The sequence below is a fragment of the Thalassophryne amazonica genome, chromosome 3, assembly GCF_902500255.1.
Source record: "Thalassophryne amazonica chromosome 3, fThaAma1.1, whole genome shotgun sequence".
Taxonomy (NCBI): Eukaryota; Metazoa; Chordata; class Actinopteri; order Batrachoidiformes; family Batrachoididae; genus Thalassophryne; species Thalassophryne amazonica.
This window is the reverse complement of record NC_047105.1, coordinates 89,456,587-89,528,675: the sequence shown is the minus strand read 5'-3', so window position 1 is coordinate 89,528,675 and position 72,089 is coordinate 89,456,587. Positions and strand designations below refer to the sequence as shown.

Here is a 72,089-nt window from a genome sequence, read left to right as displayed (position 1 = left end):
TTACTGGAAGTCATTGCATATGCGTGTCCTCTGTGAATGTTGTTCTTTAATCGGCCCAGTCTCATGGTTTTTCATCCTCGCGTCACGAAATGATTCAAATTTTCGTGACAGGTTTTTTTTAACTCACTATTACTAATTCTACTCCAACCCCTAACCATAACTGCCCCCCGCCCCCCGCTGCACTTTTAATTATGTGCACCCATCACAGACTGAATTACAATGAATTTGTCCTGCCATGACGAAAATTTTTGCACTTTTCGTGACAAAGCCCTTACACCCCAAGTTGCTCCTGATGTGTAGTGAGCGCCTTGTATGGCAGCACTATGACATCAGTGTGTGAATGTGAAGCATCATTGCAAAGCACTTTGAGCTTCTGATTGAGATGGAAAAGTGCTATGTAAATGCAGTCCAAATGAAGACCAAAATCATGTTCTATTGTATAAAAGTAATGTACGTGCAGGTGCACATAGAAACCTTGTTTTGACTGGAGGCGTTCGTTCAATGTATTTTTTAATCCCTCCTAATGCCGCGTTCACACTGCAAGCAACGCAATTCCACAAATTCGCTTCCTTCGCCTGGCAATGGACGCACCACCATCGCCCGGTGTGTCGCTGTGCTTGGGCAGAAACGTTCACTGCGAAAATTTGCCTGTGTCATCAAATAGGAGGAGCTTCCATTCCACTCGCCATCGAGTCAACATGGCGGACCTTGATCACATGGAGTGAGTTGCTGTGCTCTATTTGTTATGGAAAGCCGACAAACGTCGCCAGCGGTGCCGTCGCTGGGTTCACAATATCCTCATGGGACGTTCCCAATTCGGGGAGTTTCATCATTTGCTGCAGGAGCTGCGTCTGGATGACGGATGCTTTCAGCAGTACTTCTGCCTCTCCAGGACCCAGTTTGAGGACCTCCTGACCCATTCGCGCGCGCACATGTAAACAAAGAAAAAAAAACTGGCTGCCCCTGCAGTTCCTCACTCTCTCTCCTCTCAAACTCTCATCATTGTGTTATAAACCAGTCACCATTTGTTTTATCATACATACATCTGTCTAGTTAATAAAATTATCTTCATGGACGATTCATTCGCGTGCGCATGTGAAAAAAAAATTAGCTGCTTCTGCTGCTGCGGTGCTGCTTGCTCTCCCCTCAAACTCTGTCATCATTGTGTTATAAACCAGTTACCATTTGTTTTATTATGCATCTGTGCAGTTAATAAAATGATCTTCACGGACGATTCATTCATGCGCGCATGTGAAAAAAAAACTAGCTGCTGCTGCTGCGGTGCTGCTCGCTCTCCTCAAACTCTGTCATAAGTCCTGCTCACAGGCTGGTTGCCAGACACAGGACATGTCCACATCAAGTATAAACTTCAAACATCTTCACGTCACTACATATCCAGTCCCTGATTGGTCAATGCGGCGCGACAAGACAAAAAATTTCAGATTTTTCAACTTGGGGAGGAGGGCGAGGCGACGCGACGCGATAATGAGCCACAAATGCGCCAATCACTCAAAATTGCTTCATTCGCATCGCTTCATTCGTGTCCATCGTGTCGCGTTGCATGGCTTGAACTTTTGTGGCGCCACAACACGTCCTTCCATAGGGATTACATGGCAACCTGTCACTGCCATCGCTCGCGTCGCGTGTGGTGTGAACGCAGCTTAAGCCTGTATATCCCATCGATGGAAAATTTTACTTTTTATTTGTGAGATACTGACAAGCCAAAATGAGGCGGGTGGTAGGGAGTTAAATTATATTTCAACACCACAGGGGACGAATCAAGCAAAACATTTTCAAACAATTGTTTTGAGGGAGTTTGTAATGTAAGGAGGCCCCAGTTAGCGCAGAGTGTGACCTTTTTTTACGATCTCTGGAACAATATTCTAAAACATGGGTGTTGCAAAGGTTTTTAAATGTTCTTGAACAGTGTTTTGAACAGTGGAAAATTCTACAGCTAGCCAGGCCCCTGTAGTCGGTGCGGACCAAGGTAGCTTAGCCGCCGTTAGTTCCCCTCTGGCAGATCCCGAGCAGCTGGGAAAGCAGGCCGACTGGGTGACTGTGAGGAGGAAGCGTAGTTCTAAACAGAAGCCCTGTGTACACCGCCAACCCGTTTCTAACCGTTTTTCCCCACTCGAGGACACACCCGCCGAGGAACAAACTCTGGTTATTGGCGACTCTGTTTTGAGAAATGTGAAGTTAGCGACACCAGCAACCATAGTCAATTGTCTTCCGGGGGCCAGAGCAGGCGACATTGAAGGAAATTTGAAACTGCTGGCTAAGGCTAAGCGTAAATTTGGTAAGATTGTAATTCACGTCGGCAGTAATGACACCCGGTTACGTCAATCGGAGGTCACTAAAATTAACATTAAATCGGTGTGTAACTTTGCAAAAACAATGTCGGACTCTGTAGTTTTCTCTGGGCCCCTCCCCAATCGGACCGGGAGTGACATGTTTAGCCGCATGTTCTCCTTGAATTGCTGGCTGTCTGAGTGGTGTCCAAAAAATGAGGTGGGCTTCATAGATAATTGGCAAAGCTTCTGGGGGAAACCTGGTCTTGTTAGGAGAGACAGTATCCATCCCACTTTGGATGGAGCAGCTCTCATTTCTAGAAATCTGGCCAATTTTCTTAAATCCTCCAAACCGTGACTATCCAGGGTTGGGACCAGGAAGCAGAGTTGTAGTCTTACACACCTCTCTGCAGCTTCTCTCCCCCTGCCATCCCCTCATTACCCCATCCCCGTAGAGACGGTGTCTGCTCCCAGACCACCAATAACCAGCAAAAATCTATTTAAGCATAAAAATTCAAAAAGAAAAATAATATAGCACCTTCAACTGCACCACAGACTAAAACAGTTAAATGTGGTCTATTAAACATTAGGTCTCTCTCTTCTAAGTCCCTGTTGGTAAATGATATAATAATTGATCAACATATTGATTTATTCTGCCTTACAGAAACCTGGTTACAGCAGGATGAATATGTTAGTTTAAATGAGTCAACACCCTCGAATCACACTAACTGTCAGAATGCTCGTAGCACGGGCCGGGGCGGAGGATTAGCAGCAATCTTCCATTCCAGCTTATTAATTAATCAAAAACCCAGACAGAGCTTTAATTCATTTGAAAGCTTGACTCTTAGTCTTGTCCATCCAAATTGGAAGTCCCAAAAACCAGTTTTATTTGTTATTATCTATCGTCCACCTGGTCGTTACTGTGAGTTTCTCTGTGAATTTTCAGACCTTTTCTCTGACTTAGTGCTTAGCTCAGATAAGATAATTATAGTGGGCGATTTTAACATCCACACTGATGCTGAGAATGACAGCCTCAACACTGCATTTAATCTGTTATTAGACTCTATTGGCTTTGCTCAAAATGTAAATGAGTTCACCCACCACTTTAATCATATCTTAGATCTTGTTCTGACTTATGGTATGGAAATAGAGGACTTAACAGTATTCCCTGAAAACTCCCTTCTGTCTGATCATTTCTTAATAACATTTACATTTACTCTGATGGACTACCCAGCAGTGGGGAATAAGTTTCATTACACTAGAAGTCTTTCAGAAAGCGCTGTAACTAGGTTTAAGGATATGATTCCTTCTTTATGTTCTCTAATGCCATATACCAACACAGTGCAGAGTAGCTACCTAAACTCTGTAAGTGAGATAGAGTATCTCGTCAATAGTTTTACATCCTCATTGAAGACAACTTTGGATGCTGTAGCTCCTCTGAAAAAGAGAGCTTTAAATCAGAAGTGCCTGACTCCGTGGTATAACTCACAAACTCGTAGCTTAAAGCAGATAACCCGTAAGTTGGAGAGGAAATGGCGTCTCACTAATTTAGAAGATCTTCACTTAGCCTGGAAAAAGAGTCTGTTGCTCTATAAAAAAGCCCTCCGTAAAGCTAGGACATCTTTCTACTCATCACTAATTGAAGAAAATAAGAACAACCCCAGGTTTCTTTTCAGCACTGTAGCCAGGCTGACAAAGAGTCAGAGCTCTATTGAGCTGAGTATTCCATTAACTTTAACTAGTAATGACTTCATGACTTTCTTTGCTAACAAAATTTTAACTATTAGAGAAAAAATTACTCATAACCATCCCAAAGACCTATCGTTATCTTTGGCTGCTTTCAGTGATGCCGGTATTTGGTTAGACTCTTTCTCTCAGATTGTTCTGTCTGAGTTATTTTCATTAGTTACTTCATCCAAACCATCAACATGTTTATTAGACCCCATTCCTACCAGGCTGCTCAAGGAAGCCCTACCATTATTTAATGCTTCGATCTTAAATATGATCAATCTATCTTTGTTAGTTGGCTATGTACCACAGGCTTTTAAGGTGGCAGTAATTAAACCATTACTTAAAAAGCCATCACTTGACCCAGCTATCTTAGCTAATTATAGGCCAATCTCCAACCTTCCTTTTCTCTCAAAAATTCTTGAAAGGGTAGTTGTAAAACAGTTAACTGATCATCTGCAGAGGAATGGTCTATTTGAAGAGTTTCAGTCAGGTTTTAGAATTCATCATAGTACAGAAACAGCATTAGTGAAGGTTACAAATGATCTTTTTATGGCCTCGGACAGTGGACTCATCTCTGTGCTTGTTCTGTTAGACCTCAGTGCTGCTTTTGATACTGTTGACCATAAAATTTTATTACAGAGATTAGAGCATGCCATAGGTATTAAAGGCACTGCGCTGCAGTGGTTTGAATCATATTTGTCTAATAGATTACAATTTGTTCATGTAAATGGGGAATCTTCTTCACAGACTAAAGTTAATTATGGAGTTCCACAAGGTTCTGTGCTAGGACCAATTTTATTCACTTTATACATGCTTCCCTTAGGCAGTATTATTAGACGGTATTGCTTAAATTTTCATTGTTACGCAGATGATACCCAGCTTTATCTATCCATGAAGCCAGAGGACACACACCAATTAGCTAAACTGCAGGATTGTCTTACAGACATAAAGACATGGATGACCTCTAATTTCCTGCTTTTAAACTCAGATAAAACTGAAGTTATTGTACTTGGCCCCACAAATCTTAGAAACATGGTGTCTAACCAGATCCTTACTCTGGATGGCATTACCCTGACCTCTAGTAATACTGTGAGAAATCTTGGAGTCATTTTTGATCAGGATATGTCATTCAATGCGCATATTAAACAAATATGTAGGACTGCTTTTTGCATTTACGCAATATCTCTAAAATTAGAAAGGTCTTGTCTCAGAGTGATGCTGAAAAACTAATTCATGCATTTATTTCCTCTAGGCTGGACTATTGTAATTCATTATTATCAGGTTGTCCTAAAAGTTCCCTAAAAAGCCTTCAGTTAATTCAAAATGCTGCAGCTAGAGTACTAACGGGGACTAGAAGGAGAGAGCATATCTCACCCATATTGGCCTCTCTTCATTGGCTTCCTGTTAATTCTAGAATAGAATTTAAAATTCTTCTTCTTACTTATAAGGTTTTGAATAATCAGGTCCCATCTTATCTTAGGGACCTCGTAGTACCATATCACCCCAATAGAGCACTTCGCTCTCAGACTGCAGGCTTACTTGTAGTTCCTAGGGTTTGTAAGAGTAGAATGGGAGGCAGAGCCTTCAGCTTTCAGGCTCCTCTCCTGTGGAACCAGCTCCCAATTCAGATCAGGGAGACAGACACCCTCTCTACTTTTAAGATTAGGCTTAAAACTTTCCTTTTTGCTAAAGCTTATAGTTAGGGCTGGATCAGGTGACCCTGAACCATCCCTTAGTTATGCTGCTATAGACTTAGACTGCTGGGGGGTTCCCATGATGCACTGTTTCTTTCTCTTTTTGCTCTGTATGCACCACTCTGCATTTAATCATTAGTGATCGACCTCTGCTCCCCTCCACAGAATGGTTTTTTCCTGGTTCTCTCCCTCAGCCCCAACCAGTCCCAGCAGAAGACTGCCCCTCCCTGAGCCTGGTTCTGCTGGAGGTTTCTTCCTGTTAAAAGGGAGTTTTTCCTTCCCGCTGTAGCCAAGTGCTTGCTCACAGGGGGTCGTTTTGACCGTTGGGGTTTTACATAATTATTGTATGGCCTTGCCTTACAATATAAAGCGCCTTGGGGCAACTGTTTGTTGTGATTTGGCGCTATATAAAAAAAAATTGATTGATTGATTGATTGTTTTGAATCAGCCATCACTAATTTGCAGCATTGAAGAATCAGCTTGTATGTGCCCAAATAGTTGGTATCATGTTTTTCCCTGCAGTTGGTAGTGTAACTGATTAGCTGTCATTGACATGCTCGGTGTTCAACAGGTGGTAGACAAACTACATGTCACTTCAATCACAGCTGTTCCTAATTTCCCAATGTCCATCCAGCATCCACTCACCATCCGACAGGTGTCAGTTGTTGGGAAAGTGTAGTGACACGGACCCACAACAGAGGGCGTAAATGAACGGACAATAGAGGGAGTTAAAATAGAACACTTTACTGTTGTGAATGTCACAACCACACACAGCAGATTATAGAATAGATACAAGTCAATGAATGAAGGTGTCGTGTGGGCAGGCTCGATGATAGGAGACGCCCGTCTGGAGATGAACCGGAACCACACGATTTCCACCGCCACCGAACCCGAAGGATACTGGAGCCGCCAAGTCCCGAAGTCCCCAGGTGGCCACCGTCTCAGCGTGTCGGATCTGGTACTGCTGGCGGAGAAGAAAGACAGTCAAGTGTGGGTGTGTATACAATAACAATAACGGTGGGAATTCCACCTCCACCTCTAACACACACTCGTGCAGCGTCTGTTTAACCACTTATCTGATGGGAAGTAGGACGAAACAGTCGCGACCCACGCCGGTCCTCTGGTTAGACAGCTGCAACACAATAGCTCTTGGAATCAATCAATGCAGGCAGAGAAAGTTACCTCTCAAAGAAGTCGATATCTCGGCGACGTGGTGGAGGTGTCATCCTGTTTTTATCCAGGGTGAGATGCAGATGATTGGTGACAGCTGTCATAGTTGATGAGTGACAGCTGTCACCTCGGCTGTTCCTGTAAGGCGGCAGCGCCCTCTCGTGCCTGAAGCCCGCACTTCAGGCAGGGCGCCCTCTGGTGGTGGGCCAGCAGTACCTCCTCTTCTGGCGGCCCACACAACAGGACCCCCCCCTCAACGGGCGCCCGACCAGGCTTGTCCGGGTGGCGTCGGTAAAAATCGACCAGGAGGGCCGGGTCCAGGATGAAGCTCCTCTTCACCCAGGAGCGTTCGTCGGGTCCATACCCCTCCCAGTCCACCAAATATTGGAAGCCCCGGCCCATTCGACGGACATCCAAGGGCCAGCGTACTGTCCAAGCTGGCTCCCCGTCGATGATACGGGCAGGAGGCGGCGCCTGACCGGGTGCACAGAGGGGTGAGGTGTGATGCGGTTTCAACCGGGAGACATGAAAGACTGGATGGATCCGCAGTGAGGCCGGGAGTTGGAGCCTCACTGCGGTGGGACTGAGGACCTTGAGGATTCGGAATGGCCCTATATAGCGGTCCTTTAATTTTGGGGAAGCCACCTGGAGCGGTATGTCCCTCGTAGATAGCCATACCTCCTGCCTGGGCTGATATGCGGGGGCCGGGGACCGTCGACGGTCTGCGTGGGCCTTTGCCCTCGTCCGGGCCCTCAACAAGGCCGAACGGGCGGTGCGCCACACCCGACGGCATCTCCGCAGGTGGGCCTGGACCGAGGGCACACCGACCTCTCCCTCCACCACAGGAAACAAAGGGGGTTGGTACCCCAGACACATCTCAAACGGGGAGAGGCCGGTGGCAGAGGACACTTGGCTGTTATGCGCGTACTCGATCCAGGCCAGGTGTTCACTCCAAGCCGTCGGGTGTGCGGATGTCGTACATCGCAGGGCCTGCTCCAGCTCTTGATTGGCCCGTTCAGCCTGTCCATTAGTCTGAGGATGATACCCAGACGAGAGGCTCACGGTGGCCCCCAGTTCCCGGCAGAAACTTCTCCACACCTGCGAGGAGAACTGGGGGCCGCGATCCGAGATGATGTCTGTTGGTATCCCATGCAGACGGACGACATGGTGGACCAGGAGATCCGCTGTCTCCTGGGCCGATGGGAGCTTCGGGAGGGCCACGAAGTGGGCCGCCTTAGAGAACCGGTCCACTATCGTGAGGATGGTGGTGTGCCCCCGGGATGGCGGGAGGCCCGTGACGAAATCCAGACCAATGTGGGACCAGGGGCGATGAGGCACAGGAAGCGGCTGAAGGAGTCCCTGTGCCTTCTGGTGGTCCGCCTTGCCCCTGGCGCAGGTGGTGCAGGCCTGGATATAAGCCCGGACGTCAGCCTCCAGAGACGCCCACCAGAAGCGCTGCCGGACCACTGCCACGGTCCTACGCAGCCCTGGGTGGCAGGAGAGCTTGGACCCGTGACAGAAGTCCAGGACGGCAGCCCTGGCTTCTGGTGGGACGTATAGTCTATTTTTCAGCCCTGTTCCGGGATCCGGGCTCTGTGCCAGGGCCTCCCGGACGGTCTTCTCCACATCCCAGGTAAGGGTAGCCACGATAGTGGACTCCGGTACGATGGGTTCCGGTGGATCCGACAGCTCGGTCTTGACTTCATGTTCATGCACCCGGGACAGGGCATCCGACCTCTGGTTTTTGGTCCCGGGGCGGTAAGTGATCCGGAAGTCAAAACGGCCGAAGAACAGTGACCAGCGGGCTTGCCTGGGGTTCAGTCATTTGGCGGTCCTGATATACTCCAGGTTCCGGTGGTCAGTAAAAACCGTGAAAGGCACTGACGCCCCCTCCAGCAGGTGTCTCTACTCCTCAAGAGCCTCTTTCACCGCAAGGAGCTCTCGATTGCCCACGTCATAGTTCCGCTCTGCTGGGGTCAACCTGCGGGAGAAATAGGCACACGGGTGAAGAACCTTATCGGTCTCTCCGCTCTGGGATAGCACGGCTCCTATCCCTGAGTCAGAGGCGTCCACTTTAACCACAAACTTGCGACTGGGATCGGGCTGCACCAAGACGGGTGCAGTCAAGAAGCACTGTTTCAACTCCCTGAACGCGGCATCGCACCGATCCGACCAGGTGAAGGGAACTTTTGGTGAGGTCAGGGCTGTCAGGGGGCTAACTACCTGACTATACCCCTTAATGAACCTCCTGTAAAAATTTGCGAAGCCGAGGAACTGTTGCAGCTTCCTACGGCTCGTAGGTTGGGGCCAGACTCTCACCGCTGCGACCTTGCCCGGATCCGGGGCGACGGAGTTGGAGGAGATGATAAACCCCAGGAAGGACAAAGAGGTGCGGTGAAACTCACACTTCTCGCCCTTCACAAACAGCCGGTTCTCTAACAACCGCTGCAGGACCTGACGTACATGCCGTACATGGGTCTCAGGGTCTGGAGAAAAAATGAGTATATCGTCCAGATATATGAAGACAAATTGGTGCAGGAAGTCCCGCAAGACGTCATTTACCAAAGCTTGGAACGTCACGGGGGCGTTAGTGAGGCCGAACGGCATGACCAGGTACTCAAAATGACCTAACGGGGTGTTGAATGCCGTCTTCTATTCGTCTCCCTTCCGGACCCGAACTAGGTGATATGCGTTCCTAAGATCCAGCTTTGTGAATATTTTGGCTCCATGCAGGGGGGTGAACACAGAATCCAACCAAGGCAACGGGTATCGGTTGCGAACCGTGATCTCGTTCAGCCCCCGGTAATCAATGCATGGATGAAGACCGCCATCTTTCTTGCCCACAAAAAAGAAACCTGCTCCCATCGGGGAGATGGAGTTACGGATCAGCCCGGCAGCTAAGGAGTCCCGGATGTAGGTCTCCATCGATTCGCGCTCAGGTCGGGAGAGGTTGTACAGCCTGCTGGACGGTAACTCCACGCCTGGCATCAAATCGATGGCACAATCGTACGGACGGTGTGGGGGAAGGGTGAGTGCCCAATCCTTGCTAAAAACATCAGCAAGATCGTGGTACTCAACCGGCACCGCCGACAGATTGGGGGGAACTTTGACCTGCTCCTTAGCCTGGGAACCGGGAGGGACCGAGGATCCCAAACACACCCGATGGCAGGTCTCGCTCCACTGTACCACCACCCTGGACGGCCAATCAATCTGGGGATTGTGTTTCAACATCCAGGGGAACCCCAGAATCACACGGGAGGTAGAGGGGGTCACAAAAAACTCTATCTCCTCCCAATGATTCCCTGACACCACCAGAGTTACTGGTAGCGTCCTGTGTGTGATTAAAGGGAGTAGGGTGCCATCTAGTGCTCGCACCTGCAATGGTGAAGGAAGCGCCACCAGAGGGAGCCCTACCTCCCTGGCCCATCTGCTGTCTAGCAGATTCCCTTCTGACCCTGTGTCTACCAGTGCTGGGGCCTGAAGGGTTAAATCCCCGCTAAGGATTGTAACTGGGAGCCGTGTGGAAATGTGTGTGTGTCCCATGTGAATTTCTTGGCCCACCCTAAGCCCAGTTTCTAGGGGCGGGCGTTGGTGTTTAACCGTTCGGGGCAATCTCTCAATTGGTGCTCAATTGAGCCGCAAACAAAACACGCCCCGTGGGGAAGCCTCCTCTGTCTATTTGGTGGTCTGAATGTGGCCCTGCTCGTGTCCATAGCTTCGTCAGCAGGGGGAGCTGTCTCCACACGGGGCGTAGAGGCCAGGGAGCGTGGGAAGGGCAGACCTTTTTCGGACCCGGAAGGAAGAGGGACGGCGCGTGCCCGGCCACGCCCTTCGTCTCGTTCCCGATGGCGTTCTTCCAACCGATTGTCTAACCATATAACAAGATCGATAAGCCCATCTAATTCCCGCGGTTCATCCTTGGCCACCAGGTGCTCCTTCAGGACCGACGACAGCCCGTTTACGAAGGCAGTGCGGAGCACAGCGTTATTCCAGCCAGACCTCGCAGCCGCGATGCGGAAGTCGACTGCATAAGCGGCTGCGCTCCGGCGTCCCTGTCTCATTGACAGCAGCACAGTCGAAGCGGGCTCTCCCCTGTTAGGGTGATCAAACACAGTCTTGAACTCCCTCACAAACCCAGTGTACGTGTGAAGGAGCCGTGAATTTTGCTCCCAAAGCGCCGTAGCCCAAGCGCGTGCCTCTCCTCGAAGCAGATTAATTACATAAGCTACTTTACTAGCATCTGACACGTACATGACGGGACGTTGTGCAAAGACGAGCGAACACTGCATGAGAAAGTCCGCGCACGTCTCCACACAACCTCCGTACGGCTCAGGAGGGCTTATGTATGCTTCAGGGGATGGTGGGAGGGGTTGTTGAACAACCACTGGAACATTCATATCCTGCACAGGGTCGGCAGGAGGAGGAGCTGCCGCAGCGCCCTGAGCGCTCGCCGCCACCTGCGCGGAGAGAGCCTCCACCCTGCGGTTCAGGAGGATGTTTTGCTCGGTCATCTGATCCAACCGAGCCGTAAAGGCGGTGAGGATGTGCTGCAGCTCACCAATCACGCCTCCTGCAGACGCCTGCGCTCCCTGCTCTCCCATTGGTCATTCAACAGCTGGGTGACGCCCCTCGGAGTCCATGACGCTGGCCGAGATATCCTGTTGGGAAAGTGTAGTGACACGGACCCAAAACAGGGGGCATAAATGAACGGACAATAGAGGGAGTTAAATTAGAACACTTTACTGTTGTGAATGTCACAACCACACACAGCAGATTATAGAATAGATACAAGTCAATGAATGAAGGTGTCGTGTGGGCAGGCTCGACGATAGGAGACGCCCGTCTGGAGATGAACCGGAACCACACGATTCCACCGCCACCGAACCCGAAGGATACTGGAGCCGCCAAGTCCCGAAGTCCCCAGGTGGCCACCGTCTCAGCGTGTCGGATCTGGTACTGCTGGCGGAGAACAAAGACAGTCAAGTGTGGGTGTGTATACACCCCGTAACAATAACGGTGGGAATTCCACCTCCACCTCTAACACACACTCGTGCAGCATCTGTTTAACCACTTATCTGACGGGAAGTAGGATGAAACAGTCACGACCCACGCCGGTCCTCTGGTTAGACAGCTGCAACACAATAGCTCTTGGAATCAATCAGTGCAGGCAGAGAAAGTTACCTCTCAAAGAAGTCGATATCTCGGCGACGTGGTGGAGGTGTCATCCTGCTTTTATCCAGGGTGAGATGCAGATGATCGGTGACAGCTGTCATAGTTGATGAGTGACAGCTGTCACCTCGGCTGTTCCTGTAAGGCGGCAGCGCCCTCTCGTGCCTGAAGCCCGCACTTCAGGCAGGGCGCCCTCTGGTGGTGGGCCAGCAGTACCTCCTCTTCTGGCGGCCCACACAACATCAGTATGTCTATGGGATAGTATATATTGGTAAAACAAAGTTACTGATTAATCTGGTGCATCAAACCTCCCTAGATGCCAGAGGGTTTGTTCTTTTTATATATATTCTTTTAAATCAGTGACTTCCAAGATGATAGTATAGAAATAATGAATGTTTATGAGTTAAATGGGACGAATATTTGTTTGTTCCATTGAAAGAATGAAAAAATATTCATTATTTATTTTATATAACAGCTAAACTAGATCCCTGTCATGTGATATTTTATTATTTTTCATTCACTCGGGAAGAGCTCGGAGTCGAGCCGCTGCTCCTCCACGTCGAAAGGAGCCAGTTGAGGTGGCTCGGGCATCTTTTCCAGATGCCCCCTGGACGCCTTGCTGGAGAGGTGTTCCGCGCACATCCCGTCGGGAGGAGGCCCCGGGGAAGACCCAGGACACGCTGGAGGGACTATGTCTCTCGGCTGGCTTGGGAACACTTTGGGGTTCCCCTGGAGGAGCTGGGGGACGTGTGTGTGGATCGGGAGGTCTGGGCAGCTTTGCTTGAGCTGCTGCCCCCGCGACCCGACTCCGGATAAAGTGCAAGAAAATGGATGGATGGATGGATGGATTAATTTATAAACAACAGAAAAGGGATTTACATTTTGGTGTTCCACTGCTGCTTAACAGTCCAACACGAACTTTAAATAAGAGTCCAAAATTGCGACAATGTAGTCTGTGATGCCATTCACTGTCTTCATGTACTTCCAAAAAAAAAAGGACTTTGTGTACTTCCTCAGTCCAACGAAAAAGCACTTCAGAAATGTATTCAGCTTTTCATGCTAACAGCTCTTCATGCCTCCAGACTGCTTACAGTGTAGTGGATCTGGGTTTTTTGTGTGTGTTAGAAAAATTAGCAGCGTCAATTCTCTCCTTCAAATTGTTGTCCACCAGACAACAAACTCCACTATGTTTAGCTAAACGCTGCCCCTGGTAGTGTTAACGCGCATGGTGGTCGGGGCGTGCAATAGCACATTTCATATAGTACCAAAATTGCATGCTAAAAAGAATTATTGCATGGTCAGTGAAACACAATGGCAAATCCTATGAATAATCCATGTCACATGACCCACCAATCAAATGACAAGGATCCAGTCAGGCATTATACAGTATTTCCTATTATTGAGTTATTGCTTACACAAGTGATAGACTCACTCACCCAAATACAGGTGAACCTTGTTAACTTGTGCAATTTTGGGTCCACAAAATTGAATTGCGAGTTATCTGAAACCATGAGTTAATGAGGTTGACCAAAAACATACAGGAGTCTTTATACAGTAGTCTAAATTGTAGGGGTCCACAAATCGACTGTGAGTAAAGCAGGAACACAAGTTATGCATACATGAGTTAACGGGGTTCACCTGTATTTATATTTTTGCTGTCCAAGCCCACTCACTGGTTATGCAGGGACCTATATTGGAAAAGATGTGTAACCACAAAGCTGTTTATGAAGCCTTCATTATGCTGTTGAAATTATAGATACTGCAAAACTTACAAATATGTAATGTAACCCAAAGAAAAACTCTTGTACTGTGCAGAACAGTAATTTCCCACTAAAGCTCTTATACTGTCAACTTTCAGTTAGCCTTGAGCATGTTGCTCAAGGCTATAAAACAACTATGTTGCAAAAGCCGGAGGTATTTGTGGTCTTAATTACATTTATTTCACTCATGGCATTTTGATTGTAAAACACTTTGCTAAAGAATTTTCATTCCCATGTACACCATTGTAATGAACACAAACCCATAATTGTTTCTTACCAGCACTAACTGGACTTTTTAATTTTCCATCACTCGCTCAGTAGCGGTGCCACGTTTTCTCCAGGTAACTCTCCCAGACTGCAGGCTGTGAGAGCCAGTTTTGAATGTACCTATAAATATATACACCATATTCATGAATGCTTCCTAGAGTTTCTTTCAGAAACTAGCTCAACCCTGTGAACCTTTTTTAAAAGTGCACAACTCACACGCACTGCTTTCATTGTAGCTATAATCATTATTAATCATGCATTGTTTAACAATTTCACTCTTCTTTCTTCAGGAAAACCAATTACTCAAAAGCAATTAAGGGCTCAAAATGGAAACACCCACAGGCTTTATGGCTGCAGGTAAAATACTGTGGATATCTCATAATTATTGCTTTGTTACCACAAGCAAAATGCTGCACGTGAGACACCTCTGACTAAAGTAGAAAAATGTGGGAGGACAAGTTTGGAAAATTGATTTTCAAGCAAAATGGCAACAAAAGCATCATTATTACTCAGAATTAGTGCTTGTTGATGACCCTTTTACCTTCACAGTTTGATTTTAAACACCACACTTTGTCTAATTCACAAAAATTCTGCTTTGTTTTTCTACATGACATGGGCAGTGGAAATTGCCATCCTCGCTAAGAGGAAGGAGGCACAGCTGCTTTTGGGAATTTGATTTGGCATTCAAAGCATTTGATTCGACCGACCAGACTGCAACTTAGCAGGACTCCTAACAAGTTGCTAGACAACATACCTCACCTATACACAGGTACTGTGAGTGCTAAGTGACTTATTCCTAGTAAATGGTACTTGATCTGGATGTGTGCAAGGTCGTATATTCTCCTCTCCTTGCATGGGCTTGGTGTTAGGTTAAGTTGTGAAGACCAGTGGCTTAGCTGCTTTTGTTGCTGAACAAAGCTCTACTGACATTAACTTTGTGGATGATGATGTGATGTTTGTGGGATCAGTGAATATCCTGATTACAGTGCTTGAGAAGGCGAGTGAACTCGGCGTAGCTTGGTGTAATCAGTATGCCGAGCTACACTGAGTTTATGCAGTCCTACATGACAATATGCTGAGAGACGCAAAGGGGTCTGCCAAATGGACACAAAAAATTAAACATGCTTAATTTTTTTGCCGACTGTCAGAGTAGAGCACGGTCACAGCATTCCACGCAAGTCTACACAACACTTCGCTACTGTATGTAAATCTACACAACACTGCAGTACTGTACACCAAGCCTCTGCAATTGCACACAACCCTACTCCAGGGTGAAAAATCCTTTACAGTTTTTTATCAGTACATATCTGCATTGATAGATTATATTCATCACGCTGGACTTTGCTGGCAGTGAAGTTTCTAAACCACGGAAGAAGAAGAGGCAGACCAAGCTTCTGCATTCATTAACTCCTCATGGACAGATTGTCAGCGAGAGGACATGTCCATGTCCATGCCCACTCCTCACGGACAGATTGCACGCGTGATTACCGGCTGCAGCTTTCTTTCACTTCCTCAAGTTCTCTCATGATTGTGGCATGTTAAATAAAATCCATTAACTCCTGCTCACGGACCGATCATCAGGGAGTGAACATGTCCACGTCCAGTATAACTCCTCACGGATAGATCACCAATGAGAGGACATGTCCACCGTTCAGTCCTCATGGACGGATCGCACGTGATCGCCAGCTGCAGCTTCATGGTGCTTTCACCTCTTCAATTTCTCTCACGATTGTGGCACATTAAATAAAGTCCATTAACTCCTGGAAATAATGTATTCTGACTATTTACAGTGTATCAAATCCATCTGTGTGTCCTGGTAGTCTGTAAAAACAGCGTCATGGAGTAAAGCTTCTCTCCCCTATGTGCAAGGTTGCTTTTTTCTTTTTTCCCTGCACGCAACTTACACAGCCATTCCTGCGTACTAGATATGCAGCACAATGCAACTCTATGCAGGCCCGGTGTGAAGGGGGCTTTAATGTATTTATAAATTTCTTAGGTTCTTGTTATCACATACACACTATTACTATTATAACTATTATTTTATTATTACTTCTATTTTGTCACTTGATTTTTAAATACACCATAATGGAAATAAGTGTTTTCACTTTCTTCTGTCAGCCATGTATTTTTAATGTATTTACAATTATGTTGTGTACTTACATTAAAGTTACTAAATGAAATCGCATACGCATGCACGCTTTTAATATACAGATGATTTACTGCCCCCTGCTGGAATGGCATGTGAGTCCTGAATGTAATTACCAATGTCCATGGTTCATAGTACGAATAAGTCCAAATTAGGCAGAATCAAGGTGGAACAGCTCGTATGAGCGAACCATGAAAACATTGAGCCGAGGGGCAAGTATGAATGATGCCACTGCAATGGTTTTGTGCACACGGGAACACAGTGCTAGCAGCTGTGTAATGTGTAACCACATTGTGCAGCTGCTGTGAAAAAATAAAATAAAATAACAAATAAGTGCCACCCAACGGGTTCGAACCTGCACTTTCCGAAAGCTCTGATTGCCAGCCATAAACTTTATCACTGAGCTACCATCACTGTCCTGTGAAAGGGGCTGGAGAATGCCTGATATCAAGAAGGACATGGATGTATTTAAAAAAATAAATAAATAAAACCACACACCATATAAAAACACAGCATTTTATTGAATCTCTCTCATCAAGCAGGCAATACAAGTATGATCCATCTGTTCCTCTGTTGATGACCCATAGTCACAGATGTACAGTCATGAAATGGCATGAATGATGATGTATGTTTTTATCTATGTCCACGTGAGGACAGCAAGCAGACATACACACGTCACAGTGGGCAGTTGTTTGTTCATGTCCGTCCAAACACAGTACCTGTTCTCCAGCTGGGATGTCCAGAACAAGAGATCTTCACAGCCGCTCCTGTGGGCGGACAAACCCCCTGTCAGTTCAGCACACACACCAACGTGTCACTGTTTCTGTGTTAGGTGAGCTGTCAATGAGTCTCTGGTCAGCAGCTGACAGGCACCTCACTGTGCTGTGTGCGCTCTTTCCTGCCTGTCCGGACCCCATATGATCATGTCTGTGCAGCATGTATATCAGCATTTTATGCAAATGTGCCCCCCACACAAACCCCATGTATGCCACATGTGGATTTTTTTTGGGGGGGGGGGGGCGACACGTGCACACCTGCGATACATATGCAGACATGTGTGTTGCTGTTTGTAACACCACACTCGTCGGGACACTTAGACAATTTTCACATCCACCTTGACAGTGATCGTCTGCTGACTGTTTTCGTACTAATAGCGCAAATAGCCACACATTTTCTAAGTGCCAAGTGAGCAGTGTTAGATGTGCATGCGTGTCACCTGGAATTTGGCCGACACCTGCCACGAGAGGGATTGAAGGGGCTGTCACAGTGCACACTCTGTCTTTCAACCGCTGGTGTGCACAAATAGTTGTAGCAACAGGTGTACGGGGCATTGGAGGCAGCTACAATTTTACACGTATTGCATACGATTTCTGCTTCATGTGCACTTCATGCGCAATTCGACCACATTCATACTATGTGTGAAGGGGCTCTAATATCTGTAGTTTCTCCAAAAATATTAGTCCTATCAATGTTCCGTTTTGGTGGCGTTCATTCTTGACCCACAATACAATACATAAGCATACCAAATGGAAAATGTCAGCTTTCTCCAGTTTCTCTGTGATCACAGCCATACACACACACGCATGCAAGCATATGCACGCACGCAAGCATACACGCGCACAAAGGCCACTTGGCTATTATAATATATGATCGACAGATGTGGTGAAAGTGTTGAACTTGGAGAGACATTCACTTATGTCTGCAGTGACGTTTATGTCTCTGGGTCCTCTGCCTATGAGATTGGTGGAGGACTGGGAAGAGCTGATGGATTCACAAGGTGCTGGACAGAGGTGATGTCGATATCTTTGCAAGAGAAAAAAGTCTAATTCTTTAAGGTCCTGAATGTCATTGGTATTTCTTGTCAGAAATGTTGGGTACGATTAGGGGGGTAGTGTCACTTGCATTATGAAGGAACATCAAGTCTGACATTTTGGACATGTGGCTTGTCTCTCTGAACATGATCCAGATCCATGGTGCCTCATTGTTGAAGACCCTGGTGACTGGAAAAGGCCAAGAGGAGCCATGTGTTTCACCTGGGTGTGTGAGTTAGATGGTTATTTTTGAGTGGTTGCATTGGCTGCCTGGATGATTGCCATCTAGGATCCACAGTGGTCCCATGTACCAGCACATGCTCCCTGACCTCAATTTAATTCAATATAGCACCAAATCACAACATAAGTTGCCTGAAGGCGCTTTACAAAAGTAAAGTCTAACCTTATTAACCCCCTTTGCTGTTGTTGTTACTACTATAAGAAGCAATCCTGCTTTGCGCACACCTGATCTTGTCAGATTTCAGAAGTGAGGCAAAGTAGATCTTAATCAGTATCTGACTGGGCCATTGTTTTGGAACACCACGCGTTGTGAGTGATTTTCTCTACGGAGAGCTGAATTTGTGTCAAGAATTTCATCCGATGTAAAACTTGCACCAAATCCCAATAAGGATCTGTAGTAGATGTGCTGAGGTAACCCTGAGCAAGTGGGGGCAGCTGAAATTCAAACGTTATTGTTATTATTATAAAAATTTAGTTTGACTAGTATTTCAGTGGGCTGTGACTTGTGGAGAGCAGTTAAAAACACAAAATCATGACAAAACGTGAATAGGTGACAGTTCACTACCTGGAATCTCACTAAATTTGGTACTCCTGACACGTTCATGCATGGGGCCCGAATGTCGCACGGCAGCCCAGTCTCACTTTTTTTTTCGTGCTCTTGTGACGAAATGAGTCAAATTTTCGTGATGTGTTTTTTTTCCTACCCCTAACCCTAACCACCCCGACCCCCCGCTTCACTTTTAATTTCATGCAGCCATCACGGAATGAATTAGAATGAATTTGTGCTGCCGTGACGAAAATGAGGCGCTTTTCGTCTATCACGAACCAGTCGATTAATGTATATTTCGTGCTGCTGAATCACGACTTGCTGTGAGAAACCAGTGAGACGTGAGTTACCCTCTAATCCTGCATGGCACTCTCTCAAATGTCGAGTGGCATTCACGTGGCCTTTGCAGGTGTAAGGATTTGTGCACGAATGACATGCAGCACTCTCATGGATGTTGAGCGTCACTTACACGGCTGAAAGGATGACACGTGTACAAACAAAATGCTCAGGATAGCTGTGCACTAATATATACTGCTAATATGTGGAAGGACTCTGTGAATCCCCCTGACTGTTGGCACAGAAGTGTGTATATATATATATATATATATATATATATATATATATATATATATAAAACACTTAATGCTGACTTGAACTTGAATGCTGAAGGTGTCAGCACTGTGCAGGAAGGCTGCATTCAACAGAATGAACACTGGGGAGAGCTCATCTGCTCGGCCTGAACTACACCACCCCTCTGTGTGTCGTTTCACACCACATGGTTTCATTGCGTTGTTTGAAGATTAAATCATAAAACGGCACTTTAAGAATGGGATTACTGGCCAAACAATTCCAGCATCATCATGAGAAATCAAGAGATGGTGATAATATTTAGTCTTTTTCTTAATAGTGAGGTATAGTCAGTGAAAAGATGAATCCCTGCCCACAGCGTTGCTGTATTTACAGTGATTCGCTGTATTTTTCAGCTGATCCTCTCAGACAGACCTTGAGTTGTGTACACGCACTTCCAGCTCCTCAAACTAATACCGTGCAAAGAAGGAGCATCAAACTGTCTGCCACATAATGAGCATCTCTTATTTTACATGTCTGATTGCCCTGTTTGGGTGGTCTTGCCATCATGCTCCTTTATTTAGGTCCACAAAGATGAGAAACGTTGGTAAATCCAATCAAGATGCAACAATAATGACGTACTGTGTACATAAACATAAGTTTCAGACAGTAGATGTTCCCCAAACAAGTTTCAAGTCTACTTAAATCATGTTGGGCAGGGGCGTAGCTAAGAATGGATTTTTTTTGGGTGGGGTGGGGGGGGGGGGTGATGTTGCTAGTCTAGTATTTCAGTGTTTTCTATCTCTGAATTGTCCCAAGTTGTTGTTTCATTTGCTGTTTTCAGACAGTGAATAATTTTTAAGAAGCACTTTGTTCATTTGGTGTTTTGAACATTCTGAATAGTGTTTCTGTCTGATGTAAATGTGCTATTTACTATTTGAAACAGCTATTTGTTCAAGCATTTTGATAAAAGTTATTTTCTGAAGCAAATGTTTCACTTACTGTCTTGAGATGGTGAATATTTCTTTTATTTCATTGACTATTGTCAGACAATCATATTTTGAAGCAACTGGATCATTTATTGTTTTCAACATTTTGAAATGGTGAATCACTGTCAGATGCAATTGTAATTTACTGTTTTGAAACATTGAATTGTTGTATGAAACCACTGGTTTAGTTATTGTTTATAGCATTTTGAAACAGTGACTCGATTTCTGATTTAACTGTGTCATGTACTAGTTTGAGACAGTCTTTCTCCAAAGCAAATGGTTCAGTTATTGTTTGGAAACACTGAATTGCTCTCTTATGAGTGTGTCATTTAATATGAAGCATTTTATAAAAATAAAAGTACATTTACAATTTTGAACTTTGGGGTTGTGTGCTGTTTGCTGAGTGTGCTATAGTTTAACTTACTGTACATACATTTTAACTTTTACTGTTTGTTATATAATTTATTTGTGTACCATTTGCTTTATTCTATTGCTTTTATTTGTAGTAAGTTGGATGTAAAAGCACTTTGAAATAAATAAGTTACTCCAGAGAGTGTTGTACAAATAAAGTTATTATTACTCTTTTGTGACACATATTGCTTCATTTGTTATTTTTACACAGTGGAACGTGGTTAAATTAGTTCATCTACTAATTTGAGAATTTTGAAATGGCAAATTTTCTTTGAAGCAACTGTTTTGACAGTGAATAATTTTCTGAAACACTTGACTAAATTAGGGCTTTCAACATTTTGAACCACTGAATTATTCTCTGATGCAGTTGTGTCATTTACATTTGTGAAACAGTGAATCATTCTCTGAAGCAATTAATTTCGTATTTTGAGCATGTTGAAGCAGTGACATTTTCTGAACCATTTATGCCATTTAATGCTTGAAGCATTTTGAAACAGTGAATCCAAAGCAATTAATTCATTTCATGTTTGGAGCATTTTGTCGCAGTAATTTATTCCCCGAATCTCTTATGTCATTTAATGCTTCAAGCATTTTGAAGCTGTGGATCATCTTTTGAAGCATTTGGGTCAAAGTTCTAAAATGCCTCATTTCTGCCATTACTATATGCAGAATATTCTTGAGTTAGCTATGAAATGTGATGTTAAAAATATTTTTCAAAATACTTTCATGTCAGTTGGATTCAAATGTGATGGATTTAGATTTTGTCCTCTTTTGACAAATGGAAATGAGTAACATGTTCTGAACATGCATTAAACCAAGAACTCATTCACCCGCACAGACACAAATGGGACTAACACGTGCACGCAGCTTGCAAAAGCACATGCTGGTGCCAGTGTAAACACACACACACTCAAATCCGCAAACTGTTTAGCGTTACTGAGTCATTATTATGTGAAGTGTGACGGGATGGTGCAAATAAAAGGCTAATGACAATATAATGGCTCATTAGCTTATGATGTTGGCAGCATTGTGCGGCTGTTGCTGTGTGCGTGGGAGAAATTCCTGCAGTATGAGCGCTTTCCCAGGATAACCTGACGAGGTGAGACTCTCTGGCACCAGCCTGTCAATGCAGCCCAGAGGGGAGGCCGTGCAGTGCAGGATTGTGCACACACATACACACACATACATACAGTAGACATCCACATACACACACATACAATACATGCATACACACTGCACAGGACGCTCAGGTTGTACTTCATTCTTTCATGATATGTCTGTTGTTTTAGCAGGACGGCTCCACGGCTCAAAGCTGTTAATTCTACTCATAGAGGTCAATTATGTTCTGCAGGAACATGCTGCATGTTTTCCACCTTGTACCTGACATATTAAGAAAAGGAGTAAAGCCAGACTCTTTTGCTCTTGCCATTAATCCACAGTACCCGACTGCTTGCTGGTGATGGGTGAATTTAGGGGTTAGGTCTCTTCATGTGTTTGACATTATTAGCAGAGCTACCATGTAATCTAGACTCAATCCTCAGGCCAATGAGCCTTTATTGGGGGTAAGGGGTGATGGTTATGGAAGCTATTAGACAATAATGGAATAAACTCCCCTTAACGTATTCTGTCCCTGGAGGATTGTTCTTTTCACTGATGATCCTTATCGCTCACTATGAATTTTTAAACTAAAAGGTTTGGGAAACTCTTGTATTAAATTATGATTTAAAGTATGGTAATCTCACAGAGCACTTTCCCAGGGTAAGAGCGAGGGGGGGGGGGTTGCTGAGCTGATCAGATATGATCAGGATCTGAACCATGTGGATGTTGGACATTAACTGTTTAGTTTGTGTTTATTTGTTATGCAACGTTATGAAAGAAGTAAACTGTTTCCCCCTTTATCGCATCATGTATCTTTATGTATCTTCAGCTGTTTGACAACATCCATTGTTTTTTGGAAGATGTTATTGGAAGTTTTTGTTGTGGAAGGGACCCGGTGTCCCCCACTAAAAATTTGTCTGCCCTGCCTCCACTGCGCATGCGTCATTTCAGAGCTCAGCAGCTCATCTGAGAAAGACTCTCTTCACCCAAAGCGATCAAATGGATTAATGGGATTATTAACCATCAGATGACAAGGTAAAACCTCTTAAATCATTTTAAAGTCAGTTTTAAGAAGAAACTAGGCCTTTTTAAGCAAAAACGATGCGATAATCTGTGACACTTTGAAATGACTGACGCGCAATGAACGCATCAGCTTGCAGCTCATGTAGCCACAGCGCTCTGATTGCTTCCTCTGTTTTTATGATGAAATAATGCTGAATTTATGTGGGAATGATTGTTGTACAAAAACTTCAGATATCTGTCGTTGAGACAGATGATGACTGGAGTGCAGTTTGAAGCAGAAATGAGGTGATACTCTGTGAACCGCGGCTGATGATCCATGCGCAGTGAAGGCAGGGCCGACCGATTTTTAGGGGGGGACCGTTCAGTCGACGACACCGGGACTGCACAGCTCCCATTTCAAATGACAATTGTTTTGAAAATTGCCAGCTCAATCCATGACCGGTTTCTAACTTGTTGGCATGTGTTAGTACTATGCATGACTTTTTCAATTTGGCATCCAGGATGGCCCCAAAATTCATTGATTCCATCATTAGACCAGATCTAAAGTAGCAAGTGTTTTGTTTTGTTTTTTTACTTTGTTTTTTAGAAGAAATCTTCTCAGTCAAATTACTCGAAAATTATGACACAGATGTCACCTGGAGTAAATTTTAATGTACTCCACCTCTCAATAGATCATAGGTGGGCGTTCCATCAAGTGTTACATTATGTGGTGGTTCTGCCAATCAGCCCGTCTGTCCATGTTTTTGATTTAGGCATGATTGTGGGGTTTGTTTTCGTCTGCCGTTATTTTCTGTGTGAGTGTGGGAGTCATTTCTTTTCCCTGCTCTGGTGTGTGGATGTGAGTGTGCTTCTGCCGTTTGACCTCCTGCGTCCTGCGTGTATGCTTGCATGATCTCGGCTCCTTACCTCTGAATTGTGGATGTGCGCTGCCTCACCCCTGCTGTGTCATGTGTATGTTCCACACCTTGCATGTTTTATTATTTCTTTCTGATCTATTTCCTGATTCTGTGTCTTTGGTTTAGATTTATTGCATGGTTATTACTTTTTAACTCCACTTATTATTTGTTGGTACTCTGAATTGTGTTTTTTTTTTTTTGTCTTTATTTTTATACTGATTGTTATTTTGTTTTGACCACTTGGTTATTGCTTTCGTGATGGTTCTCATTCATGTTCTTTTGGCTGCTGGATATTTTTTGCTCTTCGGGCCTCCCAGTAATTTTTGTGCCATCCTTTCCCTTCGTCAGATTACATTTGTATATATTGAGCTATATAGACTGTTTATTGAACTGAAGACACTGGTTACTGTAAATAAATCACAGAGTTTGTCACACCTTCAAATCGGCTCTGTCTGCATATTTGGGTTCTACAGTTACCACTAACCACAACACATTGGCGGTGCCCTCGTGCATGCCCATCGCTTTTTCAGGCATATTTTTGTGCAGAATGCCCTGGGCATTCTGATGCATGGATATGGTATGTGATGTAGCATTAGTTTAGACATTTTGGCCATGTAATAATAATAATTATAATAATAATAATAATAGTGTGGCACTTTTCTCTACACACGATCCAGCACATTGATGCCTCAGTGTTCACTTCCCCCAGTGCCGACCCAAACCAATTTGGTGCCCTAGGCAAGATTTTTAATGGTGCCCACCCACAGGGGAAGGCAGCATGACTGAGATACCTCAAAAGAGCATCTGAAAAGAGTAGTATGTGACACCATTAGGTGCCTATTCTGCAGTATATAGACATTGCTGTGTGGAGGTGCTGGTGCCCCGGTGGATTTGAGGGGGTTAATGATGTGCGTAAAAGAGTAAAACTATAAATGCACAGACAACATGAACTGGAGCACAATAATCAAATAAGCTTACACCTATGTTATAGCATTTATTAGCTGTTACAAGCATGGAAAATTTTAGCTTTGCTTAACCACATGACATCTCAATAAAAATGGAAACAGCCGCTGACACTGACGATCAATGCATATTAAAATGATGGGGAAAACCTCCGCTTAAAGCCTCTACCAACTAATCCCACCCCAATGAAACACATTTTATTGTGGGTAGGTCAGTGTAGGCGAAACACACCTTGAAATGCCTTAGGAATTAGCAAACCATGGATGAAAGCACGTTAATGCTGCAAGCTACCTGATGCAATGCAACAGAAAATAATAAAATAATAATTCATCATATTATTTTTTTTATTGTACCTCTGTCTTGGTTCGGTTTTTCCTCCTTTTCATTTTTCCCTCTTCTGGGCACCAGGGGAAGGCAAAAAAAACCAAAAAAACAAAACAAACAAACAAAAAAAAAAAAACAAACCAAACCAAAAAAAACAAAAACAAAAAAAAAAACCACACTGAAAATAGAGAATGTTTGAACCAATTTAAAAAAGTGTTACAATTTATAAAAACCTGAATGAATTAAGTTGTTTGAACTTACGTTTGTAAGTTAGAGTTGATTTAACTTTCAAACTTAAATTCAAACAACTTAATTTATTCAGGTTTTTTACAAATTGTAACACTTTTTTAAGTTGGTTCAAACATTCTCTTTTTTCAGTGTAGACAATGTTAGAACATGAGAACAGAACAGTTTAACACTTCAGAGATTACTTTCTTTTTTACATTTACCACCAGCTTGGAGGCATGCATTGGCATATTTGAAGGGAACAGGGTTATTCAAGAGGATATTTCCCCCACTTTTTTCCTCCCCTTACCTCCCTTATCTCCACATTTCAATTATTAATATAGCATACATCAGATTCTATTAATGCTACACACCCACCAGTTGGTGGCTGTAATGCACCGTGTTGGTTTGCAAACCACCAATAAACATAAAGGAGAGGAAACTCCTCCTCTCGTAGTCTCCCACTGAAACAGAGCCACTCACTTTTGTGTCTGTTTTGAGTATTTTATTACAAACACCTGGAATAATATGACGTTGTGTGGTGAAACATCATAACGGATTATCATAAACATCCTTGTTGCAGTACTGACGCTGAATGAAACTCTCATCTTATTTAATAATGTATGCTACCGGTGTTAGCAGTTTTAGCACCTGTCAGTAGGTCCACTTAATGCAGGATTACTGACGAAATATGCCGCGGAGAATTTACTGTCCAAACCAAAGCAAACTGTTATGAGAACCACCTCGCACTCCCCAAAATGATGAATTAAAAAACCACAGCTAGCCCAAACTGTCTGGTGTAGCGACCCAACACCAGACAGTTTGGGCCGTTTTGACGCTGTTATGCCACAGTGATGTAATGACCCGGAAGGGCTCATCAGACACTTTGACGACAAGGAAACTATTATTATTTAATAGGCTTTGCTATGCAGTCAAATCAGTATGGGTTTATATTTATTTTATATTGAAAGATTAATAGTATTAACTAATTTTAGTATAAGAATAGTGAAAGTTGACTTTATCTATATTTTTTCCCCTCATTTGTGCCTTCCACCCCCCGGATGGGCACTGCCCTTAGCAATTGCCTATACTGCCTATAGGCTGGGCTGGCTGTGACTACTCCAGTGGGTTGACAAGGCCAAAGGTATGACCACGAAGAGAGAGGAGATGGACTGGGTGGTTGCTATCCGGGACCCAAGCTGGTCCCGGATAGCAATGAAGTGCAGCATCAGTGCATGCTCCTAGACTGGACTTGACTTGATATTATGATGAATTTAATTGAAGCAGATGAAACAGCATATTCTCATATTAGTCTCATGTCACATTTGACTACCTGTAAAGATCAAGCAGCAAGTATGACGACCTGCTAAGAGAAATCTGGAACAAAAATGGACCTGTGTCTTGGTGAAACACCAGTGGTACACGTTACGCTCAAACACAACAAAAACAAAACCCTGCAGGGTGTCAAGTCACAAAAGAGTGTTCAAAGGTTCTGATTATGGTGAGTATGAGGATTCTCTCTCTCTCTGTGCCTGCCTGTATACCGGTGTTATTATCCATCATTAGTGTCTATTACACATTAAGTTGTTACGATGATCAACGTCTTTGAAGAGGCCATAATTACAGGGGAGACTGCCAAGAAAGAAAGAAAGAAAAAAGCAGTTTAAAATGTCTCAGACAATATGGTCTGACGAAGACAAATTTACTGCAGGTTGACTCCAGACACTGGTGTCTGTTATTTTATTTTATTTTTTAAGACAAATGCTGCTAAAAATGGGGCAGCCAGCTGGTTTCTCCATCTTATTTCATGAACCATTCAGTAAAACTCAGACGCTTCATACATTTTTGTGCTGAACTAATGTCAAATTGTTGAATTGTGCACAAGGGAGAAGACACTTGATAAAAACAGAATACATACAAAATCCTGAGACATGTCTTAATTCTTAGATTTGTGTGTTACAAAAATGCAAAATCTAAACAGTCAGAAAAGGGTTGGAACTCTGCTTTGACTTCAAAGTCACCTCTGTGTGTCTGTCCTCAAAGTGGAACAACAGCAGTAAGAGGAAAGTCCTGCGTCTGTGGGTCTGTGGGAGCCTGCGGTGGGCCATTTGGCTCTGTGAGAACATGGCGTGGAAGCTAAGCCCCTTCTTCCATTGGAACATGTTTTCCTTTCTCCATGTTTGGACACACAGCAGACAAGTGGAGGTTAGGACAACACTCCGCCAGGAGCCAAAAGACTTATCCGACAAGTAATTAGGAGCAGGGTCAAGTTGAGAGAACTAAGCCCCATAATTCCCCTGTCCAATGCCACGGGTGAGGGAAGGCCCAAATAGAGACCCTTTCCTCCTAAGAAGGCCTTCTAATGGGGCTGTGTGTAAGAGAGAGAGAGAGAGACAGGCACAGACACAAAAACAGACTGTATATATATATATATATATATATATATATATATATATATATATATATATATATATATATATATGCATACACACCTGCGATTTTGCAAGTTCTCCCACTTAGAAATCATGGAGGGGTCTGAAATTTGCATGTCCACTGTGAGAGACATAATCTAAAAAAAAATTCTGGAAATCACAATGTGTGATTTTTAATAATTTATGTGTATGTTACTGCTGCAAATAAGTATTTGAACACCTACCAACCAGCAAGAATTCTGGCTCACACAGACCTGTTAATTTTTCTTTAAGAAGCCCTCTTATTCTACACTCTTTACCTGTATTAATTGTACCTGTTTGATCTTGTTACCTGTATAAAAAACACCTGTTCACACACTCAATCAATCACACTCCAACCTGTCCACCATAGCCAAGACCAAAGAGCTGTCTATGGACACCAGGTGCAAAACTGTAGACCTGCACAAGGCTGGGATGGACTACAGGACAACAGGCAAGCAGCTTGGTAGAAGACAACAACTGTTATGATTATTTATTAGAAAGTGGAAGAAACACGACATGACTGTCAATCTCCCTCAGTCTGGGATTCCATGCAAGATCTCACTTTGTGGGGTAAGGATGAAGCTCAGAACTACACAGGAGGACCTAGTCAATGACCTGAAGAGAGCTGGGACCACAGTCACAAAGATTACATTAGTAACACATGATGCTGTCATGGTTTAAAATCCTGCAGGGCAGCAAGGTCCCCCTGCTCAAGCCAGCACATGTCCAGGCCCATTTGAAGTTCACCAGTGACCATCTGGATGATCCAGAGGAGGCATGGGAGAAGGTCATGTGGTCAGATGAGACCAGAATAGAGCTTTTTGGAATCAACTCTACTTACCATGTTTAGAGGATGAGAACAACCCCAAGAAAACCATCCCAACCGTGAAGCATGGGGGTGGAAACATCATACTCTGGGGGTGCTCTTCTGCAAAGGGGACAGGATGACTGCACTGTATTGAAGGGAGGATGGATGGGGTCATGTATTGTGAGATTTTGGCAAACAACCTCTTTCCCTCAGTAAGAGCATTGAAGATGGGTCATGGCTGGGTCTTCCAGCATGACAATGACCCCAAACACACAGCTAGGGCAACTAAGGGGGGGGGGGGGGGCGCTCCGTAAGAAGCATTTCAAGGTCCTGGAGTGGCCTGGCCAGTCTCCAGACCTGAACTCAATAGAAAATCTTTGGAGGGAGCTGAAACTCCAAACCTGAAAGATCTAGAGATGATCTGCATGGAGGAGTGGACCAAAATCCCTGCTGTAGTGTGTGAAAACCTGGTGAAAAACTACAGGAAACATTTGGCCTGTGTAATTCATCATCAATCATCAATTTTATTTATATAGTGCCAAATCACAACAAACAGTTGCCCCAAGGCGCTTTATATTGTAAGGCAAGGCCATACAATAATTACGTAAAAACCCCAAACGGTCAAAAAGAGAAAGAAACACTCAGTGCATCATGGGAACCCCCCAGCAGTCTAAGTCTATAGCAGCATAACTAAGGGATGGTTCAGGGTCACCTGATCCAGCCCTAACTATAAGCTTTAGCAAAAAGGAAAGTTTTAAGCCTAATCTTAAAAGTAGAGAGGGTGTCTGTCTCCCTGATCCGAATTGGGAGCTGGTTCCACAGCAGAGGAGCCTGAAAGCTGAAGGCTCTGCCACCCATTCTACTCTTACAAACCCTAGGAACTACAAGTAAGCCTGCAGTCAAAGAGCGAAGCGCTCTATTGGGGTGATATGGTACTATGAGATCCCTAAGATAAGATGGGACCTGATTATTCAAAACCTTATAAGTAAGAAGAAGAATTTTAAATTCTATTCTAGAATTAACAGGAAGCCAATGAAGAGAGGCCAATACGGGTGAGATATGGTCTCTCCTTCTAGTCCCCGTTAGTACTCTAGCTGCAGCATTTTGAATTAACTGAAGGCTTTTCAGGGAACTTTTAGGACAACCTGATAATAATGAATTACAATAGTCCAGCCTAGAGGAAATAAATGCATGAATTAGTTTTTCAGCATCACTCTGAGACAAGACCTTTCTAATTTTAGAGATATTGCGTAAATGCAAAAAAGCAGTCCTACATATTTGTTTAATATGCGCTTTGAATGACATATCCTGATCAAAATGACTCCAAGATTTCTCACAGTATTACTAGAGGTCAGGGTAATGCCATCCAGAGTAAGGATCTGGTTAGACACCATGTTTCTAAGATTTGTGGGGCCAAGTACAGTTTTATCTGAGTTTAAAAGCAGGAAATTAGAGGTCATCCATGTCTTTATGTCTGTAAGACAATCCTGCAGTTTAGCTACTTGGTGTGTGTCCTCTGGCTTCATGGATAGATAAAGCTGGGTATCATCTGCGTAACAATGAAAATTTAAGCAATGCCGTCTAATAATACTGCCTAAGGGAAGCATGTATAAAGTGAATAAAATTATTCCTAGCACAGAACCTTGTGGAACTCCATAATTAACCTTAGTCTGTGAAGAAGATTCCCCATTTACATGAACAAATTGTAATCTATTAGATAAATATGATTAAAACCACCGCAACGCAGTGCCTTTAATACCTATGGCATGCTCTAATCTCTGTAATAAAATTTTATGGTCAACAGTATCAAAAGCAGCACTGAGGTCTAACAGAACAAGCACAGAGATGAGTCCACTGTCTGAGGCCATAAGAAGATCATTTGTAACCTTCACTAATGCTGTTTCTGTACTATGATGAATTCTAAAACCTGACTGAAACTCTTCAAATAGACCATTCCTCTGCAGATGATCAGTTAGCTGTTTTACAACTACCCTTTCAAGAATTTTTGAGAGAAAAGGAAGGTTGGAGATTGGCCTATAATTAGCTAAGATAGCTGGGTCAAGTGATGGCTTTTTAAGTAATGGTTTAATTACTGCCACCTTAAAAGCCTGTGGTACATAGCCAACTAATAAAGATAGATTGATCATATTTAAGATCGAAGCATTAAATAATGGTAGGGCTTCCTTGAGCAGCCTGGTAGGAATGGGGTCTAACAGACATGTTGATGGTTTGGATGAAGTAACAAATGAAAATAACTCAGACAGAACAATCTGAGAGAAAGAGTCTAACCAAATACCGGCATCACTGAAAGCAGCCAAAGATAACGATATGTCTTTGGGATGGTTATGAGTAATTTTTTCTCTAATAGTTAAAATTTTATTAGCAAAGAAAGTCATGAAGTCATTACTAGTTAAAGTTAAAGGAATACTCGGCTCAATAGAGCTCTGACTCGTTGTCAGCCTGGCTACAGTGCTGAAAAGAAACCTGGGGTTGTTCTTATTTTCTTCAATTAGTGATGAGTAGTAAGATGTCCTAGCTTTACGGAGGGCTTTTTTATAGAGCAACAGACTCTTTTTCCAGGCTAAGTGAAGATCTTCTAAATTAGTGAGACGCCATTTCCTCTCCAACTTACGGGTTATCTGCTTTAAGCTGCGAGTTTGTGAGTTATACCACGGAGTCAGGCACTTCTGATTTAAAGCTCTCTTTTTCAGAGGAGCTACAGCATCCAAAGTTGTCTTCAATGAGGATGTAAAACTATTGACGAGATACTCTATCTCACTTACAGAGTTTAGGTAGCTACTCTGCACTGTGTTGGTATATGGCATTAGAGAACATAAAGAAGGAATCATATCCTTAAACCTAGTTACAGCACTTTCTGAAAGACTTCTAGTGTAATGAAACTTATTCCCCACTGCTGGGTAGTCCATCAGAGTAAATGTAAATGTTATTAAGAAATGATCAGACAGAAGGGAGTTTTCAGGGAATACTGTTAAGTCTTCAATTTCCATACCATAAGTCAGAACAAGATCTAAGATATGATTAAAGTGGTGGGTGGACTCATTTACATTTTGAGCAAAGCCAATTGAGTCTAATAATAGATTAAATGCAGTGTTGAGGCTGTCATTCTCAGCATCTGTGTGGATGTTAAAATCACCCACTATAATTATCTTATCTGAGCTAAGCACTAAGTCAGACAAAAGGTCTGAAAATTCACAGAGAAACTCACAGTAACGACCAGGAGGACGATAGATAATAACAAATAAAACTGGTTTTTGGGACTTCCAATTTGGATGGACAGACTAAGAGTCAAGCTTTCAAATGAATTAAAGCTCTGTCTGGGTTTTTGATTAATTAATAAGCTGGAATGGAAGATTGCTGCTAATCCTCCACCTCGGCCTGTGCTACGAGCATTCTGGCAGTTAGTGTGACTCGGGGGTGTTGACTCATTTAAACTAACATATTCATCCTGCTGTAACCAGGTTTCTGTAAGGCAGAATAAATCAATATATTGATCAATTATTATATCATTTACTAACAGGGACTTAGAAGAGAGAGACCTAATGTTTAATAGACCACATTTAACTGTTTTAGTCTGTGGTGCAGTGGAAGGTGCTATATTATTTTTTCTTTTTGAATTTTTATGCTTAAATAGATTTTTGCTGGTTATTGGTGGTCTGGGAGCAGGCACCGTCTCTACGGGGATGGGGTAATGAGGGGATGGCAGGGGGAGAGAAGCTACAGAGAGGTGTGTAAGACTACAACTCTGCTTCCTGGTCCCAACCCTGGATAGTCACGGTTTGGAGGATTTAAGAAAACTGGTCAGATTTCTAGAAATGAGAGCTGCTCCATCCAAAGTGGGATGGATGCCGTCTCTCCTAACAAGACCAGGTTTTCCCCAGAAGCTTTGCCAATTATCTATGAAGCCCACCTCATTTTTTGGACACCACTCAGACAGCCAGCAATTCAAGGAGAACATGCGGCTAAACATGTCCCTCCCAGTCCGATTGGGGAGGGGCCCAGAGAAAACTACAGAGTCCGACACTGTTTTTGCAAAGTTACACACTGATTCAATGTTAATTTTAGTGACCTCCGATTGGCGTAACCGGGTGTCATTACTGCCGACGTGAATTACAATCTTACCAAATTTACGCTTAGCCTTAGCCAGCAGTTTCAAATTTCCTTCAATGTCGCCTGCTCTGGCCCCCCGGAAGACAATTGACTATGGTTGCTGGTGTCGCTAACTTCACATTTTTCAAACAGAGTCACCAATAACCAGAGTTTGATCCTCGGCGGGTGTGTCGTCGAGTGGGGAAAAACAGTTAGAAATGTGAACGGGTTGGCGGTGTACACGGGGCTTCTGTTTAGGGCTACGCTTCCTCCTCACAGTCACCCAGTTGGCCTGCTTTCCCGGCTGCTCGGGATCTCCCAGAGGGAAACTAACGGCGGCTAAGCTACCTTGGTCCGCACCAACTACAGGGGCCTGGCTAGCTGTAGAATTTTCCACGGTGCGGAGCCGAGTCTCCAATTCGCCCAGCCTGGCCTCCGAAGCTACGAATAAGCTACACTTATTACAAGTACCATTACTGCTAAAGGAGGCCGAGGAATAACTAAACATTTCACACCCAGAGCAGAAAAGTGCAGGAGAGACAGGAGAAGCCGCCATGCTATACCGGCTAAGAGCTAGTAGCTGCGCTAAGCTAGCGGATTCCAAAAAACACACAAAGTGAATAATGTGTAAATAATTTAGAGGTGATTCAGCAGAGGGAGTGCTTTAGTTAAGGCACGTGAAGATTACACTGTGAAGCAAATCATTATCTAGTTAACTAGAGCAATCTAACTGTGCAGATTAAATAGCTAACAGATGCAGCAAAACACGGCTGTGCTCCGGAACAGGAAGTGATACAATACCGCAGTGAGAGCCAACCACCAGTTGCAAACAAAGGCTACTATACCAAATATTAACATTGATTTTCACAGGTGTTCAAATACTTATTTGCAGCAGTAACATACACATAAATTATTAAAAAATCATACATTTTGATTTCCAGATTTTTTTTAGATTATGTCTCTCACAGTGGACATGCACCTAAGATGAAAATTTCAGACCCCTCCATGAGAGAACTTGCAAAATCACAGGGTGTTCAAATACTTATTTTCCTCATATATATATATATATATATATATATATATATATATATATATATATATATATATATATAATATTGAAACTTACTTTTTAAACTTAAATACTACTATTATAATATAATATTATACATTATGATTTGAAAGTTTGTTATAATTAAAAAGGTGATGTGATGGTGTCTGGAGCCTTCATGATCCTGGTAGGGTCTCCATGGCAAACTGATGTCAGGCGAGGCGCAAGACTAAGAATGGTTCACAAGACTCCATGAAAAAACGAGGAAGAAGAAATGTGACCCAGCCCGGAGGAAGCCCGGAGCCCCCGCCTGGGGCCAAGTCCAGACGGAGGGCCTGTCAGCGAGTGCCTGGTGGCCGGGCTTGCCATGGAGCCCAGTCGGGCACAACCCGAAAAGGTAACATGGGCTTTCCATCTTCACCCTGTGAAGTTCTGGGGTCGGGTGCGCTATCCCATGGGTGGCAGTGAAAGCCAAGCGCCTTGACAGACCAGACTCAAGCACCAAGGGCTAGCTATGGGGGCGTGGAAGTCACCTCACTGTGGGGGAGGAGCCCACAGCTTGTGTTGGCCAGTTAGAGCTGGTGGGCCTTGCCTCCAGGCACAGCCTCGGCTCTGGAACCACTCTCCTTGATAGGATTGGACCTTATTCTTTTCTGTAGTTGTCCCAGGGTGTGAGGCACCAGGCAGGTATTGGGATACTCACGAGTCCCCAGCTGATGTGCAGCTTACGTTGGAGTATTACTCCAGTAGACGAGAGGGTCGCCTCCCTGCACCTCCAGGTGACGGGGGGAAAACTCTGACTGTTGTTTGTGCATATTCACCAAACAGCAGTCTGGAGTATTCAGCCGTTTTGGAGGCCCTGATTGGAGTCCTGTATGGGGCTCCAGTGGGCGACTCCATTGTTCTACTGAAGGACTTCAATGCACATGTGGGCAATGACAGAGACACCTGGAGAGGCGTGATTGGGAGGAACAGCCTCCCTGATCTAAACCTGAGCACTCCTTTGTTACTGGTCTTCTGTGCTAGTCACGGACTGTTCATAACGAACACTATATTCAAACATAAGGATGCTCATAAGTGTTAATGGTACCAGAGCACCCTAGGTCGAAGGTTGATTGATTTTGTGATCATATCATCTGATTGGAGGCCACATGTTCTGGACACTTGGGTGAAGAGACAGGCAGAGCTGTCAACTGATCACCATCTGGTGGTGAACTGGATCAGAGGGTAGAGGAGGACTTTGGACAGACCTGGTAAGCCCAAATGAATAGTGTGGGTGAACTGGGAACTGGGAAGAATTTATCTGATGATGAAAAAATGTAATTTACATTTTTGGATGACATCTTTGTTCAGTGGTGACACAGTAGAATGTGTCCCTTGTCCTTGAGCCCAGCAGGGCAATGCGAGCTGCGGCGAGGAAACAACCGTTATGTTTTCATATCCACAGTCTGCTTGTGCTATTGACCTTCACCTCGCCTTTCATGTGGCCTGGTCCTAAAGCAAACCTCGAAACCCGCAACATGTTCATAAATCAGCTACTCGGAACAGATGCAAAAATAATCATTCTATTTTCAAGCCACATAAAGAACAAAATATGGCATAAAAGACATTCTTGGGGATGTTTTGCAATTTAAATGAGTTGTTCTATGAGCTGTACTCCCACTCTATTATTTTGGTACAAGTAGGGTTTTTTTCCCTCTCTGCCCTGAAAGCTTGACTCTTAGTCTTGTCCATCCAAATTGGAAGTCCCAAAAAACAGTTTTATTTGTTATTATCTATCGTCCACCTGGTCGTTACTGTGAGTTTCTCTGTGAATTTTCAGACCTTTTGTCTGACTTAGTGCTTAGCTCAGAATAAGATAATTATAGTGGGCGATTTTAAACATCCACACAGATGCTGAGAATGACAGCCTCAACACTGCATTTAATCTATTATTAGACTCAATTGGCTTTGCTCAAAATGTAAATGAGTCCACCCACCACTTTAATCATATCTTAGATCTTGTTCTGACTTATGGTATGGAAATTGAAGACTTAACAGTATTCCCTGAAAACTCCCTTCTGTCTGATCATTTCTTAATAACATTTACATTTACTCTGATGGATTACCCAGCAGTGTGGGAATAAGTTTCATTACACTAGAAGTCCTTTCAGAAAGTGCTGTAACTAGGTTTAAGGATATGATTCCTTCTTTATGTTCTCTAATGCCATATACCAACACAGGGCAGAGTAGCTACCTGAACTCTGTAAGTGAGATAGAGTATCTCGTCAATAGTTTTACATCCTCATTGAAGACAACTTTGGATGCTGTGGCTCCTCTGAAAAGAGAGCTTTAAATCAGAAGTGCCTGACTCCGTGGTATAACTCACAACCCGCAGCTTAACGCAGATAACCCGTAAGTTGGAGAGGAAATGGCGTCTCACTAATTTAGAAGATCTTCACTTAGCATGGAAAAAGAGTCTGTTGCTCTATAAAAAAGCCCTCCGTAAGCTAGGACATCTTACTACTCATCACTAATTGAAGAAAATAAGAACAACCCCAGGTTTCTTTTCAGCACTGTAGCCAGGCTGACAACGAGTCAGAGCTCTATTGAGCCGAGTATTCCTTTAACTTTAACTAGTAATGACTTCATGACTTTCTTTGCTAATAAAATTTTAACTATTAGAGAAAAAATTACTCATAACCATCCCAAAGACGTATCGTTATCTTGGCTGCTTTCAGTGATGCCGGTATTTGGTTAGACTCTTTCTCTCAGATTGTTCTGTCTGAGTTATTTTCATTAGTTACTTCATCCAAACCATCAACATGTCTATTAGACCCCATTCCTACCAGGCTGCTCAAGGAAGCCCTACCATTATTTAATGCTTCGATCTTAAATATGATTCAATTATCTTTATTAGTTGGCTATGTACCACAGGCTTTTAGGTGGCAGTACTTAAACCATTACTTAAAAAGCCATCAACTGACCCAGCTGTCTTAGCTAATTATAGGCCTAATCTCCAACCTTCCTTTTGTCTCAAAAATTCTTGAAAGGTAGTTGTACAAATCAGCCTAACTTGATCATCTGCAGAGGAATAGGTCTATTTGAAAGAGTTTTCAGTCAGGTTTTAGAATTCATCATAGTACAGCAACAGCATTAGTTGAAAGGTTACAAATGATCTTCTTATGGCCTCAGACAGTGGACCTCCATCTCTGGTGCGGGTTCTTTATACGCTCAGTGCTGCTTTTGATACTGTTGAACAATGAAAATTTTATTAACACGAGATAGAGCATGCCTAGGTATTATAAGGCACTGTGCTGCAGTGATGGGTTTGAATCATACTTTTGATCTAATAGATTACAAGTTGTTCATGTAAATGTGGAATCTTCTTACACAGACTAAGGTAATTATGGAGTGTCCACAAGGTTCTGTGCTAGGACCAATTTATTCACTTTATCTTTCTACATGCTTTCCTTAGGCATTGCTTAAATTTTCATTGTTACCGCAATGTACCCAGCTTTATCTATCCATGAAGCCAGAGGACACACACCAATTAGCTAAACTGCAGGATTGTCTTACAGACATAAAGACCATGGATGACCTCTAATTTCCTGCTTTTAAACTCAGATAAAACTGAAGTTATTGTACTTGGCCCCACAAATCTTAGAAACATGGTGTCTAACAGATCCTTACTCTGGATGGCATTACCCTGACCTCTAAATTACTGTGAGAAATCTTGGAGTCATTTTTGATCAGGGATGTCATTCAAGCGCATATTAAACAAATATGTAGGACTGCTTTTTGTTGCATTTACGCATATCTCTAAAATTAGAAAGGTCTTGTCTCAGAGTGATGCTGAAAACTAATTCATGCATTTATTTCCTCTAGGGCTGGACTATTGTAATTCATTATTATCAGGTTGTCCTAAAATTTCCTTAAAAGCCTTCATTAATTCAAAATGCTGCGCTAGAGTACTGACAGGGGACTAGAGAGGAGAGCATATCTCACCCATGATTGGCCTCTCTTCATTGGCTTCCTGTTAATTCTAGAATAGAATTTAAAATTCTTCTTCTTACTTATAAGGTTTTGAATAATCAGGTCCCATCGTATCCTTAGGGACCTCATAGTACCATATCACCCCAATAGAGCGCTCGCTCTCAGACTGCAGGCTTACTTGTAGTTCCTAGGGTTGTAAGAGTAGAATGGAAGGCAGAGCCTTCAGCTTTCAGGCTCCTCTCCTGTGTAACCAGCTCCCAATTCGGATCAGGGAGACAGACACCCTCTCTACTTTTAAGATTAGGCTTGAAACTTTCCTTTTGGCTAAAGCTTATAGTTAGGGCTGGATCAGGTGACCCTGAACCATCCCTTAGTTATGCTGCTATAGACTTAGACTGCTGGGGGGTTCCCATGATGCACTGAGTGTTTCTTTCTCTTTTTGCTCTGTATGCACCACTCTGCATTTAATCATTAGTGATTGATCTCTGCTCCCCTCCACAGCATGTCTTTTTCCTGGTTCTCTCCCTCAGCCCCCACCAGTCCCAGCAGAAGACTGCCCCTCCCTGAGCCTGGTTCTGCTGGAGGATTCTTCCTGTTAAAAGGGAGTTTTTCCTTCCCACTGTCGCCAAGTGCTTGCTCACAGGGGGTCGTTTTGACCATTGGGGTTTTTACGTAAATTATTGTATGGCCTTGCCTTACAATATAAAGCGCCTTGGGGCAACTGTTTGTTGTGATTTGGCGCTATATAAATAAAATTGATTGATTGATTGATAAACCGGTTGTACCGCTCCTTAATCTGTTTGATGCCCATAGGATCGTCACCGAAAGCCGTCTGATAATCCAAATGGTTTCCACCTGGCTGTCGCCCAGTTTCTGGCAAATTTGATGCGGCGCTGCTCCAGTCGTTCCGTCTTTTCCTTGGAATGAAAAAATGCCAAGAGAGACTATACCCATCCTCACACAAAGGCTGCTTACAAGCAAATGACGCAATCGACAGGCATGAAAAAATTCACGCATGCGCACGAAGGTTCAAGGTTGGCTCATGCAAGCACACGTGATTCAAATCCATCAGGTTTTTGAAAAAAAAAATAAAAAGGTCCGATACTTTTCTAACAGCGTGACATAACCAATTGCTTTTCTATAGAGTCTCTGAAGAACTGGTTTGGAAGCCCAAAAATTTATGCTCTGAGTATCCCCATGTTGGTAGCACTTACTCTGCCTAAATCGTGAGCAACCCATTCACGATTTTAGAGTATCCCAGAGTCCTTTGCGTGCTGGGGAGGGAGGCTTGATAATGGCTCATCTTAATGCTAACTTTAACATTGAAAATGCCATAGACATGCTAATGCGTTAGCATTGGCCCCGTTTTTAAGTTATAAAATACATCTATCAACTGTTTCAGAAGACCATAACAGGTCGGTTTAACATAAAAAAGGTAAATATTACTCACCAGTGCTGTCACATTAAAGACTCAGGATTATCTTAGCTAAATACCTGAATACTTTGGTTGAACTCACCTCCATAACGACGCTATGTTTCAAAGAAGTTGCCACAAACGCTTGTTTACACTGACAACAAAATCTCGGCCTCCCCAGCAAGAATATGATTACGCACGAGATTTGACACCGTAAAGGCGTCTATACACACCCCATCTTAGATTCACTGAAAAAGTTACCTAACAGGCTAACTTTGGTTTGAGTGTTTATTAAATCTGATTTTTGTGGACTGGGTGGTGGTTTCATAACGCTTTGATGTAAGCATTAAAAATTATGACTTGCTTACTTCTCCAGTAATTCTAGATTAAGTAGGCCTAACACCACCTAGCTACTGATAGCTGCTAAATGTGCTAATGCCATTAGCATCCAACATGAAGACAATAATTTCATGGGTGCACAGACGTCTTAGGTGATCTGTGATTACAATTAATCACACAATAAGCCATATTATTACTGACATTTGTAATATAATGCTCTGAAAAGACAGACAGGGTCCTCCAAAAAACTAGCAGCCACAGTGTATAGGGTTTTCAATCACGTGACCGATTTGCTGCAGGACAGGTGCCGTCTCCATTCTGGATTACAAGGAGGCTGGCACGTGATAGAAAAATGGAGAGAATGTACGGTTATTACGATGCTTTAAATGCTAGAGATAAAGCTATTTATCGTGATAAATGTGTAGCAGTTGGTTCAGTGGATCCGTATCTTATACCAGATACTGAATTTAGTGGTGATATAACGAACTGGCCGACAGTATCACACTGCGATATTGTGAACTAGGAAGCTGCCGACCAGGTCAGCCTCGACGGCCTCCTGCAGAGCATCACAGCGGAGCTCTGAAAGCAGAGGTCGGTCTTGAAGTCCTGAGCGATTTCTCTCACCAGGTGCTGGAAGGGCAGGTTGTGGATCAGCAGCTCGGTGCTCGAGGACCACAATGTAAATAAGCATCCGTATTGGAAGCGTTCTTGTGTTATCCTCGGTAGTATTTTTATGTATTCTTATATAATTTTATTGCCGAATAAAATAAAATAAAATTCTGGTAACAGTGGATTTCTGTTAGCGGCGGATCTCTCTCAGCGCCACGGTGCCGTGAGGCTTCTTCACCACCGACGTGAAGCTTCTGCAATTGTTCGCCAAATGCACGTAGCGTATCACAGCGCCCACCGCGTCATAATCCAGAATGGCCGCGGGACACAAAATGATGTGACCGATACGTCACATGAAAACCCTCTATAGAAAATGAATGCATCTTTAATGTATTTGTGTTACGTTATGTTAGCCAGGCAATCACCAGCATTCTTTGATCCTGGTCCGAGCAGCTTTGCATGATTTTATTGTCTCACTAAGACCGAGATTTACAGCTTGGGTATCAAAATTTGGTAACAATACTCTGTAGTATTGGAGCATTTCGATCAGTGCCACTAAAGTATTGAAATTTGACTCCGCTACAGTTTTGCTGTCAAAATCCTATGCTGTTACCAGTGCAGAAATACTAATAATACAAAAACGCTACTTTTTTTCTGAAGCTTTTGAATCACAGCTAAATCCATGCTAAGGGCAATACCTCCATGTGTAAAATGGTCAGTTACCGTGTGTTAGCAAGTCAACCTCTTAGGGAGCGTTGTAGTCTTTGTTTGGACGTGTCTGCGTGCTGTTTGTTGTTTTCACATTGAGTCAGTGACTAAGGACATCATGGAAGGAGGGATCATCCATCTCAGCCACGGATTAGACGGGACTTGGGTGCTCTGCAGGGAAATAGGGTCTTCATTAGAAAAATGGGAAATAGACCGCTGCATCATAAAGAACCATTAGTGTTTATTGATGAGACTAATGTGTGTGTTTAAAGTAAATTAGAGGGGGAGAGGCTGTGCTTTAGGGAGCTGGTGATGAAAGGCTTACATTAACGTACATGGTGGAGGGACTGCTGTTTTCTATTTGGACAAACTGCTTCCCCTCTTCTCGGCACCCCAAACCACACACACACACACACACACACACAATTATACTGTGTACTGTACACACTGACACTCTCACACACACTTACTGACTGTTCTTCACTCTGTCCTACACATGTAAGTCATATACTAACCAGAGGAGGCCTGGCGCCCGGAGAGAGCAGCCTGGAATTGCCCCTACGAAACCAAATCCACTTTATCAAACTGCCAGATGTCAGTCCCAATCCTCTTCCACTGGACGCTGCTTTCAACAGGCAGCGGGACAGCAGCTCTCCAGAGCCAATGCAGTTGGGACACGAGACACCCCAAACTTATGCTTGTTTGATACATATGGTGTCCATATCTGAATGGAGAATTCAAGCTTAATTCCTGATCTGCAGTCGTTCTCATTATTAAAATCTTGTCAAAGTGGGCTTGTAATAGGTTTAACCTGTATTATTAACAAAAGGGAGAAATGTGTGGAGGTGTACTAGAAAAGCTTCTTCAATTTCTGAGACTTTGAGGCGGGTGTTGCTTTGTGTTTGATTGACAGCTGAGACATAGACACACAAACAGAGTATACAGACATGCACCTATAATTTCAGCTTGACTAGCTACAAAACTGAGAAGCAAACATCTTTTTTAACAGATGCATTGAAGGAAAAATGTTCACCCCATTTTGCAGCCAAAATGAGAAATTTCATATTTGCAGGTAATATTTTAAATTATATAATGGCTGAGTGGATCCTTGTCATTTGATTGGTGGGTTGTATGTCACGTGACATGGATTATTTGTACCATTTGCCATTGTGTTTTATTGACGGTGCAATAGTTCTTTTTAGCGTGCAATTTTGATGCTATATGAAATTTGCTATTGCACGCCCTGAGCACCATGCCCACTCACACTACCGGGGGCAGTGTTTAGCTAAAGATGGCGGCATTTGTTTTGCACACAGATGATGATTTGAAGGCGCTAACTGACGCTGCTAATTCTTCTAACACACACACAAAAAAAATCTAGTACACTGTAAGCCATCTGGAGGCATGAAGAGCTGTTAGGATGAAAAGCTGGATTAATATTTAAATTGTTGCTGGACTGAGGAACTACACAAAGTGTTGTTTTTTTTTTTTTTTGGAAGTACATGGAGTCAGTGCACATCATCACAGATTGTTTTTCCAAGTTGACTGAGAACAATTTTGGACTCCAGTTTAAATTTCATGTTGATCTGTTGACATCAAAACACCAGTGTAACACCAAATGTAAATCCCTTTTCTGTTGTTTATAAATTAATAAAATATGACAAGGTTCTATTTTAGTTGTTATATAAAATAAATAATGAATGTTTTTTCATTCCTTCAATGGAATGAATATTTAATTCGGTGGAAGATGGAATGTACCATTCCACTCAGCTTTGCGTATTTGAATGGTAAGTTCCATCTTTCACCTCATGAAATATTCATACCATTGAACTCATAAACATTCATTATTTGTATACTATTGTGCCACAGTTGGCTAACTAACTAGCCTACTACCCAGTTGGATTTGCAGGATGTACTATTTTAAGTCAGTGCAATTCAATTCAGTTTTTCTTTACACAGTGTCAGATCATAACATAAATGGCCTCACAACACTATACATAGGTAAGGTGTAAAGCTTACCTGCCCTATGAGAAGGTAAGTGATAAAAGTCAGCATAAACTCCCTCAGTGCTTTTTGATTATAGGGGGAAACCTCAAGCAGCCTAGACTCAGTGAGGTGACCATCTGCTATTGTCAAACTAATAAGATAGAACAAAATGCACAAGTATGAGATAACATAAAATGACAGAATTATTGCAGCTAAGCAGCCATATATATAGTCCAACATTTCCTATGATAAGATAGTTAAAATAGAACAACGAGATGACGATTAGAGTCCCAGTGAAATGGACTGCATTAGTAAGTCAGTCATTGTGTTGATGTCAGATTAGTCATTAACAACCCATCCATGAGGAGACAGGTTCCAGTGTATCCACACAAGTTTTATATTGTATCAGGGTTTCATCCACATGGAACCGGCATTTCCAGAGCCCAAAAATGCTACGTGCAAATGGCACATTTGCATTTTCATGTGTACAACCAATACATAACATTTGTGAATCGATAATGTCATAGCCCTGCCTCTCTAACCTCAGCCTTACCCCGACTGTAAGACGTCACGTAACAACAATAACAATGGCGGACTACAGACTTGTGTGCTACAGAAGTTACTGAACGTACTGTCAACATTCTGTTGTAGTTTTGTCCACTTATAGTGGAAGCAGAAGTTCGACTTTATCCTCAGTCCACCCAGAGTCTCAGTTTTTGTTCTTGCTTTAGAATACGTGTTCGCCATCTTCTTCTTTTTCTTTTTTTTCTGCTCTGTGATTGTATACACACAAATTCACGTTTAGCTGTTTGAATGAGTCGACTCTCTGCAGTTAATCCATCAAACTGTCCATTATTCCTCTTTGGTAAATATGAACCAGCAAGCACCCCATGCACGTGCACGCATGCATCAGATGCATGTGTAGGATGAGCTCGGGATGTCAGACTATGTCCGTGCACCCCGTGTCTTCTCCAGTAAAGCAAAATCTCTGTGGCACCTTATCACCACACAGACCCGTGCTTGTTCAGATGTCAGAAAACCGTCACAGGATACTGACTGGAAACTTTGTTGTGTGTGGGGAAGTTCTTCCCTGTGCAGTTTTCCCCACAAAATCTGCATTTACACAAAATAAGAGTTAGATAAAATAAAACATCCACATCTACATGATTTGACACAACCTCAAAAATCTACAGTCCGTGCCTCTATGTTGAGTCACTCTGAAAATCCAGGGGCAGATCCAGGATTTTGTAAAGTGGGGCGGGGGGGGGGGGGGGGTGCATGCATTTGTAAAGGAATATTTTGGTACCATTTCCTGCATTTTGGTGCATTGGCAAACTGTGGAAAACCAAGTAAATAGGAATTTTGTTGCAATGTCAAGGAATTAGGTCTGAGTCAAAGACGTCTGGGATATAATTAATCAGCTTATTCTTAGGTATTCATTTCTACTTTATTTTCCATGCAAAATAGCACAGAACCCAACCTTTCTAGTCTGGTGTAGGATGTGGCTCGAGCTGGATTGCAAACCCCAGTCTGGATGTGGCCTAGGAGGATGAGCCAGATTTGAAAAAGAAATCTGAACGCCATCTGGCTAGAAAGCAGTCCAGACTGAATCTGTCTTAAACTGGATTGCAAACCTCAGTGTGATAGAGGTCTAAACCATCATCCAGGAAAGTGATGACCTAAGTTCAAAAGTTCCAATATAAAGTGCATGTATATCAAAGTAAGTTCTCAACCATTCATAGTTGAGATAACCATGATATTATCCTACACCTCTTTGAAATACTAAATTCTTTCAAGGCCGACACTCTTTTAAAGCGCCAAAAATTTATCCAAAGAGTCCTGTTCAGTCACTTCACGGGAGCCCAACCTTGCACATATAAAACCCTTTTGGCTGCTCCCTTGTTTTTCACCCGGGGTCACCACAGCAGATCTGAGGTGGATCTGCATGTTGAATTGGCACACGTTTTACGCCGGTGTCGCCGACCCAACGGTCCCCCCTAAAATCGGTCCTCTTTTTGCATCTGCACATGCGGCATTAGCCACGGTTCACAGATTAAAACCTTGTTTCTGCTTCAAACTCCACTCTAGTCATCATCTAACTCAGTGACAGATAACTAAAGCTTTTGTACAACAGTCATTTCCACATAAATTCAGCATTATTTCATCATAAAAGACAGATGAAGCTATCAGAGCGCTGCGGCTGAACGAGCTGCTAGCTGATGCATTCACTGCGCGTTGGTTATTTCAAAGTGTCACGGAATTTCAGAGTTTCTGCTTAAAACAGCCTCGTTTCTGCTTAAAACTGACTTTAGAATGATTTAAAAGGTTTTACCTTTATCATCTGATGGTTAATAATCCCATTAATCCATTTGATTGCTTTGGTGAAGAGACTCTGCCTCCTATGTGCTGCTGTGGTCCAAAATGACGCATGTGCAGATGCAAAAGGCAGACCAATTTTTAGGGGTGGACCGTTTGGTCTGGGACACCAGATACCCTTCCTGACACAACTCCACTTTACATGGAGAACTGTGGCAGGGGTGGGGTTTGCAATGTGTATTCACTGGATCCCAGACTATCACCATTCCAGTAAGCCTGACAAAAACAACTAATTAACATTTAACATTCTCATCAGCAGAAGAGTATTAGAGAAATAAGAGGCAAGCCAGTGATGCAGTACAACAAAGTATTGCCTTGCCCCCATTAGGGAATAGCAAAGCAAATTGTATCCACTTGGTCTTGGAAACTACACAAGTTTAGAAGTTAAAAATGCACTGACAACTTGGAACTCCTGCCAGGGCTATTATGTTGTCAATGTGGAGTTAATCATCAAGCAAAAACATCAAGGCCCCTGTCCTCCACCCAGTGCAAAACAGTGTACAGTGCAGCTCAAATGCCATTGCTAGTTTGCAACTGACATAGTTGTGAATTTCTGGTCCAACAGCTGCGTTCTTTAAATAGTTAATGCACTTGAAACCATGAGTGTGTTGGTCTTAAACTGACATGCAGTTCTGGTTCTATCGTTAGGCAGCAGAAAAACCATTCTGCATGGACCACCAACAACCTGGTCTAAACTTAAACATAATTTTTCTGCTATTTATATAGTGTAATATACAAACCTTACGTAAGATGTTTCATGACGCACCTCTTAAATGGGATGACAATTTATTTCATGTCATGCCTAAAACACACTGATGATAATTAGGTGACTAAGTCCAACCCCTTCATGCCCTGTGGCCCACTTTGTTCTCAGATTATGCAACTTCTACAGAGCAAAGCAGATGGAACTGGACACACCCCAAATGCACGTGTGTTATGCACCTTTAAAATGTTTGCCTGAAGCACTCAAGTCAAATCATGTTTGTTATTTTTTCACAGGATCGTTTGTTTGTATAACACTGAAATGAAATGACGTGGTCAGAAAATGTCCTGGCAAAACATTACTGAAAGTTAGGTATGTGGAAAAGTATACTGTCAGCTTCACACTTTGTGTTTGCTTGTCCATGCTTGTTGATAGGAATCACAAATTTTCAAGAATACAAACATGGGCACAGACACTGAAAAAAGGAGAGTGAAATTTACTTGGAAAAAGCTTAACAATTTCCACACAGAAATTCTGAATAAATTTAACTGGGTACATTCTCTTACTTTTGTAAGTAAAAGTTACTTGTCATTCGTAAAATCTGTTTCAAATCTACTAAAGCAAAACCTTTACATCGTGGTTTCAAGAACAAGCTCAGAACTTGGACGCCTGCATGGACTCTTGTCAATTGTTGTGTTCTGTATTGTATAACGGCTGAGTGGATCCTTGTCATTTGATTGGTGCTTTGTATGTCAAGTGACATGGATTATTTATCCCATTTGTGTTGCATTGCATTTAAAGTGCAAATTTGGTTCCATACATTTGGTACCATTGCACTCTGCACACACATACACACACACACACCTACACGAACACACACACGCATGTGCACATACAGGTGCGCGTACACATGCACACAAAACAAATCCACTGCACTGTAAGCCATCTGATGTGGCTTTTTTTTTTTTTTTTTTTTTTTTTTGCTGCACTGAGGAAATACACAGTCTTTTTTTTTTTTTTTTTTTTTTTGGTAGTACTCGCGCACACAAGCGCCTTCCTGCTTGTGTGAGCATGCCTCGCGCACATGCTCACGCAAACCAGGCAGTGCTTAGCTTTAAGGCAAACATGGCGGAGTTTGTTTTGCTGACAGACAACAATTTGATGCACGGCATAGCGGACTTCATTGTCAGAATTATTCTTGGACTCCTATTTAAAGTTCGTGTTGGATTGTTGATGACAAAGCAGCAGTGACGCAACAAAGGTGGATTAATTTCTGACATTATTTTTTTCGCTGCACTGAGGAGGTACCAAAATGTAAGTCCCTTTTCTGTTTGTAAATTAATATAATATAAAATAACATAATTCGGTGAAAGCTGGAACAAACCATTCAACAAGGCAAAGCCGAGTTGAATGGTTTGTTCCAGCTTTCACCTCATGAAATATTCATACCATTGAACTCATAAACATTCATTATTTGTATATTGTAAACTTTTTTGGTAGAATGACCCAAGCAGAGGGTCACCTCTTTAAGTGTGGTCTGCTTGAGGTTTCTTCCTTAATATCATCAGAGGGAGTTTTTTTCTTATCACTGCCGCCTGTGTGCTTACTCTTGTCTTTTTCAAGTCCAAGTTCACTTTAGGTAGAGAGTGTTGCTACCCCTGCCCCAACCCAGTAAAAGGTTGGTGGTTCAATTCTAAACCAGTCTCACAGCAGTTCGTGGTGGCATTACAACAAGTACATTAATCTATGGGTTCATGACGGGGCATGAAAGCAGGGCGCTTTTGTGACAGGGGCACAAAATCTGGGGTAACGGGGTGTATGGGGGAGTTATGGTTAAGTTTAGGTGAGAGGACACACACTATGGTTATAGTTAGGAGTTCTGGTAGCATCAAAAGTGATTGCAGACCCAAACAATGAGTCAGCACTTCTGTCTTTGAGTGTTCTGCTCACTGTTGGAAACTCTTGTTTACTACATAGACTGCAGCAGTGAACCAGTTGAGAGGAGCAGCAAAGCTCAACTCTCTACTCAAAAGCAGGGTTGCCATGAGGTGGAGGTCTTGGAAAATAAAGCAGTACTGAATTATGGTTTTGATTTATAAATAAAATTAATATGGTTAGAATAACTCCATTAATCTCAATTCTGTCATTTGTATAAAGTTAAAATATAACACATATCTTTTAATTTAAATAATGCACCAATTCTAAAGTTTTGTAACAAACACAGACAGGTGCAAAAGGGATTATGGGTAAATGAGCCTCCACTAACACTGATTGGTTGACTCATTCATTCTATGTAAAAAACCAACACATTAATGTGACGTGGCATGTGTGTTGGTATTTAAATGTGCTTTTGTAAAATATGCTATTTTTTATATATGTACAAAAAAGCAATTTGCTAAAGCCAAAACTAAGTCAAGTTGTGATTTGACAACCGTCTGACGTAACCGGGGTCAAAATGCATAGAACACTGGCCATCTACTGGTGCCCACACCCTTACCCATAATCCTTTGTGTAAAGGTTTTTTTTTTTTTTTCACCAGAGAGTTCTGCGGTTTAAACAGAATCCATGCCGACAATTGTAAATGAACATTATACAACAAAAATGTATATTTTTATTTCTTTAGCTCCAGCAAGATGCTGCAACAACTCTTAGGTGCGCAAAGAATTATAATTTATGTGATATCTCAATACTTTACTGCCATGAAAACTACTGGCCAGTAGATGGCAGTAGAGACCATAGAGCAAACAGGGAAATATTGGAGAAGCAACCTGAGCTTCTTCTGACATTTAAAACAAACACAGTAACAAATAACAATGTCTATAAACCCAGAAAATATAGAGTTTTAGGCACAATATACAAAGAGTTTAATGCTGTTGTCCGTGTGGAGCCCGATCCGAGCATCTCAAATGCATTTCTCCTGTCATGACTGTACTGTGATTACCCATAATACCCAAAAACATATAGCTGATATTTTTGCTTTATAAAACTTCAGAAGTGACGTTAATTTAAATAACATGTCCAAAATTAGTTTGGATAAAATTTAAAGCATAAGTTAAAACTGTATGTCCCTGGAAGACTAGGGTGATATTGCTGGTGAGTCAGTATGGTATCAAGATTAATTATCTTGTGACCAGCTCTCTTCTGACTGCAGAGGATAGAGTAGTTTTTCCTAAAACCAGCTATTCTTTTCTCTGTTTACAGAAGATTGAGTGGCTTTTCTGTTGCAAAGCCTTTAACAGATAAGTGCTAAAATCTTTGGCATCAGACTTCACAAAGGTTTTTAACTGTTCATGCTTTTTCAGTTCACCTGCTAAAACATATTAGTGATCTAAAAATTATCAGACCAAAATTTATTGGAAGATAACTGGCCCGATGATGCTTTTCAAAGTTATCTGAAAAGCTAATCTGATAATGAAAACATTAACTTAAATAATTAGCGGATTAGTGGAACTGTGTCCACCATTGATAAAGGCACATTTTTTGTGGACTAGGTGGTGGTTTTCAGGACGAGTGGTTTGGGTGCAGGAAATAAGACTAATGACTGTCATACTGCCTCAGTAACTATCAGTGGACCTAATCTTACCGAGCTATTGACATCTGTTACTCAGTACACATGGTGCTACCCTCGAAATCAAGTCATGTTAAAACTTCTCGCAACAGACATATGAGAACACTGACTTTTTACTTCACAGCAAACCGTATTATGTCACATATCTGTAATAAAATGTTCAGAAAGGATAAACACAGCCGGGTCCACAGCAACAAGCCGCCTCTGCTAGCAGCTAGCAGGTGGCTGCCTTGATCTGACATACTAGCTGTCACTCAACAACCCAATCTCATGCCATTTTGTGATAGCATTACGAAATGTAAATTAATCTATGGTTCATGATACGTCATGAAAAGCGATTCATGTTCATGGTGGGAGCATGAATTCATTTTGTGATGGGAGCATGAAATGCGAGGTGACTCAGGGAGGTCTGAGGGGGTTATGGTTTGGGGAATGGAGAGGGTTAGGTTATGGCTAGGGTTAGGTGAAGGGGTAGGGTTAGGCACAGTAAAATAAAATAAAAATTAAAAAAACCCGCGCCTCGAAAATCAATCAATCAATTTTTTTATATAGCGCCAAATCACAACAAACAGTTGCCCCAAGGCGCTTTATATTGTAAGGCAAGGCCATACAATAATTATGTAAAACCCCAACGGTCAAAACGACCCCCTGTGAGCAAGCACTTGGCTACAGTGGGAAGGAAAAACTCCCTTTTAACAGGAAGAAACCTCCAGCAGAACCAGGCTCAGGGAGGGGCAGTCTTCTGCTGGGACTGGTTGGGGCTGAGGGAGAGAACCAGGAAAAAGACATGCTGTGGAGGGGAGCAGAGATCAATCACTAATGATTAAATGCAGAGTGGTGCATACAGAGCAAAAAGAGAAAGAAACAGTGCATCATGGGAACCCCCCAGCAGTCTACGTCTATAGCAGCATAACTAAGGGATGGTTCAGGGTCACCTGATCCAGCCCTAACTATAAGCTTTAGCAAAAAGGAAAGTTTTAAGCCTAATCTTAAAAGTAGAGAGGGTGTCTGTCTCCCTGATCTGAATTGGGAGCTGGTTCCACAGGAGAGGAGCCTGAAAGCTGAAGGCTCTGCCTCCCATTCTACTCTTGCAATGCAACTCATTTCGTTATGGGAGCATGAAAAAAAAAGCGTGAGACTGGGCTGCACTCAAAGCAACCATTTTCCTATTATTATGCCTTATAATATCTTAAAATGATGAGTTATATCCCTCTCTCCACCATTATAGTTGTCATGAAGAGGTAGCTATCTATAGATACCAAAACTGTCTTTTGTATGAGGCTGTGAAGATATTTATTACTGTTGTAAAATTGGGGATTACAGCACAAGCATCTATGGGGAGTGACTTGCTTTTGAAGCCAGCCTCAAGTGGCCATTCAATGAAATGCAAGATTTGGCACTTCCGCCTTGGCTTCATTTATCAGCACTTGAGGTTGGGGCTTGGTGGGAGACAAAGTGAGTGATTGTTGTTCCAGTCCGTTGTCTGGCTGTTGTCATCATTATGATGCAATTAAACTACCGATCTATATATACAATAAACAGAACTCTCAATGCCGTATGCAAAGGTAGGGGGTGCTATCCTTAAAATGCGTGAAAGATTTCTCCCAACTTTTTCTTTGCTTTAAAAAAAGTGAGCACATTATACTCAGCTATTACAGTGAATAATGTTCATCTGGACTTGAAATAGTATCCCATCAACATAATATATTTTGCATGAAAAAAAAAAAAGGTTTTCTTTCTATAAAACAAAAAAGATAATTTTCCCCACCAAATCTCATAACTGTCATTTCAATTGACATATTCACATTATTGGAATTGTTCCATGCTCCTCATGTTGCTGCTGTAAATAAGGCATGCACAAAAATGAAGTCTCCAAATGGTAAATTATTCTTCATTACAACAGGGTCACGGTTACCAGCGATGCCAAGCTAAGCAAACACTTTTCAAAGTCCAACAGCTCCCTCGACAGCTCTAATGCCTACTAAGATTGAGCAGGAAGTGAGCAGTAATTTGCCATGAGTTCTGTCCAGGCTCAGAACTCCCAGACATCGTGTCGTCCAATTAGAGTGGAGTCGCGTGGTCCAGGGGGCCCTGTCTTAGGGTCACAAAGTTGAAATAGATTCCAACTGTCTCCAGAGAGTTGTTGATTGAGTTCCTCGTAATATGCTGGAATCACTCTCTCCTTTGGCATTTTTAGTTATAAGTGTGTACAGATTTCTCATGGGTTTTACATAAGTGAGCAGCCCTCATCAATCTGAAAAAAAAAAAAATTACTGCAACGGGGACAGTTAGAGAGAACAGTAACTGTCCTTTGAAAATTAAATACGAGATTATGGCTGCTTTGAGGAATGGAAAGGGGGAATGGGGGTGTGTAATATGAACAATATGGTATGAATTAAGTCAACCTTATTTTGTCATGATTATGTAACTAATTACATTTTAGGCTTTCCATTCTGAAAATGGATGTTGTCTTCAGTGGGAGAAAGACATATTAATTCATTTCCATGCCATAATTAATTAGTTCCACTTAGTATCTTGGAAAAGCCTCCTGATTGTGCACGCTATCTTTCCTCCATCATGACTACAACAATGAATTATTGATTTGACTGCACACAGAAATGAAATAATTTGGCAGCAGCTAGACTTAAATGTTATTTTTTGGTGTATAAGGTTTATAAGGTCATTTCTGTGCAATAAAAAAAATTATAGATGAATCAAATTTTTGTATAACTCATCAGTTTTTATTTATTTATTTATTTCATTCATTTAAAAGAAAAAGACAAAAGCAGAAATGAAATTTACAAGACTTTGAATGAAAAGGAGCAGAGAGAAGAACAAGTCTTATATTTTCTGCCCCTTTTTACAATACAATTTTTCAATATTAAGTATCATTATTCAACATTATTAAACAGATTACATTTTTGACTTGTCACATACCACTGACTTATTTCATAATTTTAACCATTATTTAAAAGATTACATCCCTAACAGGTTACATTTTAAACTTAAAACATTCGAGACATCACTAACAGATCACACCCTAGGCTTTGTCATAGCCCACTGACTTATTTCATAGTTTCATACTTACTTAATACATCTAATTTAATACGTTTTTTAAAATAATTTGAGCGACCTTGATTCTTTGATTTCTTTGTTGAGGTTGTTCCATAATTTTAACCATTCACTGCAATACTCCGTTCCTTTACTTTGGTTTTGAATCTTGGTTTTTAAAGACTTATAACTACTTACTCTTTTTTCAAACATATTTTGAATGTTTATTGGTAAGGTATTTTTGTTAGCTTGATACATTGTTTGTAATATTTTCAAATCAACTAAATCATGAAATTTAAGTACCGTATACTTAATGAATAATGGATTAGATGGATCTCTAAAATGACTATTACTAATCATTTTTAAAGCTCTTTTCTGCAGAATAAATAATGGTTGTGTATAAGTTGTACATGTTGATCCCCAGATTTCTACACAATAAGTTAAATATGGGACAATCAATGAATTGTACAATGTTAATAAACCATAACTATTTAATGAAAATTTTACTTTATGCAAAACAGCAATGGCTTTCGCTATTTTTCCTTTTATGGAATTTATGTGTGAATTCCATGTAAGATCTTCATCAATCATGACTCCTAGAAATTTCGTTTCTTTTACCCTTTGTATGTCCATTCCATCTATTTTTAATGACACATCATTATTTCCCACTCTGTCATTAAATAATATGAAATTTGTCTTATTAAGATTTAGTGACAATCTGTTTATATCAAACCAATGTTTAACTTTTTCCAACTCTGTATTTATCACTTGTACTACTTCCTGTATATCTGATCCAGAGTAAAATAATGTTGTATCATCAGCAAATAATATGCTGCCAAGTACTTTAGATACATTCACAAAATCATTGATATACAAAATAAACAGTTTGGGTCCAAGTACCGACCCTTGTGGTACACCATGAATAATGTTACACAATTCTGATTTAGTATTATTTATCTGAACAAACTGTTTTCTATTTTCTAAGTAGCTTTTTACCCACTGATGTGCAATACCTCTAATTCCATATTGTTGTAACTTGTGAAGCAATCTTGAGTGGTCAGTAACATCAAAAGCTTTTTTCAGGTCGATAAAGATACTTACAAAATAATCCTTATTATCTATTGTTGTTGATATTTTCTCTGTTAATTCCATAATTGCCATAGCTGTCGAATGTTTTGTTCTGAATCCATACTGAGCATTATTTAAAATATGATGTTTCTCAATGAATTTGTCCAACCTTGTCACAGAAACTTTTTCCATAATTTTAGAAAACTGTGGAAGCAATGACACTGGCCTGTAATTTGAAAAATTATGTTTGTCTCCATTTTTATATAATTGAATTATATATATATATATATATATATATATATATATATATATATATATATATATATATATATATATATATATATATATATATATAGTTTAAGCTGTTTTAAGTCATAAAGACATGGTTAATTAGTGGTGTGGTCACTTTAAGTAACAGCTGGTATGTGCCAGGTCTGGTGTTTAGCACAGACCGCTAGCAAGCCACTAGCGGTGGGGGGTGACAACGTTTGCACTTGAGCACTTCATTACAATTATCTGAGATAATATGGTTTACTATATGGTTCATTTTACTAATTGACCATATCTGAGAAGTCTGTGTTCCACTAGTTTCAGTGAATGAAGTGTTATTTGTGTGTTAGCATGGTGTGCACTAATTAGCAGTTATCGATAACTTGGCATTATACACTGATTGTGCCATGGTTATTGAGGGTATATGCCTGTTGTAGTTTTTAATACTCGCACCCAAGCCACCCGTGTTTAGGGCCACAACCCAGTCTACAAAATGTATTAATTATTTAATTACTAATAATAAATCGCATAAACCCTAGCTTGTAAGCCTTAGCTAGCTTGTAACTTCAAGATCAGTGGGGGTGTGTTTATTCCTTCTGCTATTCCTTGGTCTTGCCCAAGCTCCAACCCTTTACCTATGTATGGGTTTGTTTGGAGATAGGCGGAATCAGTTACTGTCAAGACGGAGACATCCAAAACCAACCCACTTAAATTTCAAACATGCTCTTCACAAAATCTATGGGAAACATCACAGAGGGTTTGTTCATTATACAATGCATCCAGAAAGTATTCACAGCACTTCACTTCTTTTCCCACATTTTGTTATGTTGGACGCACTCTGCCATGCAGGAGAGTAAACTTGTTTCAAACCGTTGTAAACTATGCACGGCTTCATGCAAGTGTGCAAAGAAAATTTTGAAATGTTTAAAATCTCCATCACGCATTAATTACATGAACTTCACGTGAACATTGCGCAAAGAATTCAAAAACACTGCGTGTGAGTGAGAGTGATTGTGTCAGCGCATTACATCAGAGCACAGCTCATCTGAACAATTATAGCAAGATGTTAAATCTATCATAACATAATTTTACAACTGCTCATAAGAAGGAATGAACATGCAACTGTTTTACCAAGCTATTACAATATAAACATTACTAATAACTATCTTTTAGATGGTTCCAAATGCTTTCTCCACCTCATGCAGCGCACAAGAGAGTGGGAGAGAAAAAAAAAGCTCAAGCTGGAATGGTCCTTTGTGACTCCGGAAGCGATTAGAGGTGTTTTCAACTGGCAATTCTGAGAAAAAAATTATTAATCTGTTACAAAATAATTATTTTATATACGCAGAGTCCAGCGGCACAAAGCGCTGCATCCAGTGGAACAAAGCATGTCATGCAGCTGGGAACACAGCGGGTGGGATCATCACGACAAAGTTCTTTCAAGTGCGCTGATCAAAATCGTTAAAGTGTCAGGGCACCTGTATTCCAAAATGGAGTAATTTTTTTTTTCCCCTCAAAATTCTACTCACAAGTCACAACACCCCATAATGACAACATGAAAAAAGATTTTTTTGAAATTTTTGCAAATTTATTAAAAACAGAAAACTAAGAAATCACACATACATAAGTATTCACACCCTTTGGCACCTTTGGCAGCAATTACAGCCTCAGGTTTTCTTGAATATGATGCCACAAGCTTGACACACCTATCTTTGGATAGTTTTGTCCGTCCCTCTTTGCAGTACCTCGAGCTCCATCTGGTTGAATGGGGAACATCAGTGCAGAGCCATTTTCAGATCTCTCCAGAGATGGTCAGTTGGATTTGGGTCTGGGCTCTGACTGGGCCACTCAAGGACATTCACAGAGTTGGACATTTACTCCTTTGATATTTTGGCTGTATGCTTAGGGTCATTGTCCTGCTGAAAGATGAACCATCACCTCAGTCTGAGGTCAAGAGCGCTCTGGAGCAGGTTTTCATCCAGGATGTCTCTCTACATTGTTGCATTCATCTTTCCCTCAGTCCTGACTAGTCTCCCAGTTCCTGCTGCTGAAAAACATCCCCACAGCATGATGCTGCCACCACCATGCTTCACTGTAGGGATGGTGCCTCCTTTCCTCCAAACATGACGCCTGGCCTTCACACCAAAGAGTTCAGTCTTTGTCTCATAAAACCAGAGAATTTAGTCTCTCATGGTCTGAGAGTCCTTCAGATGCTTTTTGGCAAACTCCAGGTGGGCTGCCACGTGCCTTTTACTAAGGAGTTTCTTCCATCTGGCCACTCTACCATACAGGCCTGATTGGTGAATTGCTGCAGAGATGGTTGTCCTTCTGGAAAGTTCTCTCTCCACAGAGGAATACTGGAGCTCTGACAGAGTGACCATCAGGTTCTTGGTCACCTCCCAGACTAAGGCCCTTCTCCCCTTATGGCTGTGTGTAGATGGACGGCTAGCTCTAGGAAGAGTTCTGGTGAAGCCGAACTTCTTCCATTTACAGATGATGGAGGCCACTGTGCTCATTGGGACCTTCACAGCAGCAGATATGTTTCTGTACCCTTCCCCAGATTTGTGCCTTTAGACAATCCTGTCTCAGAGGTCTACAGACAATTCCTTTGACTTCTTGCTTGGTCTGTGGTCTGACATGCACTGTCAACTGTGGGACCTTATATGTAGACAGGTGTGTGTCTTTCCAAATCATGTTGATTCAACTGAATTTACCCCAAGTGGACTCCAATTAAGCTGTAGAAACATCTCGATGATCAGTGGAAACAGGAGGCACCTGAGCTTAATTTTGAGCTTCATGGCAAAAGCTGTGAATACTTATGTACATGTGAATTCTTAGTTTTTTTTATTTTTAAAAACTCAAACTGTCATTATAGGGTATTGGGTGTAGAATTTTGAGGAAAACAAATTATTTAATCAATTTTGGAATCAGGCTGTAACATAACAAAATGTGGAAAACGTGAAACACCAAATACTTTCTGGATGCACTGTATATGTAATCTATGGAATTTTGCTCTTCTGCACACTGGCTCATAGTGAGTGAGCTTTCTTTTCCTCTCTTAACAGTGGAGTGTGTAATTAGAGTAATTATACTCAACAAAAATATAAACGCAACACTTTTGGTTTTGCTCCCATTTTGTATGAGATTAACTCAAAGATCTAAAACTTTTTCCACATACACAATATCACCATTTCCCTCAAATATTGTTCACAAACCAGTCTAAATCTGTGATAGTGAGCACTTCTCCTTTGCTGAGATAATCCATCCCACCTCACAGGTGTGCCGTACCAAAATGCTGATTAGACACCATGATTAGTGCACAGGTGTGCCTTAGACTGCCCACAATAAAAGGCCACTCTGAAAGGTGCAGTTTTGTTTTATTGGGGGGGGATACCAGTCAGTATCTGGTGTGACCACCATTTGCCTCATGCAGTGCAACACATCTCCTTCGCATCATCCGTGAAGAGAACACCTCGCCAACGTGCCAAACGGCAGCGAATGTGAGCATTTGCCCACTCAAATCGGTTACGACGACGAACTGAAGTCAGGTTGAGACCCCGATGAGGACGACGAGCATGCAGATGAGCTTCCCTGAGATGGTTTCTGACAGTTTGTGCAGAAATTCTTTGGTTATGCAAACCAATTGTTCCAGCAGCTGTCCGAGTGGCTGGTCTCAGACGATCTTGGAGGTGAACATGCTGGATGTGGAGGTCCTGGGCTGGTGTGATTACACGTGGTCTGCGGTTGTGAGGCTGGTTGGATGTAGTGCCAAATTCTCTGAAACGCCTTTGGAGACGGCTTATGGTAGAGAAATGAACATTCAATACATGAGCAACAGCTCTGGTTGACATTCCTGCTGTCAGCATGCCAATTGCACGCTCCCTCAAATCTTGCGACATCTGTGGCATTGTGCTGTGTGATAAAACTGCATCTTTCAGAGTGGCCTTTTATTGTGGGCAGTCTAAGGCACACTTGTGCACTAATCATGGTGTCTAATCAGCATCTTGATATGGCACACCTGTGAGGTGGGATGGATTATCTCAGCAAAGGAGAAGTGCTCACTATCACAGATTTAGACTGGTTTGTGAACAATATTTGAGAGAAATGGTGATATTGTATATGTGGAAAAAGTTTTAGATCTTTGAGTTCATCTCATACAAAATGGGAGCAAAACCAAAAGTGTTGCGTTTATATTTTTGTTGAGTTTATTTCTAATCAGAGAACTGGTTGCACGGGTATATTAATGATATTATCAGCAGATTAAATTTAATTTTAAACCATATTTTAATGTTCAAATTCACTGTGAAAAGTGAATCCTCCCCTGTTCATTCATCTGACCATTAAGCCCCACCTGTTTGGAGGGAGGAGTGGCACATACCAGAGGCAATATAGCACATACCAGAGTTATTGAGTTTTCATTACTTTTATTTCACTGTTCATGTTTGTGTTCAGTTTCATGGTTCCATTATGCATTATTGTGCATTGTTGTGTGCAGAGTGCATGTATTTGCTGGACCCACTAATGTAAGGTGCATCTGAGTGTTGTCCTCTTTAAATACATCCTGAGGCAGCAATGGACTTCAGACCAGGTTTATGGTGGTCTAAAGTGCAATTGCTTTCCAGTGATGAATGATAGCAGCAGGCCATCACAGCTTGGTGTCGCAGACCGAACGGTCACTCCTAAAAATCGGTCTGCCCTGCCTTCGCTGTGCATGCGTCATCAGCCGCAGTTCATGGATTATCACCTTGTTTCTGCTTAAAACTGCATTCCAGTCATCATCTATCTCAGTGACAGATATCTGAAGCTTTTGTACAACAATCATTTCCACATAAATTCAGCATTATTTCATCATAAAAGAGGGTGGAAGCGATCAGAGCAATGCGGCTACATGGGCTGCTAGCTGCTGCGTTCACTGCACGTCTGTCATTTCAAAGCGTCACTGAATATAACCTCGTTTCTGCTTAAGACTGAATTTAAAATGATTTAAGAGGCTTTACCTTGTCATCTGATGGTTAATAATCACATTAATCCATTTGATCACTTTGGGTGAAGAGACTCTGTCTCAGACGGGCTGCTGTGGTCTGAAATGACGCATGCGCAGTGGAGGCAGGGTGAGACAATTTTTAGGGGGGACTGTTCAGTCTGCAACACCGGACCACACATCTTCTTTAGATAAACATGCCCATGCATGCACAGAAGAGCACAAGTATTTTGATAAACAAAGTGTGCGCTGGGTGTGAAAATGATAACAGTTGTTGTTGTCAGTTCAGCTGCTCCCATTATTGTTCGGGGTCGCCACGGCGGATAAAGTCAGATCCGCAACAGTGTAGGATGGAAATCACACTTGTATTGCATCAGGGGGAAAATTGTGGCCTGAGCTGAGTGGACAGTGTAATAAACACTGAAATTCTTTCCATGAAGTCTTGTAGATATTGTAGGGTTTTTTTATTGCAAAAGCCTGATTCTCAGAACAAAGTGGTTTGGATTAGTTAACAATTATTACAGTGCAGAATGGTGCAGTGTAAATTTTTGCTTTCTGTAAACATTAACACCCTTTAAAAAACAACAATTTGCATTGTTCTTCTTCTTTTGAAAAACTGTGCATTTGATGTCCTGACATGTACAGCCTGCACGTACATAATCATTACCCCGGGTTAAACCCATTTAGCTGAGTTTTGTGTAAAAACAGACCATGTCAAAGTGATTCCTACATACAATAGTGCGCTGTAACAAGGACAGGAAAGATCATTCACACAAGTTACATCACATGAACGCACATACACACACACACACACACACAAATTTTCTGAATTCATTTCCCCAAAATTGGCAGTGAATACACATTCAAAATGGTCATTTTGTAATGCATATCACAGTAGGGACTGGTGTTACCATCATACCAAATATGAAGAAAATTCACCAAATGCTTTATGAAATCTTAAGCAAAAAGCTGAAATATACAGCTTTATGTTTGTAAAATTCTCAACCCTTCATCTGTCCAAATACCAGTACACTTTAAAAAAAAGAACTGCTGCCTCAACGAGAAAAATTGATGTAACAATTTCCATAGATTTTTTAAAAGTTATTTCAACTTAGTTATTTCAACCATCAACTGAGTTAATGCCACAAGACTTCTCTAGTTAAGTTGAAATAACTTTAGGTAAGTTGAAATAACTTTAAAAAAAAGTGTATGTGATGCCATGTCAGGATTTGGTACTGACATTATACCAAAATATGAATTAGGTCTATTGTGCTGGCACCATAGATCAAACACAGTCGACACACATATGCACTGATGGACCACATGTAGGCCTTCCGTTAGTTTAGATTACTGCCATTTTTGAGTGGGCTTCATTTTTCAGCACTGGAGGTTTCCTCTTTTCTAGCTCAAACTCACTAAGGTTGAACATGACCCAAACTCCATTTCTGTTTTAAGGTGAATGCAGCAGTTATTTTTTCAATTTTTTTGTGATATTCTTCTTTTCTTGAACCCTCGTGCACACACAACGTACTCAGTAAATGGTAAACTTGTGTGATTTTCCCATCACACACAGGAAGCAGTTTCTGAATAATCACATTCCCAAGTTGCCATGGGTAACATGGTGTTTCATCGCCACCTCGTCAGGTTCCATCTTTATCCCTGTCTTCTCTCCCTTGTTTGTTTGTTTCCCTGATGTTTTTATTTAAAGCATCAAAAGACGCCCGCCTCCTGCTCCCTCCCTCGTGACATCCCCTCAGCCCCAGAGCAGTCAGGATGATTTGTAAACTTCAAACGTCTAAGAGCCCCGGCCTGGACTCCACTGCTCATTTAGGTAATTCAATAAGCCAGGGGGGACAAGCACAGCGCCGTGCCGCTTCCCCCCTCGTGCCCTCTGCGCCCTCTTTCTTCCGAATGAAACCTCTGTGGACAAAAAATGTCAGTCTTCAGTGGACAGAACTTTTGCTGAGTCAGGACCCGCTTTATCGCCGTGGTTACATTGCCCCTACCCCAAAATGTCAATTAAATTCAATTTATTCATTTTACATAGCACCAAATCACAACAGTCACCTCAAGGCGCTTCACACAAAACAATTCAGAAAACAAAATAAAATGAATTAAAAGATTAAAAAGCATAGTAAAAGAGTAAAAAAGTAAAAAGCTTAGTAACATACTATGCCAGTATGCTAGCCATACGAAGGGAAAATAAGTGCGTCTTAAGTCTGGACTTGAAAGTCTCCACAGAATCTGACTGTTTTATTGATGCAGGGAGATCATTCCACAGAACAGGGGCATGATAAGAGAAAGCTCTGTGATCCGCAGACTTTTTATTCACCCTAGGGACACAAAGTAGTCCTGCACCCTAAGAAAGCAGAACCAGGGCCGGTACGTAAGGTTTAATTAGGTCAGCTAGGTAGGAAGGTGCCAGTCCATGAACAATTTTATAGACTAGTAGCAGAACCTTAAAATTTGATCTCACTGGGACAGGAAGCCAGTGAAGGGATGCCAAAAATGGCTGTAATGTGGTCAAACTTTCTGCTTCGTGTCAAAGATCTGGCAGCAGCATTTTGAACCACTTGGAGAGCCCTAATGCTGGACTGCAGTAAAGCAGAAAATAGAACATTGCAAAGTGTGATGTATGACAAAGTGTGTCATACATCACACTTTGTCAGTATGATGTATGACACACGAGCCAAGGCTAAGCGTTAGCTGATCAAACTGTCTCACTGGACCAAGAACCATCATTTCAGTCTTATCAGAGTTTAAAAGTAGGAAGTTACTAGACATCCAGCTTCTCACTGATGCAAGGCAATCTTCTAAGGATCTTATGTGGATGAGATTACCAACAGTTATCGGTATATATTACTGAGTATCATCAGCATAGCAGTGAAAGGCAATCCCAAAACGCCACAGTATATGCCCGACGGGTGCTATATAAAGGGAGAAAAGTAGGGAACCCCAAATTTCATGTCACTAAGATTAGAGGTAGTGTTACTGTACAAAACACAGTGAGAACAACTGGGCAGGTATGTCAACCATACAACGGCACTCCCAGTAATCCCAAAATGATTTTCCAGCCTATCAAGTAAAATATGATGATCCATGGTATCAAATGCAGCACTGAGATCTAAAAGCACCAGAACCGTAGTCATGTCCGAATCCATTGCAAGCAGAAGATCATTCACCACTTTAGTTAGAGCTGTCTCTGTGGAATGATATTTTCTAAAAGCAGACTGCAGTGGTTCAGAAAGTTTATTCTCAGTAAGGTGGTCCATGAGCTGCCATGAAACCACTTTTTCCAGACTTTTTGAGCAAAATGATACATTTGATATTGGCCTATAGTTTTTCAATACATTGGGGTCAAGATTAGATTTGTTTAAGTAATGGTTTAATCACTGCAGATTTGAAACATTTAGGAACAGATCCAGAAGTTAATGAGAGATTAATAATTTCCAGCAGGAAGCATATGTCAGGAAGCATATTTCTGATCAGTCTGGTGTCCTGCCACGGTCTGTGCAGTAAACAGGGCATTATGCTGACTTGCTTCTTGTGAACATAATTTATCAGCAGTGCACTGTACATGTGTTTGACATTAATACCATAAGTTGAATCGTTTTTAGAGAGCGTTTACACATAGATTTGCATATGAATGAGGATGAAGGGATTTTTTTTTCTCATGAACGTAATAACTCATGACCAGTAAATGGTACACACTTGATACTTGCATCATAGGTGCTTCCAGAGAAGTAGATGAGCTGATTAGATTTTAGGGATGTTTGGTTCATATACCTGAATATAAATGAGTGTAAAACCATTTTCCCCCCAAATAGTTATTACTCAAGAATTATTGGTGATAAGAGACAATATTCTGAATGTAAATTAATGTACACATCATATTACATTGAAAAATCACTGTTATGGTGACACAAAAAGATTACATATTATATACAGATATGCCTAAAAGGATGCTAAATTACAAAAAAAATAATCCAGACAGTCACAACATAAGAATGCTTGATAAAATACTTCATTATTATAATGCACATATTTTGTGTTTACACAGGTATGTTGAGATATCTGGATATTTTAATTAAGCTACTGATATGCAAACACGACATCATTTTTATCAATATACTAGTGTATACAACCTGGTAGGACATCAGGCAATTCAAGTTCCTTTTATCTGTATGCGTTCTTTGTGTGTAATAACACTCACATTACAGGAAATGTGTCTTTCGAAAATAAAAATGGAATGGAATGTAACAGCAATTTTAGCTGTTTTTTTTTTTTTTGCAAATATTTAATGCATCGTAACATCTCACATTTTGCTTAGAATTAAATTTTATCTGATTAAGTTTATTTAATTCAATTTGTTGCTTGTAAAAACCTTCATGAAAACTTTCGCTAAATGTATAGTAGCAACTAAAAACCGAGACATTAAAAGCATGAGAGGAACATCTGCGAGATCATGAACTGGATTAGAAGTGATTAGAAGTGTGACAGTTTCTTTGATTAAGCCAGCTGAAGGTTGTATTATTTTCACCTGCTTGTTTGTGCCTCTGATTATTAAAATATCTCAGAAAGAAAAAGAGTAATTTTAACCAAATTTTCTACATTAGTTAAGTCCCACCCAAGGATGAACCCATTAACTTTTCAGGTTCAGGGGTCAAAGTCTAACATCAAGGTCAAGATGTTTGCTAAATGCAAATAGATAGGCGGAAGGGATTTTTATTCTTAGCATTGTAACTAATGAATCACATGCGATAGACCCATGGTTACTATAAGAATGGAATAGGATAGGATAGGTCATATGTGGCCTTTCAAAATATCATTGCCTTTCACCCTTAAATGTCACATACATGGTGACTCAAACTTTGATCTTTTATTGCAGCTAAACAGAGTCAGATATGCCCATTGTTAAATTTAGACATCAGTAGGAAGTCATGTGGGTTTTCAAGAGGTCATTCAAAGTTCCTCATGCTTGGATTGTTTGGATAAATGGTCCCACATGGATGAGAAGTTATATGTGGACTTATAATGTGCTATCTAATTTGACCTGAAATGACCTTGAACATAATTCAAAGTCAGACCCAGGTTCCTGTAATGAAATACTGATACTCCTTATGTTTTTATTTATTTTGTCTATTGATGATGATGATGGTCTAGTGGTTAAGCGTTGGGCTTGAGACCAGAGGATCCTTGGTTCAAATCCCAGCCTGACTGGAAAATCACTAAAGGCCCTGTTTGTCGGCACTCTGACACTGGGGTGAATGTAAGGCATTATTGTAAAGCGCTTTGAGCATCTGATGCAGATGGATGAGCTCTATATAAATGCAGTCCATTTACCATTTTTTTTTTACTTTAAAATATCTATCTAATGTGATGTACATTTTTACTAAATTCTAAATTTTACAGATCTATTCAGTTGGCTTCTTAACCACAAAACAATGCACTTAAATGTGTCCTTTGTTCCTTTGTGTTCACTCACACAAAAAAATGATCTGTGAAACATTCATACGAGCAATGTTTTCTTTTCCCTCTATAGACTCTCTTCATATCATGACCAATGAATTTGAATGTGGCCAACATGATCAAGCCTGTCTGCATGTGACCTGATAATCTACAAAAACACAGCAGTCCAATGACACGTCCTGCAGAAATCCTCTTTGCAGCTGTCACATCTTCATCTCTCGTATTAAATGCTCCATCACTGAGGTCACTGTGTGAGAAAAGTCACCGGCAGAGCCTGCAGTTGGCACTGTAGGTCAGACCACGCCGAAGACAAGGGAGCTGTTAATGCAGCTTGCTGAGGCAGAGATGGCGGCAGGTCTAAGTCAGCATCGGCGCAATGACCCAGACCCATAAAGTGTGGATGAGCATAAATCTCTTCTCTTTATCAAAACCACACAGAGACATCGGTGGCTATTCCCCACTGTGGCTGCCGTCACCAAATCTGCATCTGATAAAGGCCGCCTCCCTCTCCGCACGCCGGTCCAGACACACTTAATAAGGCAACCTCAACCTGGCTGCAGAGTAAAACACTGATTACAGTGATGATGACGGATCACAGAAAAAGATTTAAAATCACAGGACTACTTTTACCTCACGATGAACTAAAGAGTGCTGTGAGAAGGCGTACCTCTGCCAATACATATCTCTGACCAGTTAGAGACAAATGCTCGTAGGATTACGCAAAACCTACAAGACTGATTTTCTTAAAAACTGGTGGAAGGGAGAAGCCATTAACTTTTGGGGTGGATCTAATTAAGGGGCGGATCCAGTATTTTTTTTCTCTCTCTCTCTCTCTCTCTCTCTCTCTCTCTCTCTCTCTCTCTCTCTCTCTCTCTCTCTCTCTCTCTCTTTATTTAACATTGCAAGAGGCGTTTTTCAGCATTTTTGTGAATTTCTCAAGGAATAATGCACAGTTCTTTATGAAAAAAAAACAGGCATATGTATATTGCTGATATGGGCATTATGTCTTTAGACATTCATGAAAATAGTGTATCTTGCATTGTTAATATGTTTATTCCTTGTTCCATAGTCCATTGTTTCAATAATTTTCAAGAAAATTGGTTTAGTACTTTTGGCTTAATCTTGCCTAAAGCCTGATAAACAGTACCAAAAATATTACTTCCTTGGTTGAGGTTAACATAAATCTCAAATTGTCCACAGTTTTTAAATGCAAGCAGCAAGTGCAGGCAATAGAGGTGGGCAGATCTATCCTAATATTGATAATATCGATACCAACGCTGGTATTGATATTGAATGATCCTCGTGTAAAAAGATCGATACTCAAGTTTTCTTTCCCACACGCACTGACTGCTGCGCACGCAGATTCATCAAAGTCTACTCTCTGTCTATAAGAGCAGCACTGCACTGTGTCACAGAACACAGAGCAGCACACCCTTTTATTGTGGTTTGTCAGCCCTCTACCTCAGGAGATTTTGTTTTAAGTTGTCAACAAAAATGTTGATTGTGATAATAAATATTTTGTTGTCACGTACAATGTTTGGCAAAATTCTATCCTAGGTCTTTTGGATCCTTTGGGTCTATGAAGCTTAAATATAAAAAAGTATCGGTATCTGTATCAATATCAGCGATACTGGGCTTGTATTTACTTGGTATCGGATCAATACCAAAATTCTCGGTATCGCCCACCTCTAGCAGGCAATGCCCTAGCACAGTTGTTTGATATAATGTTGAGATTATTAATTTCATTTTTGCACAAAAACTAGATAGTAATATTGGGTATTCTGGTAATGACTTTATGTTATAATGTTATAATAATAATGGTGGTATGTTGCAAATTTGCGACAACAGGCATACAGGTCAATTTGGTAAGTTGCATATTTGAGTCAGAGATTGTAGCATATATGCGACGATGGGCGTTAAGGGGTTAATCAGGTTTTCTCAGATCAAAATGAAAATTCAACAACAAACAAACAAACAAAACATTTCATCAAAATTCCTTCTATGACCCACAACAGAAGGCAGTGAAAAGCAGAAGGAGGGTGTTCTGTTCTGCAGGCTTCTCCCTCTGGCTGCATGAGCCCACCCCCAAAGGAGGCAGTAAATGGTCCATTTTATCTCTTTTCTGTCAACCATGACTGCAAGAGCACCAGATAGTCATCTGGGAAAAAAAAGGCTAAAAACAATTTAATTACCCTGCAATTTTTCAAACAATTGTCCAAAAACCTTTCAAAGCTGAGTATGATTGGGATGAAATTGCAGAGTTTCTTCCGCTGGAAGGAAAAGCTGACTAATCACCTTGTCATTAATGCCGTGGCTCATCGTGGCCTTTCCGTTGGCACTGCGCTCATGGCCACGCCGGGTGCCGCTGTCACAGCGGGTTGGCACATGATTCGCTTGAAAGCGAAAACAGCTCACAGAGAAGAAACCTATTTGGATTCCGCTGTTTAAATATTTGGAGTGCCCGGACACGGCTGCCGCCATCCAGAGCCGCCACGGCAGACTGTCTGTAATTGATTTAATTATCAGTGATTACCCGACTGTTGTTGTGCAGCCCTGCACTGGGGAAAGCAGGAAGAGGAGGAGGGGCTGCAAGTTAATGATGTGTTTCCATCTTAATTAATGCTGTGATCCAGTCTGGTTGAAGCACATGTAGCTGTAGGTTTGTGGATGATGACTGACACTGAGGGAGGCAGACCTCATCATTTGCTGAGCTGCAGAGCAGTGGAATAAAACATGCTCATTACAACTACGGCATGTAGGATTTAGGGGTGTTTTTGACAATAAATGGAATATAGAATTTATAACGATCTGTTTCATAGTGGTATAAGTATAAGTAGTAGTAGTAGTGTCGTGTTGGTAGCATGGCCCAAGCAGAGGTTCACCCCTTTGAATCTGGTCTGCTTGAGGTTTCTTCCTCAGTATCATCAGAGGGAGTTTTTCCTTACCGCTGTTGCATGTGTGCTTGCTCTGGGAGTTGGTAAGGTTAGACCTTACTTGTGGCAGATTTGTTGTGATTTGGCACTATATAAATAACATCAATTAAATTGAATTGAAAAAGTGTAAAAAAAAAAAAAAAAAGAGCAAAAAACAAACTGGACGCTACACCATCATCTCCCGCAGACGGACGGATGCCAGGAAAGTACCAGCAACAATAAGCTTAGAATGAGTCCTTCGTATCTACCAGCAAGGAGGGCTCCTCATGGAGGTTGCCATGTTGGTTTTGTATGCCAAAAGGGATGTAATTATGCTGCAAGAAGACTGAAGAAAGAGTAAGAATCAATGGTTCCTCTCCTATACACCGTCTACTGGCTGCTAGTGCAGGCTAATAAGTTTGAGAACCCTCAGTTTTGTGAAATGGAGGATTGTACATATTGCTTAACAGAAGAGAAGGCAAGAGAGCATGAAATCCCATCACCAAATAAACAAATACATGAAGTGGAAACAAAATTGTGACTGGTGACAGCATAAGGCAATGTGCAACCTCACCACTCGATGCCGTTAAATCCTACACACTGTAGCTTTAAAGTTTAACCAATTTAAAGTATAAAAATGCGTGGAAGTAGTTGAACATTCTTTGACAGTTGAAAGAGAAGATGTAAAGCCCTGCACAAAAGCTTTAGGCACACAGGAATTTTGATGAAAATGTGTTAATTGGTGAACAGAAAATGTAATTTGAAATGTCCAAATGTTCCTCTTCAAAAAACAAAAGTAAAATGTGATATTTTTAAAATCTCCATTTGATTCAAGAAACTGAATAACTGAGGGGAAAAAGTATTTTCAAATAAAGTAAAAAGAAAACGACAGTTTGGTACAAAGTATTTGGACCATTACAGAATTTTTGTATTCTTGCCTCTGTACACCACTGCAATGGAGTTGAAATGAAACATTCAAGATGTGCTTGGAGGGTAGACTTTCAGCTTTAATTCAAGATGTTTAACAATAATATCCCCGGCGCCATTAAGGACACTGTCCCTCCAGTTTCAGAGCCCATAAATAATTGGACAAACAAAATGATTACTGTTCATACAAATCATCACTTTCACAGCAGAAACTGTGCATAGTGCAGCTTTTGCCTGTTGCATCTCCAGTTACACAGATTCATGCTGGAGTGGAACAGAGAAGGATTTTCTGAAAGAGAAGATTTAAAAGTACAACTATAGTTTGTCAGAAGACACATGGAAGACTCATGCCTAAATTTGAGCGGTTACTGCATGAGAATAGTTAATGTGATTTTTTTTTTTTTCTTAAAGCCCTTCATTAAACGTTAACAATTGACACTACCTTAATTGTTTTGTTTCCACTCAACTCTGGTGGTGTACAGAGGCAAAAATTGAATGAATGTAAAACAGATTAAATACACGTTTATTCACTCATAAAATGTAGGATACCTTCTAAAAGACATTATATAAATTTATCACCTTCAGAAATATGTATTTTCAAAGATGAAAAGTGGTCACACATTTTACATGCATTAATTAATTGGCAGTTTTTCAATGTTTTGGCACATTTCATGTCTCTAAAACCTTTGCACACTCTTGTATGTGTGTACATATCTGTGCGTGTGTGAACTCCTGTATAATGTGTGTCAGAGAATTTTAGGGGGAGCTCTTAAAAGTCTTGAGTTGTAGCCTGTAAATGTCATGTTTGGTCGAAGATTTCCGTTTTTGCCTTCTAATTGGTGTCGGGGGATTTTGGTTTTTAAAAGGGGAGGGTGGAAAAAAAAGTGAGTGAGGAAAGCAGGGGGTGAAAAAAGCCCACAGAAATGTAGAGCTGCACTGAACCCAAGCTGGGTTTTAATGGTTCCTACTGCAGGAGAGCATAGCGCGGGTCATTAAGGGGGTCGCGGTAGAATAATAACACCCCGCTTTTATTTGACAGTACAAGAAAAGTATTGTGTCGACACATAAAAAGGGTTACTGGTGATCATAAACTATATTCATTGCTTCAGACTGTTGAAGGCCAGTTGTTGCTGAACTGGCAACTTCAAAAGTGTGGAAGGTTTTGCACGGGGACGCTGTGTCATTATCTAAAGTAAAAAAGACACGGCAAATAGGGTGAGTCATTGTCATCACTGATACTCCTGAAAGCAGTGGTGGCCACAGCTAACATAAAAGTTAGCTTCAACAAGGCCCCATTAAAAAAACAAACAAAAAAACATTAGTTTTTCATCCCCGCTCCAATTAATTTTTTATTTTGGCGAATTTCATTGACAGCTGTACAGCTGGTGCTAGAACTGGCATGTTCGCTAAGTGACAAGTATGCTTTGGCCGAAGACGGACAAACTTTACTGAGCCGGGCCCAGAACTTGCGGCTTATTGTCATTGACAACCACACAGCAGTTGCTTCGTCTTACTCACACACAGTATTAATGTTTATCACACTGCTAGCATGCAGTACACTGACTGTACTATTCAACATGGAAGCAAGACTTATTTTAAAAATATCTGATATTTTCAGTTCCTCACTTGGAATGCAGGTGCTGTATGTGTCGTTTTTCAGGTTTGAAATGGCATTGTATGTACCTGTTTCTGAGAAAAAAAATAAAATAAAATCCGCCCTCCTGCTTCAGTTTTTCTGATGTCAAGGATGATACACTAATGTTTGTTTTTTGTTTTGTTTTGTTTTTTTGTTTTTTTATTATGGGGCCTAAGTACTAATCCTCTAACTGAAAACTGTGGGAACACTAAACCTATAAACTATAAACCTCTCAAAAAAAAAAAAAAAAAATTAGCTGAAGCTACCGCTAACTGCTAACTTTTATTATATGAATTTATCTTTGGCTTGATTTTTTTTTTTTTCTTCTGGAAACCCTTAAAACAGATCTAAAGAGCTGGAATTTTAATATGTTGAAGCATAAATATGGAGGTCCCCAAAAAGGTTTTGTACATACAAAAAAAATTAATTAACAAATTTAATTAAACTGTAGTTTACATTCAACATGCAGTTTATTCACAGTACAGAAAGTCTTAAATGAATAAGAATGATTAAGAACAAAAAAATGCACATGGAAATTAGCCTAATTTTAACAATGTAATTAATGCATTTACTCTGGCTTATCCTCCTGCTTCTCCATAATGTGTCGATTTTGCTTATTAGATAAGTGTATATGCTCTAACAGGAACAATCATTTCTGATTTTTGGGGCTTTAAACATCTTTTATCATTAAATTTTATTTTTAAAAAGTTAGCTGACTTAAAGTAAGCAGAATTAAATTTAGTGGAGGCTAATTGGTCTGTTAATGGTTTTAAAGTTAGCTGGAATGCTAATTAGTAAACAAAAACGTTAGCTTCATTAATTAGCTGTTGGTTAATTTGTTGAACTGTGCCCACTACTGCCTGAAAGTTGTTTTCTTTTTCTCTCTGTCTCCTCTCCTCCTGGTTTTGGTCTCAACAGCAAGCGAGTTACTCTAATGTTTACAATATTTCAAATTCCCTCTGAAGTGTTTGGCTTGGCAGGTTGTCCACCCCTTTCCCTAGCAATTACAGGCTTGCTGGGTTTTTCAAATGGGGCTTTTGAAGAAATAACACTTTTCTTCCCGAGCTCAAGGGAAAAAACTGAGACGTTTGGCCAACGGCTCGTATAGTCAATCACACAGACCGAGCTGAAGCTCTGTCTGACGCACATGGCTACTAAAATATCCTCCTACCTTGTGTGGATGTTCAGTGGAAATGTATCTACTACACACAAGCTTCAGTGTGACAGTGTGGTGACTACTGTGTGAAAATTTTATGCAAATTTTACAAATTGTAACACAAACACAAGGAGAAAATAAGGGATGGATCGCCTTAAACCATCAACTTCTGTGGATTCAGGTTCTGCATCATCTCCTATTGCCATAGCTGCCTCCACGACAGCTGCTAGTACGGTGTTGGGTCGAGATGAGCTGCCTTGTCGAACTGAGCTCTCCGTCATCTAATGACAATATTTTGCTTTAAAAACAGCATGTACATGCAAGTTGTGACTTTTTTAAATTGGAAAGACACTTATTACTGTATTTTTATGTACAGACAAAACTTACGTGGGTTTCCTTCGGTAGTGGAACTCATCTCGACGAGTAACCCTGCCCCGTCAAGATGAGCTCCACCGCGCAACTGCGCATGTGCACCTCACCCATCGAGTTGAGTTCAGCTACCGAAGAAAAGTAGAAAACACACATACATTTTGTTTTTACATAAAAATACAGTAATTTGTCTTTTCAATGTTAAGATGTAAAGACTTGCATGTACACACGCTGTCTTTAAAGCAGAGTATCGTTGTTAGATGACAGGGAGCTCATCGTATGGGGAGATGCATGGTAAAGCGAGGTAGATAAATTCGACAGGGGGAGGTGTTAAACTCCAGGGTAGACTAAGGCAGACAATCGGCTCATCACCACCTCCTGAAAGTAGCCATCCCTCTGCTGCAGTCAGGTGAAATGTGTGCATCCCCTTGGCCTTCTTCAACCACTAGTGTACTGAGACACCTACATACTGCATCATGCTAATAGCTGACCTTCCCTCACAATGGAAGTGATACTCCTCATCTCCCTAAGTAACAACTCATTATTTGACACAAAGTTATTTCAGCTGTACCCAAGCTTCCTCTGAAGAGATCTAGTACCAAAGAAAACAAGTCATCAAACTGGGTCAAGTCTCACAACCATACAGTAAGACAAGTCTTTAGGGTCAAACCATCTAAAATAGCCTGGTAGTTCCTGTGTTGGAAACTGGCCTCACTATGGGTGAAGTTTGTGTACATCCCAGTCTCGGCTCTTGATATCTTGGGTAATTTTACATACATATACTCGTATATCCCTGCACTAGACTGGTAGTCTGTTCACGGTGTACCCTGCCTCTCG

General features: G+C 41.6%; 1 long non-coding RNA gene across 1 annotated transcript; it reads right to left on the bottom strand.

Moving 5' to 3' along the window:
* Positions 1–26,352: 26,352 nt before the first annotated feature.
* Positions 26,353–50,148, bottom strand: LOC117507969. Its single transcript, XR_004559914.1, has 4 exons — positions 50,133–50,148; positions 40,498–40,504; positions 35,393–35,399; positions 26,353–26,429 (listed from the first exon to the last, which is right to left on the bottom strand). It is a non-coding gene; the product is annotated as an uncharacterized LOC117507969 (long non-coding RNA).
* Positions 50,149–72,089: the final 21,941 nt, after the last annotated feature.